The 72089-nt window shown below is 37.0% G+C and overlaps 1 protein-coding gene and 1 pseudogene across 2 annotated transcripts in view; one reads left to right on the forward strand and one right to left on the reverse strand.

Annotated features, from left to right (window-relative positions):
- Positions 1-14230: 14230 nt before the first annotated feature.
- On the reverse strand, positions 14231-43845 carry LOC149545661 (disease resistance protein Roq1-like; annotated as a pseudogene). The gene is made up of 7 exons (XR_016354239.1): positions 43673-43845; positions 42258-42400; positions 41925-42170; positions 17290-18073; positions 15991-17068; positions 15583-15900; positions 14231-15483 (listed from the first exon to the last, which is right to left on the reverse strand). The product of XR_016354239.1 is annotated as a disease resistance protein Roq1-like (transcript).
- A 27367-nt stretch (positions 43846-71212) lies between these two features.
- Positions 71213-72089, forward strand: part of LOC149545662 (uncharacterized) — a 5947-nt gene continuing 5070 nt past the window's right edge. The window contains exon 1 of the mRNA XM_089793816.1: positions 71213-71333. Coding sequence (XP_089649942.1) covers positions 71213-71333 — 121 coding nt within the window. The remainder of the gene's footprint in view (positions 71334-72089) is intronic.

Genomic DNA, 72089 nt, shown 5'->3' on the forward strand with positions numbered 1-72089 from the left:
TATGGAAGAGACTAATAGAATAGATAGGTAGCAGTATTCTCATTATTTTACTAATTGCAGTCTCATCTTCAATCTTACCAGTTGCTCCTCTTATAGCATTAAAAACTTCTTTTACTTTGGCATAGTATTAAACAATATTCTCACCTTCATGCATTCTCATGTCATCAAACTTAGCTCTAATACTTTCAAATTTTTCTCTTAGTACATTTTTTTCTCCTCCATAAATATTTTAAATGGCATCCCACACCTTCTTAGTAGCATCACACTCATTGATGTCATCAAACTCAATATAGCTTAAGGCAGATGCAATCTCCAACATTGCCTGATTGTGTTCTTTCTTCTTTTTCAAATCACCAGCAGTAGAAACTCCAACAGTGTTAACGTGCTCAACAGAAATGGTAGTTTGTGCATAATCTCCAAGTCCTCCTAGATGAAGCTTCATCAAACTTTTCCGTGCAGGAAAGTTCTCCTTGTTAACCTTGGATACTTCTCTCTTAGATATTTTGATCTTTTAGTTTACAGTACCTTCAAACTATTCCAAACAAGCTCTAAAGCTCTGATACCAATTGTTGGAATACTTTAGAATAACTAAGAGGGGGGGTGAATCAATTATCCAAGGTACTAATGTCCCTGAATAGGAAGAAAATAGGACCTATCCTCAACCCAAATTTCTAAAAGGAATGATCCAAATTTATTAACCACAAGGAAGTGCTCAATGCACAAATGGATCAAGTAATGGAGAATATGAAGAAAAGAATAGATCCTATGGGCCTTCACTATTTGAGAAGTATGTGCTTTAATCTTGAAATATATAAAAGAAAAAACCTTGAAGTAGGATAAACTTGGAAAATGATGATGGGTAAAAGTACAAAGTTGTGTCACCTTTTCGGCCGACTCATCAGAACAATGAGTATTTCTATCTAAAAATCATTTTTTTTCAAACATATGATCTATAGATAAATTCATTCTAACTAAGTTATATATGGTCTCACACTTTTTGAATTGGAAATGTTTATTAAATGCATGTTTTATACTACTTTGTATCCAATTACTAAAGAAATAAAATTATTTCAGAAAACTAACGTTTCAATAACACTTACTATTTTTTATGATATATTTTTAATAACATATAAATACCATTTTATAGAGCTCAAAGTAGAGAATATTCTCATATCGATTTTTTAGTGTTATAATTAGATATAGTATACTATACTTAAAAAATTCTACAAGCACATATTTTAACACTCGAAAAGCTATCAATTTTAAGAAAGAAAAAATGTTAGATAATATCAAAAAAAATTAAAAATTATATGGTGCTCTAGAGGAGAGAGTCCTCTTCTAAAAAATATAAATTTTCTTATAGTTAGAATAGATTGTCTTGAAAAAATGTGTTACATTAGCTACATATTCATACCATAATTCAAAAGGTGTAACATTTGTACAATTTCTTGACTTGTACTCTATTCAAAGTATAAACTGTTGTACTTACAATCTCTCTACAATATTTTGTGACTCATTTTTCTCTATCATCAGTGTTCTAACACAATCCATGATTGATCTATTTCTCCTTTCAATTATTCCATTTTGAGGAGGGGTATGTGGTGCTGACATCTACCTTTTGATTCCTCTATCATTACATAATATGTTAAACTCATTAGAAATAAAATCTCCACCTCTATCAAATCTCAAGCACTTTACACTCTTTTTTGTCTTCTTTTTAACTTTGGCCAAATACCACTTAAATAACTGAAAAGCATCAGATTTATTTTTAAGAAAATTATAGTCATCATTCTAGAATAGTCATCAATAATTAGAATGAAATATTTGTCTCCACAATAGCTTTGAACACCAATAGGTCCACATAGGCTAGTATGAACCAACTCCAAAATACCATTAGATGAATGTCTTTCTCTTGAAACTAGACTATCATTTTTCCTAATTGACATTTTTTATAGATAGCATTATTAGGTTTCTTCAATTTAGGTAGCCTGTTTACTTTTTCATCTTACTAATGCTAACCAAACTATCAAAATTTATATGACACAACCTTTTGTGCCATAACCATATTTCTTCATATTGTGCAAACAAATATGTCTCATCAAATAACCCCAGATAGAAAAAGTTGCCTCTTGTTTGATCACCGTGTCCCATCAATTCACCATCAACATCAAATATTTTGGCCTTCCTTGTTGACAATTGGCTAATGAAGATATATAAATGTTGTCATTAATGGAAACACATGATGTACATGCTTGTAGTAAACCTTGGAAATAAAGATACGTAGCTTTTGGTACCCAGAAAATTGTCTAAGTATGAAATTGGTTTACAATAGTGTATTGTTTTGTATGTAACTTGTTACTAACATCATATTATGTCTAACGAGGTTACATGGAGGAAGAATGAAGTATGTTGAACATGTGGCTAACATCATGTGTTGGAACACCAACTCTAACACTTGTTATTCAAGTTTTAGTGAATACAGTTATGTGTTTACCAGATAGGAACAGAGAGCAATATTTGAAGCATAACTTGTTTCTATGATGTTATTTATGAAAGAGAGGTTAGATGGAGACAATATACATATTGATGATGATGTGTACAACCTTGGACATCAATATGGACTATACGGATAAAAGATATTCAAGATTTACCGAACATCAAAATTGAAAGTAAAGGAATTATTTTGTTTACAAAATAATTACTTGACCAATTAGAGCTGACATCCTAGATGTTTACTCTAGATTTGAAAAGTCTATTTTGGTCTTAGCTAACCCAGTAGCAATTTGTGAGAAAGCATGGTATTTATCCAAAGGCATCTTGCGAGATTATGGTGAGAAGTTATGAAAATGATTTTGTGATGTGAATATGAATGCGAACTTTTGTATCTTATGAAGAGAAGTTTTTGAGAACCTAATTATGTGATTCAAGATCAAGCTGAGGTCAAAGATCAGCCTGAAAAGAAGTTACTGCATCTATTCTTTTGTATTCAAGGAACTGAAAGGATGATTACTTGTTTGAGCAGTGAGCTCGTCTTGTAATTGGAATTGCATGTTTCGATAGTGAGCTCTTCTTGCATACATTGTACTACAACTCCTAATAGGGTTGGAATCTCCTAACAGGGACTCATATGTGCTGAAAGTGGTTTATTGACTCTTAATAGGGTTCATCCTCTAACAAGAAATATATATATATATATATATATATATATATATATATATATATCAGTATATCTTTGTGGGCATCATTCCCACCGAGGTTTTTGCTTGGCTAGGGTTTCCCTAGTTAACAAAATATGGTGTTATGAGTTCTCTTTAGGCATGGTTATTGTTATTGTTCAGCATGACTTGTTTTCTTTCTTATGCATGGTTTAAAGTAATTAATAATATCCAGTTGGCAGCAAAAGTTTTTTGATTACTAATCCACCTGCCCCCCCTCTTAGTAATCCCTATTTCTAACATTCTTGTGATGGAATTCAACTTTGTATCCTAATTTTTTCAATTGTGAAACACTCGAAAAGTTATAATTAAGTCCTTCAACCCAATAAACATTGTCACATTTGATATTATTAGTTAGGCGCATTGATCCTTTACCTTTCACAAGACATGGTACATCATTACAATATTTAACACAACTAGCCTCGTATGGTCCAATGTTCTCAAATTTAATTTTATCACCAGTCATGTGATTTGAAAAACCACTATCAATTATCCACCTATCACTTTTATTCACATATGAGATTAATGCAATTTTCTGATCTTCATCAGAATCTTCTTTCGTAGCAACATAGACAACTTCTTCATCATTACTTTCATATTCATTATTAGCTTCTTCTTCAACAATGTAAAAAGACTTCTTACCTTTGTCTTTGTAGTCCATGTTTCTCTTATTGTCTCAATCATCTCTTCTTCCTTTGTACTGTCTTTCCCTCTTTTGATCCTTGTCTTCTTTGTCGGGACATCTTGCAACAATGTGACCAAATTTGTTACATAAAAAATAAATTACAGGAAGTTTACCTTTGTATTTTCCTTTGCCTCTTGGAAGTCTTATAGCCATCAATGCTTCAAGCTCATCAAGTTCATCATCAGAAATATCACTATCACTTTTCACATATTTTCTCTTTCCTTTCTTACTAAGAACCGATTGTGATTTAAAAGAAGATTCAACAAAGGTAGGAATGAAGTTATCAACATTTGATATCTCAAAAGTAGTAAGCCTACCAATCACACCTTCTAGAGTTTGGTCATTACCTAGAGTACGTCTTAGTTCTTGTATTGCAGAAACCCTAATAGAATAAGTAGGAAGTCGAGTTCTCAATACCTTATTGATTATAGTTTCATCATCGATATTTCTATTGGCCCCTCTTATAGCATTTACAACCTCCTTAATTCTTCCATAATACTAGACTATAAACATTCTTGTCTCCTCCATAGATGGTTTGCAATGTATCCCACATTTATTTAGCAGTCTTGTAGGCTTTAATGTCCTCAAACATGGCATAGCTTAGGGCTAATGCAATCTCCCACATATGCATTTTCCACAAAATGTATTGTACCTTCTCCAATTCCTGCTAGATGTTGCCTCATCAAACTTTTCCATACAGGGAAGTTCTCTTTGTTCGAACTTGGCACCTCCTTTTTGTACATCTTGATCCGACGTAGCTTCAAGTACCTTCAAACTTTTATCTTCAAGCATCGATTCTTTGATACCAATTGTTTGAATGTTTAGAATAGTTGAGAGGGGAGGTGAATTAGTTATTCAAAGTATAGATGCGCCAATTGAACAAAGAAACACTTAAACAACTTTAGATCTTAACATTCAATAGATCGGCCTCTATAGTAAACTTTGAGTAACATCAACTAGCAATCCATTGTCCTAAATATAACAAACTTTTAGAATGTAATCATTAATAGTAAGTCATCACACATAACATCCATATAAGTTTGACACTAGGATTTAACATGGAAACCCAATCTGGGAAAACCCACCAGTAACATGTCACTAATCTTTCACTCTTCTGAAGTGAGCTTTATTAGGAGCCAACCCTATTAAAGGTTACAAAATACATTGTTAAATGTGACCTTGTTAAAGGATTTAATCACCCTATTAGGAGTGGCCTTGTTAAAGGACCTTAGAACATTCTATTAGAATGCCACCTTGATTAAAGGATTTGCATATGTTTGTTAGGTCAACCTTGATTAAAGGATTTCAAAACTGATACAATTGTTAGAAAGTAACAATAGGTTTTAATCTAACAAATACAACTCACTTTCCAAATACTCGGCTCAAAAGTTGATCCACTGACTGGCCTTCATTGTCTTCTCAGTCTCTGATTCGCTTGGAAACCTTCAAGCAATCACTCTTGTCCTCTTCACAACTCTTCTCAGCCTTCTTCTTAAGTTCTCCAATCAATAACATCAACAGCTACTCCAACCTTCAACCTTCTAAATGTTAGCCCTTATACCTCCTTAAATAGATAATTCTGATCTTTTGTCACTTAAACACCACCATAGATTGTAGGATTTGGTCAAATTCATTAAATCCTTTGAACATCTCTTCTCTTCTTTTCTCTTTTAGAAACTTCTCCAAACTTCTTCGTGAATACTTGGATAGAAACACGCAAACACAATTTATCTTGATTTAAATATTCTAGGTCATCCACCCTTATCTTCAAAACGCTTTCCATATTCCAAGAAATCAAATCTGTCAGCTAGAAATTATGATTTCTCATAAACTGTCAAAATGTTGTCCCTCGGCCAACACTGTGTTCCAACACTCAGTCATCATTGGGTTACTTGGTCACTACTAAATTTTATGTTTGACACATATACTATCACTCGGTCAATATTGATGCTCGATCAACACTATTTCTACTTGGCTTATACTCTGGCTTGGTTGACACAAGCATCACTCGACATCTACTTCAAGTTCCTTAATCTTCTACTTTGTGGCTCGGTCAAGCGTATGCATTTAGTGTCTTAGATCACTTCTTCAATGCTTCAGTAAAATTGTCTTATCCACTTGTAACATGATTTAAACAATCACTTTATCTTCTCAAAGTCTAACTAATTAAGTATCCATTGTAGTTTCTTCTCATAACTTAACCTTTCCTCTAGGTACTTTTGTTATGACCAACTTCTCAAATCCTCTTCATCAATCATGTAGATATGACACTCAAATCAGATAGCAAATTGTCTCACCAATAAGGTTTGACATCAATGACATAAAAATTGTTACAATTGTAGTTTCCAATAATTACATCAACTTGGTTGTACGACATCCTTCTAAGTTGACCTAGTCCTTCAGCCTCCTTTTTTGGGGGAGATTCTGTTAGAAATAGGAAATAATGAGAGGGGGGTGAATTAGTATTTTACAAACTACAACCTTATAACTTGTATATGAAAGTAAACTAATTATGCTAAACAGTAAACATAACCATGCAATAAGACAACTCATAACACCATATTTTGTTAACTAGTGAAACCTTGGCCAAGAGAAAACCCCGATGGGGATGGGTACCTACAAAATGATCCACTAATCAAAAGAATCTTGTGAAAGATATTGATATTGACACTTTTAGGAGTCTATTACATCTATATAGTGTCTCGGTCCTTGTTAGAGGACTTAGGCACTGTTAGAAGTCTCAACCCTGTTAGGATTTGTTATATACAAATACAAAATGTATGCAAGATGAGCCTACTATCCAAACATGCAATACACAATGTAGTTCCTTAATACAAAAGAGATAGAAAAACATCTCTTACACTATTGCTAATATCTTCAATTTTTGATATTGCCTTTTCTACTCAACACAAAACTTTATCCCAGTTTGCATTCCTCTGATCATACATCAAAATTTGCATATCACACCACATATATCACTTCACTAAACTTTGCATTCCCGAACTTTACTTTATACCTTTACAATTATAATATTATTGCCCAGTCGACCTTCATGCATTGTTACACTTTACAAAATACATTATTGTCTTTTTCCCTCTTAGGATTAACATCTAGGATGTCATCCCTAATTAATTAAGTAATTATTTTGGTAAACAAAACAATTCCTTAACCTGAAATATTCAATTTTGTGTTATGCTTTGTTCTTCTTATATACTATCATAACTGATAAATTGTATATAACTTTTTCCATACTATATGTACCAACCTGCGGACTTACAGACGTCATCATCATACTTTGTACTATCTCTCCTCAAGTGCACCCATGCCAATATTACTTCTATAAATTGTGTTGATCAAAACCCTATCTATTCTACCAGATCAATTATGTGATACTTACATAATTTTCTAAGTATAAACATCATAACTTATTCTTCAAGGTCTTCCTTTTTCATACTAAAGATATGTTTACATAAATAAAAACATTTAATGTCTACCTTAGCCAAATTGCCAACAGATTCTTAGTTTTGTTCCTTTTGTCGTTTCATTCTGAGATTTGCTGACGGATATTAAAAAATGGTTTAGATTTGCAAGTTTTGGAGCTAGAATATATCTTCCTCTACACATTTGAAGGTGGGTCTTTTGAATATTTTATTTCCTTTCATATGTTCACCCTAGATCCATATCTTAATTGGGAAATTTACATTATTTAACCAATTAGTTCAATTTCACATTCACATTATCCTACCAATGGCCTAAGAGTATATTTCCTTGTACTGCATTCCTCTTTATGATTCAAATTTAGTATTAGCAACCTTCTTCATTTGGATTCTAGCTAATCTAATTTGGATCATTAGTGGAATTATTTTTGGAAATTACCCTCTTTCCCTTTCATACATATTTGAAGGGCTTAGTAGCCTAGAATTGCAAAGATCTACAACCCTATTTAAAGTGTCTCCATTTTCCCCCTAAACAACTCTAGTACTACCGACATTTATATTGTTAATTTCGAAATCATTTTCCTGACATAATTATACTATGCATAAGTCATCAAAATTGCAATGCAAATGCATTAATCTTCCATGTGTATTCCAATGACAATGCCCTATATCCAATGATGATATCCTTTGTAACTTCAACTGCATGTCGTTGGAATATGTTCAATGCCATCAAAAAAATGTTGTGACGAGGATTCCATACACCCGACCACAGTGTTGTTGGTTCTTCTATTGGTCAAATGGTTTAATACTTCCAAATTGTCTTTTGACACAAGTCCATGTCGAGCGTATGAAAACAAGTAGCCCTGTCAAAAAAATTGATGCCCGTTCAGCGACGACAGGTTTTGTTTGGTGCCCAAAAAAATTTCATCAGTTCAAGCAACGAATGGTCGTAGGAAATAGGTGAAAAATATAGTAATGTAGCCATTACACACAAGTATTTAAGAATTTGAGCATAAGTATTGACAATTTTTGAGGTGGTTGTAGTGTATTACTATTAGGCATCTTTAAGTAGGTATTGGATAACACTTTGAGATGACCACTTTTTAAACCTCACTTACACAAAAGATAGCACATTGTGTCATTATAATATAGAAGCCAAAAAAATAGTTATAAGTAGTAATGTTACATATGGAGACAACAAAAATTCATTGAATCTAATGTGCCTTTTAGGATATGTATATGTGCAAAGTTGTTGTTTCATGCTCGTGGCCATAAATTTGTTTCTTAGTCACAACTTATGTACTTGTTGTTTCATGCTCATGGCCACCTCCATGAATTTCATTACTACTGTGCGCACTGTATCAATGCTTAAACACTTAATAATCCTACTTCACAAAGCAAGTCTCCATAACTATCATGGTCATACACCAATACCTTGTCAAATGAAGAGAATGCCTTTGTATGTGTTGGTAAACATATTGTTCTTTTCTTCTACTCTTTGAATGCCCAATATTTGTGAGCAACAACTGATTACAACAATTGGGAAATCGTTACTAAATGATGGACTTCCCTCTGAATTCTTAGGTACAGCTCCCTTGTATTTGCAATTCACAATGAATTCTATTTGTTCCTAACTCAAAATGGGGTATGTTCTTAACCCAAGTAGAGGAAAGGTGAACCAAGTTAGGCCTAAACAAGAACTAACTTAGGCGAGGATTTGAGTCTTAGAATTAGCCAAATCTGTGAACTCACACATCTTATGAACCCACAGAGTCTGACCTGGTTCAACAACAAATTCTATCTACGAATAGAGTGATATATGAAAACTTCTAATTCTAAAAAAAAGGAAAGGCCAACATAAAGGAAAAACACAGAACATAATCTCTTTTTAACTTTCAATAACACTACCATTATCTTCAACTCGTTGTTTCAAATAGGGGAACAAATCTCTGTTTATTCCTTAACTCAATTCAACTAAAAGAGATGCATTAAACTAGCACAAAACAAATGGAATAGTAAATGATTGACATAAAATATATTCAACTTGTCTCTGCAACATGAAGTATTTCACACCAAAAATTAGTCAACCTTTTATTAATCTTGCAATTCAGTACATATAGGATTCTGAGATGATCGTTACAAAATGAGACTTAAATCAGTTCATCTCCTCAGAATTGACAAATGGCAAGAGGCCAATTGTCAATTACAATTTTTACATCAAAAATATGAAAGGGCGGGATAAAATTAGTTTTCCTTCTTTCCTTTTTCCAACTTTGCCTTGTAGGCTTTAGCAGCGACAATGATTGGGATCAACTCTTCATGTCTGTGAACATGGATGTTAGTATATCTCAAAAGCCATTTGGAATACTCTCTAGCTAAATACTTGATAACACTCAGCCGCTCTTGCATCTCTTCCATAGCTACGTGTATACATCCACTAAGCTTTTCGAGATCTGACACTCTATTCTAGGTAGTGGTAGACTTATCCATTAGAGTGTCTAGGTAATTGGAAAAAAATTTCTTCATAAGAGTGACTCCCACTACTCCTTTTCCTTGTCCACTGTTTTGAAAATCGGTGTGCAAGCCCTTCAACAACACATAATCTTTATCTTGCTCTTCTATGACTTTGATATCTGTCCTCTTTAGCCCATCTTCTACTACCATGATCATGTTAGCCTTGAATTGTAGGCTTTGTAGCCATTCGAACAGAGGCTCATCTCCCTTTGGTAAGATCTTAGCTTCTACAACTTCCTTAATCTTCATTTGAATGATCATATTGAGGAGAGAGATACAATCTTCGCTTTTTTCTCTTTCAGCTGACAAAGTGGACTTGTTGGTCGAGATATTGTCTTTCTCCGTCTCTAATCTTAATACTGCATTTTTTAGTTGCTTTATAACTTCAAGTCCTTCATATTAAGTTTCTCACTCCATCTCCCTATGAATTTCCTAAAGTGTTTATCCTCTTGTAACTGAGAAATGATAACCTGGATATATGTGGTTGTAGGATCACTAATGGGGGGAACTCCAGAGATGCTTGCTAATGGAGCAATTAGTTACCTGATGAAATGATTAAGCTCATGAATCTCATCTGTCATCCTGACTTTGGCAAGCTTGAGGCCTTCTAATTCTTCTTCGATCACCTCATTTGTTGACTTCCATAGGCCCACCTTAGTGTCGTGCCTAACTTCTCCGATGTCTAGAGGCTGCAAGGTGAAGTCATCAGTAGTCAGATCTTCAATTCTCCCCTCCTTGGTAGGTTTAGCAATCTCCATAGGTAAGTGCCCTGTATCAGGATCTTGTCCTAGAATTGACAGAGTTTACTGCTTCTTAACCTTGCTCAATGTTGATCCAGAGCGAATTGCTAGAGATAAAGTCTCTTTGTTGGGAACTCCCTCCTCTATCCTCTTTCTCTAGATGCATTACTAAGCATATCCACACTAAACATCTTCCTCTTGACTGGAGTTAATGTCTTTGTGGCTGAAGAGAAAGGGTTCTTCGGAGCCTGAGAAATAAGCTTTGCAGCTTTGGGACCCTTCTCTTTTTCTGTTGGCTTCTTTGCAGCTTCATCAAATTCTGTAGACTCACTCTCACTACTCCCAGCATCACCAAGATCAACTACTTGTATTTGAGGGCTGCTTGGTTGGAGTAATGGAGAACTTATGGATGGAACAGGGCTACTGCCAGGGGAAAGAGCCACCATGACTGAACTATCTTTCAGCTCCTCAACTTTCTTCTTCTTAGCCTCCATTTTAGTCCCAATCATTGGTACAAAACCGTCTTGACAAGTTTTGGCAAGAGGGATGCTCTTGTTGGGAGGTTGGTCACATCCACCTGCTGGTTGAGCAGGCCCTTGAGTGATAGGCAAGGTCACACCCGATGCACTGCTCTGAGAAAAGAAAGTTGTTGCTACCTTTGGGGAAGATTGAGCAAATGGGCCTTTGCCCTGACTCATTCGGGCTATGGTCCATTCGACCCATTTTTTGGTCCTCTTGTAGATTCTAGCCATCATGATATCTAGATCTTCCCTGATGTCTTTATAAGGCTCCACGCTTATGGGAGTTCTTATGAGCTCGGTCAAGTGTTGCTATACATATTTTGACTGTTGTCTTCCACTCCTAAATCAATGTTAACTTTATACATCTTTACCTAGTCAACTGTCAATTTGGCAAAGGCTCAATCACGGCTCTCAAACTCATCTTTGCAGTCAGCACAATAATCTTCAATGGTGGTGATGTGCTTTATCACACTCCCTATCTCCAAAACATCTATGGCATACCCAATTGGGTCAAACATGGGCCTGAAGACTTCGTACTTGTCCAACTTATACTTTTTCTCGAACACCTTCACCATGTTTTTGGCGTCGAAGCGGGTGTCACAATTGAAAGCTCCAACCTTCATGGGGAATTCGTATCCTTTCTTCTTTAGGCTTCCGCTCAATATGTTCGCTTGTAGGGCTTGTCGTACGATCTCGATCAACACAATCATGTCCCTCAAATACCTTGGTAGCTTCAAGGTAAATCCGTTGAAAGTTGCAAGACACAAATAGGAAAATGATGAGAACTGAATGAAATAACTCTCAAACTGGCTGATAGCGGTCATGGCCTCAGGACTGAATCTCCTTTCCAGGCATCCTTGTAGCTCCCCGCAAATCCTCATAGTAAATGCATCATTCACTTTAACATAATCTGCATAACTATTATGTAATTGTAGACATGGATAAAACTCATAAGATTTCACATCATCAGGGAAATTCTCTAATCTTGGGAGGCTTGGCCATAATTGCAACGGGGCCAACATGTACATTAGGAAAGAAGACATGTAGAATGCATTATAGAATTTGCCTGCCTGGAGAGCATTGGACAGAATTTTGCTTACCTTTTGCACCCAATCAATGTACTAAGTGTCTGAGCAAATGACTTGAACTAAAAAGAAATATTGCTCAACAAAATTTAAGGCTTTCACCTCACCTTTCAATCTATGCAAAAGAACCAAAATATCAATGATTTCTAGCTTGAGGTTGGTCCCGAACAAAGTTTTAGAAACTTTACTCTTAACACTCTGTGGTTTCTAGAACCATGTCTTCATGATTTCTTTCCTCCAGATCATCTTCTTTGTTGAGAACTCTAAAATAGCTCCACCGAAAGTCAAGTCGAAGAATTCCTCCCACTCTAGCACGCAGAGGCAATTCACTATAGTTTTCTTGTCAATTGAAATTAATGGCAGCACAATTTGCCTTGTTTCTAGATTATAATGATAGATGCTCTCATGAATAAGCGTGGGGGCTTGAACTACAACCGAAAAACCAACGGCTTCAACTAAACCGCATCGTCAGAGCTTCTCAGTAATGGGGTGAATCCGTTCAGATCTCGCTCTCCTTTGAAAATCTTCCATGTCATGGAAGCGAAGAGATGTATCTGTGAAATTCTACAGTTGGGACTTGATTCCAGTTAACCCATTGAAACCCGTGAACTTGGTTGCCATGAGTTTGAGAACAAGATTTTGAATCGAAGTGATGAAAGAGATAATGAATGCAACAATCATAGGCCTTTCAAAAGCTATGTGTGTTAACAGAATGACAATTCAAAGAAAAACTGGTAACTCATTCAACTGTTTGTGCATCTTTATATGAGAGCCTTGATTCATCTATTATTATTTAAAATTCGCGCCACACAGATGGAATTTAAGGAAATACCCATTAGGTAGTAAATACAAAGCTCAACAGACCTTTTAGGGGTCTTTTCAATGCTCCACTAGGCTCAACGGTAACTTTATGTAAGCGCACTTCTTACTTTTCCATTTTCCTTTAAGTTTCAGAAAGTTACCATTAGGGTACCCCGTGGAGGAAAATCTGCTAATTGAGATCCTGGCTATATTTCATTTCCATAATGGTTCGATTCACTTTAATATCTTTTTGACATGCTCTAATCCAGTATGGGAATCAAATTTAATCATTGACTTGATTTTCCTTGAAAAATCAAGAAACTATCCTCATGGGTTGAAAACCCGCCGAGGAGAAGACAATTTCTATTTTTCCACCAATGCTTCCTTTTCAGTCGGATCTTGGGCAATTGCCTTTCTCGAAGTCGGGAATGTCCAGTTAAGGTGTGAAGACCTTTTTGAGAACCAATTAACATCCCGTTTTTCACTTCAAGCTACCTTGCGGAAAACTGACTTCATGGGTTGGAAACCTGTTGAGGAGAAGTTAGTTTTGGGTTTTCCACCAAGATTGATTATATGAGTAACAATGAATCTGAACAATGTTTGGGAGTCATAATTGGGATTCAAAACATCGATTTACTGTAGAATGCTTCATTGTTTGCATGTTTTTGATCTGTGAGCATCTTCAAGTGACTTTCAAGAAATCACTTTCATGGGTTAGAAACTCGCCGAGGAGAAGGCGATTTCCAAATTTCTGCCACTGTCAATTTCTCAAAAAGTGGTACGCTGCGAGCAAAAATGGAACATGATTGATCCTCAAATGAGCAAGTTTAATCTCTATCAGACTAGGAACTAACCTACTCGTCCAATAAATAGGCAAAACGAACACCCACCTGACTATAAAGGAAAAGAGGGCGAAAGACCTAGACTCGAGGGACTTAGACCTAGACTCAAACAAAACGGGAAGCTATGCTCACTTCACTTGCAACACAAAAACTCACTTTTGCCAATCGATTAGAAAACAAAAAGTGGGGCAACAGTATGTCATCCTTCCTTACCCCTCTTCCTTTCCCCTCGAATCTTTCTCTGAAATTGGTTTCTTAATCTCCCACTACCTTTATCTCATGATCTTTCAGAAATTTGTAAAAACTTAAGGATTTGTAATACCATATTGCAATGCAGCTCTTGTTAGCTATGGTAAAATACTAGATCAATAATTTTAATTACAAAACACATGAATCAAGGAAATAACTGAAATTTATTTGAAAAAATGCTGGTTGCAAGTCTGATACAGAAAATGGATAGAACACGTTGATGAAACTACAATCCTCTTCAACAGGACGAAATTCTCATTTACCTGAGAAACTCCTAAATTCCCTGTTTTTAAATGTATTGGACACTTCAAGTCTCTTCCGTGTTTGGAGGTAACTCAACTACTATCGACTGAGGTCGTAATTGCGGACACCGTAGTAGGCAAGGAATTATGTTTGCTCAGCATTCATACGCTTCCGTTTTTCTCCCCTGCGTCCATATACTTTCAGTGACTTTGGGAGGATTTCGAGCTCCGTTAAACTGTCATTTTGTCAAGATGGAGAGTTTCAAGGTTAGGAAAGCAATCTTGAGAAATTGATAATCTAGCCAGAGCGGTTCCCTCTAGATGTATAACCTTGAGTTTACACAATGAAGAAGACCCTGACCCGAAATCCACCTCGGCGATTGGACAATCAACAATCTTCAAATATTGAAGATTAGTTAGCTGCATAATCCCCTTGGGCAAAACCCTGACTCCGGAGTACATTATACATAAATATTCTAAACACTTAAGACACTCTAAAGACTGGGGCAAAGATTCGAGCTTGATGCATCTCGTAATTGTGAGACGAGTTAAGCTCGACAAATTGCCAAGAGACGTTGGAAAGTCTTTCAAGTGTGGGCTCCCAATCACCAGCGTTTCCAATCTGCTTAGATGATCGATGTTACGAGGCAAAACCTTAAGCCTTACATTTTTCAGGTGGAGCTCTCTCAGGGATTCCTGGTCTGCAATCTGCAGGGGCAACTCTTGCAATTTAGGGCGTCCCGAGAAATGCAGAATCTTCAGCTGTCTGATGTTTACAAAAATGTCAGGCATGGGAGCAAGCTTCTCACAACCTGATAAATCCAAATATTCCAGGTTTACCAGCCGCTTAAAAGAATCGGGCAACTTCCTTAGCATTCCGCAACAGCACAAATCCAGATGCTGCAGTTTCCTTAGTTCACCAAATTGGGCGGGTAGCATAGACAATGATCTGCAATGACGTAGCTCCAGATGCTCAAGCGATTGGAGATCGCAAAAGTCATCAGGCAGTCTCGTAAAGGAGAATCCTTTTCCGTGATAAGAAATCAAGGCTAACTTTGTCAGATGTTTCAGACCTGCTATTCTGCTCGGAAATCTGTCGAAAATGTCGCCTTCCTTAGCAGTAATAGTCATCTCTCTCAACTCTTTTGGGGGCTGTGGAAAGTTTTCAATTTAAATTAGTTAGTAGGCTAATGACTGGAAATAAGGGCTTAGAATTTAGAAATGAATGGCAAAGTAAGATATCCTACTTACGTGCTCACTATTTTCCCACAGTTGTAATTTCGAGGCGCCATAAAGCTCTAAAACCCTCAAATTCTGCAGTGAAAGCCAAGACAAAAGTTCTGTGTGCTGGAAATCAAACCAACGGAGCCACACTAGATTCATTGATAGTTCAGAAAAGTCTGAGGTGAAATAATTTCCCGCTACAACGAGAAGTTTTAGTAGAATCCAGAATCTGGCATTCATGCACTCTTCAAAACGCGGTAGGTGTTTACCACAACATACAGGAAACTCGTGATAAGCAGGACATGGAACAAATTGAGTTGTAGCGGCCATTATTCCCCGGATCTCCTGCACATATAAGGGGGAAAAATAACTAGTAAAATTACATCAATGCAATCACTCAGTGATTGGCGACATAAAGAACATATCAAATCTCACCTGTGTGTATCTCATCATGTTGCTAATTTGGTCAGGGGACCAAAGACGATGAAGTGGGCTGTCAGTTGCGATCTCTCTTCCCAGATCGCGAAGATGAGCATGCATTCTTATGCGGTTCTGTTTGTCGACCTCAACAAGACACTTCTCTACAAGGCTGCCTAGACCGCTCCAGCCATCTGCTTTCCACACTGCAATGGCTAAGCTTTTCTTTTCGCCGGCGAAGAAGCAAGCTACATCCAAAAAAATATTCTTCTCTTCATTATCTAGTGCATCATAACTAAGTCTCAGCCTCTTTTTAATATCACCATGCAAGCATCTGGAAAGCTTACTTAAAGTAGAATTCCACTTCTCCTCAGTCTTTCCGTGAAGCATTCCCGCAATGACCTTAAGAGACAAGGGCAATCTTCCACATTCATCTGCGAACTTTTGAACGTGATCTTCAAAAGATGCTGGTGGGAAAGGTCTTCGGAAAGCATGGCAGCAAAAAAGTTCCTTTGCATGACTTGGATCCATTGTGTGCATTTTATAAACTGAGGAGATGCCCCACGACTTAAGGACACCTGAATCACGAGTAGTAACAACAACCAAACTATCCAGTCCAAGGCTTTTGCCATTGTCTGGCAACAGAGCGTCCAACTGATCCAGGTGATCAACGTCATCCAAAACAATGAGTACGCGGGGCAATGAGGATCTTAAACGCCCACCCAGAATAGACTTGCCTTCGTTAGAATCCCTCACTTCTATTTTCTTAACGTGTAGAAGGTCCTCTAGGAGTTTTTTCTGCATTTCAGGCAACGCAACCGTCCTTACTTCCGATAGAAAGCTAGACTTATCATAGGTTTTGAATTTTCTGTTATAGATCTCTCTGGCAAGTGTAGTTTTACCACAGCCAACCATACCCACAATTCCCACAATTTGTATACCCTGATTTGCTCCAGCAGATCCAATGACACCTTCAAAGTTTCGTACCTCATCGTCAAGTCCAACGGGATAACTGGCTACCTCGACTGACCCCTTCTTGTTTTTAATCTCCTTCTGTACGCGATTCACAATATCTTTCAAAAGAATTCCTAAATCACTGGGCATTGCCCATAAATATCAGTATGATTGTAACGATTGTTTGAAGTAAAATATTAAAATGAGAAACCAAGTTAAAGATGTATAGATAGGACTGGTTTTTTTCTTTCTTTCTCTATTTGCAGTTCCTCTTGGACTGGTAATTTTTTTTATGGTATCAGTATTGATTAATAAATAAATAAATGCATCTGCCCAGAAGGAAAAGGAATATATGATGCATACCCATTACTCTTGAATACGGGGCCGATATACTGGGAAACTTTGTGGAGTGCACTTTTCCACTTCTCAAGCGTTTCTCGCCGGAATCGACCTTTCGTTTCATGTTCTTCAAAAGTTTCAGCATAGCATCCCTTAGTCAAATCCCATTTAAGATCACCAGGCTCGACATCATAGAAAACGGGAATAATTGGCGCCTCAGTTTCTACCATAAACGACAGCTCTGCTAGACACCACGGCGATTTCGCATAACCTTGCGAAAATATTGCAATATGAATTAGAGCACTGCTAATTGCATCTTTGAGTGCTTGTGGTATGAAGTCGCCCAAATCAAGCTCTTCTTTGTCGAGAAAGGCTTTCACTCCAAGCATTTCAAGGACATGGTAGATGGGACTGGCCAGGTTCAATTTCACATCAGGTCCACGGTGATTAATAAAAACGTCGAAGGGTTGCTGCCACAGAGTTGATGATGATGAAGCAAATGGCGTTGTATCGTCAAAAGGATGCTCGGGTTTTCCTGATGAAGAGGAAGCAGTTGCCATGGAGTTAAAAGGGAAAGCAAGATATATAACTTCGAGGGCACTCAAGGAGGGAAAATAGTCGACTGTTAAAGAGTGTTTCTGTCCATTATGATAAAAGAGCAGAGCGAACGCGTAAGAAAGGGCTCCGCGTTGGAAGAAGACGACTGCATCCGTATTGCACGGACTGGCAACCCTGGCCCCAAAGACACCATACAGGAGTGGTTTTCTCCGGACGGGCAAACGCAGCTCGAAATGGACAAACGTCCGTTAAGAAGTGGAAGAACTTGGACCATAGGGAGTTGCACTTCTTTACTTCCTCTAAATAAAATGAACTTTTGGTTAAATTTGTTGACGGGGAATTAGTAGCAATTGCAATTTGGTATGCCATGGGCAAGTTGAAGGATCTAGGTATTGAATGATTTCTTGTTGGGTCTATTATTATTTGGTTTTTATATAATTGTAGAATAATTGTGGAATACATGAGGTCAATTAGCACATTTTTTATTGGTTTTTTTTTATATATAGATAAGGAACTAATGGCACAATAGTTTTTACAATAAAAAATAGTAAAGTATAAAATGTTTTCTTTTTTAAATATATTTTTACCTAGTAATTTTTTATTTTTTATTAGTTAGTATCAACTTTTTAAGGAGAAAATATATTTTTTTGACACTAAAAATAACTGAAAAAAAAAAATTAGACTCTTCTTGAAAATTCTACTAATTTCCCAACTACTACCTCCACTCCACTAATTTACTTACAACACAGACAGCTCTGGCCTAAAAGATCTCATTCAACACCATTGCTCCTGAAGCTTGAGATTGTTTTAGAGACCCAATACTATGGATTCCAGTTCATATCCTTTAGATAGGTGCAATCCAAAACCATCAGTATAGGTGTATAGCAGCAGTGTCATATCCACTTGGAGATAAAAAGATTCTACCTACCATTAAAGAAAATACCAAGTGCCTATAGAAAAAACAATAGGGGATCAAGTCTTACCCACACCAATAGGATCCCATAGATGAACATATTCAAATGTTAGCCTAGGTATACTGGCTAGTAAATAAGATGGAACTATTGCTTAGCGAGATAAACTTCAACTAATAGGTAATTTGCAAGACAAATGGGCTTCACTCTAGACTATTCTTTTACTTATGTATTTATCTATCTATTACCAAATTATATATCCATATATAGTCTATATTGTGCTACCGTCGCTTCTAGCCACTCACTAGGGTTTTTTGGGCTGCTTATCGGATCTCGATTTGTTTCAGTCATCATCAGTGCACTCTAATGAGAGCATTGTTTTGATGCTCATTGGAAACAAATGTGAACTTTAAACAGGGCAAAGAGGTTTCAATAGATGAGGTAGCAATGCTTGCCCAGTCCAAAAACTTATATTTCATGGATACATCTGCATTAGACTATACAAATTTCCTTTCAAATAGTTTCCAAAGAAATCTACAATGTGATGAGCAGGAAAGTGTTATCATCTAATGAACAAAAAGTAAAAACCATGTTAATTAATGGGACAACAATGAAATTACTTGACAAGGAAAGCCAAAAGGCCTTTCTAGAAAGGTTATGGTGTTGCTTGGCAAAGCTTTCTAAAACACATGATAGATTGGTGGGAGTTGGGGCTAAAAACAAAAAAAACAAAAAAATTCACCATGGTTACTAATGCTCTAAATATCGTCTTGGTTTTTCCTCCCTATTGCCATTGTTAGTGTGTAAGTTATGTTCTATTTGGAGTTTTCTTCATGACATTTTTGAAAAACATAAAGGTTAGCTTGGTTGAAAGCATGAGGATAGACATTTATCATTGATGTGACAATGTACATTCAATGGAAGCATATATAAAATATTTAGTGGACTACATTTTTTTTAAATGTTACTAATATTTTCTAAATTATTTTTTATGTTTTATATTTATTGACTTATAAGTTTATTTTTATTCTTATTGAGTATATGGATACTTTTTAGTGTTGAATACTTTGGAAAAAAGATGGTATTAAAATTTTTAGATTTTATTATAATAGTTTTAAATTTAAATGTGTTCATTTTATTATTATGGTTTATGACACTAGATAGATTGTACAAAAAAATTTCAATTTAATTAGACTAAAATAGAATTTTAAATCTCCAAAATAATATTTTAATAAAATTGATAAATATTTTCCTATATTATCAAATAGAACTACAAAAGTCCTTGGGAAAAAAATTCAAGTAACTGTGCTTTAAAAATAATATTACAAATTAAAAATAAAATAACTTTTCAATTATCTTATGTCAAATGGAGTGAACATAATTGTGACCTAACATAGATGATGATCTTAAAAATTAAAAGACATTATTCTTAATTATCTTCTCTATACTAGGCGGAGTGATTTTATGGTATCTAAAGTGAAATTTTGAGTAAGAGTTTTCCAACTTTAATGTTTTTATTATATTATTTTATTTTTTTGCAAAAAGAGGGGTAAAAATTTATTAAGACAGAAAGGAATACAACAAGGAGAGCTCAACAAGGAGCTCGATCCTGAGCAACAAGATCATCAAATTCTTGCACCATCTCAAAGGACAGTTGCCTCCTATCCCTAATATTCCAACCCGGATCATGACTAGAAGCCCATTTGGCTAAACAATCAGTAGTTCTATTCCATTCACGAGGAATATACGTGAACCTAATGAACTGAAAAGAGGAAGAGAAGAAAATTATCTGCTTAACAACAGTGGCCAGCTGCCAACTAACATCCTCAAGCTCTTGCGAAGAAAGCATGTTCACCACCACCTGGGAATCAAACTCACAGATAATCTTACTCCGTCCCCGCAAGCAACACTGTTCCATAGCATATAAAATAGCCTGAGCTTCGATGAGATTGTTAGTATAATCACCCTTATGAACTGAGAAGAAAAATTTAACATCCCCAGCACTACAACGAGCCACTCCGCCAATACCAGCAGGACCAGGATTCCCACGGGAAGAACCATCAGTGTTAATTTTTAGAACTCCACAGGGAGGAGGAGTCCAGTGCCCATCCTAGTTAACCCGACCCTTCCTCTGATGGTGAAGCTGCCTGGACATAGAAGGAAACCTATGAGCTGCAGCCCCATCCCGAAGATGAAAATTGAGGCGATTACAAATAGCAAGATCAACCGAATCCATACCCCCATCAAACTCACACTTCACAAGAATAGTTTCCTGAAGGGAATGTGATATTTTCCACCAAAGATGCAAAACACCAAGCCGAACATCTTGGAATATGCGATGATTCCTCTCCAACCAGATATGCCAAAGCATGAAAGATGGGCTAGCAATCCAAGCAGCATGGAGAGAAGAAGACTTGGAGGGAGCACTACCCAAGCGGGCCCAGAACTCAGGCAAAGAGGAAGCATGCCGACAAGAGCAACCCCAAGTGCTCCACCAAAGGTGCCATATCTGAGTAGAATAGGAGCAATGGAAGAACAGATGGGAGACAGATTCCTCTCCATTACCACACAAAACACAATAAGAGGGGCCCTGAAATCCACGTTTACAAAGATTATCCCAGGTAAGACAACGGTTGTGAGCCACTAGCCACATGAAAAAATTGCACTTGGACCAAGAAACTTTATTCCAAACTTGCTTCCACCAAGGGACCTCAGCATCCCCAAATAATTGTCTAGTTATCTCCTGATACCCAGCAAAGACATGATATTTACCAGACAAGGTAGCGCCCCAAGCCAAAACATCTGGACCAAGCAAAGAAGAACACTCTCTAGAGGCCAAAATTTGAGAAAGCTCCTGACGATCCATGTCTGTACCTCCGGGAGGCCAATCAGAAGAATGCTTCCATCTGTAACCAACAACATGTCCCAATTGATAAGGAGTCTTGTAATGAGCCACTTTATCCCATCCAGCGGCAAGAAAAGAGTCACAAAGAGGCTGAAGATGAGGGTATATGGATAAAATGGAAGGGAATCCATCCCAAGCATCAGACCAAAACAAAGCCTGAGAACCTCCTTTACATATCCAGAACAGACCCCTCTTCACCAACATCGCACCTGTCTTCAAAGTATGCCAAACCATTGAGCCACGACCTTCAAGAGGAAGTCTAGAAACAGAGCAAGGATCAGCACCATGAAAATATTTATGAGTGATAATACGAGCCCAAAGTTGATGTTGTCCAGAGCACCATCGCCAATAAAGTTTAGCAGCCAAAGCTTGACTACTCAATAGAGCAGATCGAAGACCAAGACCACCCTCCTTTTTAGGCCTACAAATAGTTGCCCAATTAACCAAGCTCCATTTAGTACTACGCAAATTACCACTCCAAAGGAATTGTCGAGAAAGAGCATCAAACTCCTTGAGAAAGTAAATAGGTGCAGTATGAACCATGCTTCTATAAGTAGGAAGAGCTTGGATAACAGCTTGAAGAAGAGTAACCCGGGCAGCAGTAGAAAGCCATCTATGAGTCCAATGATTTACCTTATCCTTAAGCTTGGTAATCAAATTTTGCCAGAAGAGACGTGGCTACCTGGAAATAGTAATAGGAATGCCAAGATAAGTCAAAGGAAGTGATCCTATCTGAAACCGTAGGATACCAACAATCCTGTGCTGAATAGAATCAGGAGTGTTAAAAAAGTAAATGGAAGATTTGTGCTCATTAACTTTCTGGCCTGACGCTACCAAATAAATGTCCAAAGCATGTCGAAAGGCTTCAGCTTCCTTGATCCTAGCAAGATCGGCAAGAGAAAAATCATCAACAAATTGGAGATGGGAAAGAGAAGGTAAGCCATTACCCCACCGCCAGCCTTGAATAGAATTCTGGGACACCTGATGCTTAATGAATATGCCCAATCCTTCAGCCATAATGATGAATAGATATGGGGAGAGAGGGTCACCCTGGCAGAGGCCTCTAGAAGCACCAAATAATTGAGAAGGTTGACCATTAATAAGAACAGAAAAAGAGGCAGAAGTAACACAACTCATAATCCAACTCACCCAATCAGAGCTAAATCCAAAAGAAAGAAGAATACTCCTTAGGAAGCTCCATTTAACTCTATCGTAGGCCTTAGCCATATCCAACTTAAAAAACATGGCTCTCTCCCTTGAAGTAGCCATAGAGTGAATAGCCTCAGTAGCAATAACCACCCCATCCAAAATTTGTCTGCCAGCAAAAAAACCACCTTATTCTTCTGAGATAATAATGGGAAGCCACCTTTTCAATCTCTCAGCAATCAACTTACTAATAACTTTGTAAACCACATTACATAAGGCAATTGGTCTAAAAATCTCCAATTGATTAGCACCCTCTCTCTTAGGAATAAGAGTCAAGAATGTAGAGTTCAAAGCTCGAAGCATCTGCTTGCTAGCATAGGATTCTTTAACCACCTCCAACAAATCATGATTAATGATGTCCCAAAATTCCTAAAAGAATTCAACTGGAAAGCCATCAGGACCAGGAGCCTTCCCCTTAGGCATGCCAAAGACCACCTCCTCCAGCTCTTCCAAAGAGATTGGACGCATGAGATAATCATTCATTTCCTGAGTGATAAGGGAAGGAATACAGGACAAAATAATATTTTCTTCATTATTAGCAGGAGGAGAGTTCTCAGAGAAGAGGGTAGAGAAATACGAAATAGCCTCCTGGAACAAAGCTGGCAAGGAATTCAGTTGGATACCTTGAGAATTAACCAAAGAAGAGATAGTGCTCTGATTCCGACGAGATTGCACTATTTTATGGAAAAAGGCAGTGTTTCGATCACCTTCCTAGAGCCAATCAACTCTAGCCTTTTGCTTCCAAAAAATTTCCTCTCGAAGTTCCCATTCTTCTAGAGCTCTAGATGCAAGGGATTCAGCCTTGCCAAGATCCTCTGAGAAACCTCGATCTCTAATCTCCCTCGTGATGACATCAAGATCTTCTTGAGCAAGCCTCTTCATAAAGTGAAGGTTCCCAAAGCATTGCCTATTCCATATCTTGAGCTGCCTTTTAACATATTGAAGCCTTTTAGAAAATGAGAACATTGCAGTACCATATGCAGGAGCACCATCTTTCCACCAACAAAAAACAAAATCATGAAGAGAGGAGTCATGAAGCCACATCAACTGGAACTTAAAAGGAGGATGCTTCGAAACATAAGCCCCTATAGCGGAAAATTTGATTGGCCAATGATCTGAACCCCTCCAATCAAGGATTTTTGAAGAAATAGTGAGGGTGCCACTAACCCAGAAGCAAGAAACAAGAAATCTATCCAGACGTTCTGAGATAGCAGCAACACTAGTCTTGCGATTATTCCAGGTATAGAGACCATTAGAAGGCTTAACATTAGAGAGATGCAAAAGAGATATGTGTTGCCGAAGAAGAGTAGAAGAAGGCCCCAATCTAGCCAAACCACCATGCTTCTCCTCCAGACTTAAAATTGAATTGACGTCCCCTGCTAACACCCAAGGATGATAAGGATGACAATTTCTAACATATTGAATATGTTCCCAAAGTTCCTCCTTTCCCGCAAGATGAACAGGTGCATACACATTAGTAACCATGATTACCTCTCCTGAGTCTAGAGCAAAAGCTACCATAGAGAGAGCTGAGCGAGAAGACATCCAGCCAAGAGGAGAAATTTTTTGAGAATCCCAAAATATAGCTAAACCACCAGCACTGCCTATTGCCCCAACACACTGGCATTGGCCACGAGACCAAATACTAGAGGCATGTTGGACCATAGACTCCACAGAGAGCTTAGTCTCTTGGATACAAAAAACATCAGGACTATGATCAACCACCAAGTTATGAATAACCTTTTGTCTAGGGATGCTATTCAACCCCCTTACATTCCATGAGAGAATAATCATCATTGGGTAGAATTGGGAAAATGAGAATCCAAAGGTTTCACTGAACCAGACTCAATCAATATATCTCCTATGAGTTTAATCTTCTCTTGGTCTGTTTTGCACCCACTCCTTAGAGGGGGAGTAAAAGAAGCTCGCTTAAAGGGTTGAGGCGTCAACCCCAAGGGGAGAGGAGATCCCTTGCCCTTCCCTGATGGTAGCACATCCTTAACCAAGTCAGCCAAAACAACATCATTATCCTCCAACACTGCAGGAGTCACTAGAGCCTCTATCACAGGAGCTACAAGGACCTCACAGTTTTGATATACTACAACTTGGGATGCCCCACAAGCATCATTAGGAACAGATCTCTCATCTGGGCAAACTGGATCAGAAGAGATAGGAGGAGGAATACCCTCCTCTAAAACCATACTATCTAGCACCTCAAAGTGGTTAAAACCTGAATCAGATAATCTTTCTTTCAAAGGCCTCTTTTGACCACATCCCTTAGCTCAAGGGCAAACAGGGGTAAATCCATCCTTATCCTGCATTTGAGCCTTACCCTTACCTGTAGCATCTTGCGGATTCATCCCCTTGGTAATATTAGCCGTTTGAGATTGTCCTTTCCCTGTAGTATCTGCCAAACCACCAGCATTGCCAGCTGTAGAACCATCCACTCCTTTGAAACTCGAGTTACGGAGGCACTGACACTGTAAATGACCATACTCATGACAAATCCGGCAATAGAAAGGGAGGGATTCATAATCTAACTGTTGCACCCAAGAAGAATCCCCCAGACAAATTTCCAAAGAATCTGGTAATGGGTTATTCAAATTAATTTCAACACAAATTCTAGCATAAGAAATAACCTTTTTATCGAGGGATTGATGTGCGATCGCAGCCGGCTTCCCCAACAAAGCAGCAATTTGTCGAAGGATGTCTTCACGCCAAAATTCCAAGGGAAGACGAGGCAAGCAAACCCAAACTGGCACTGTTGAAGGGAGATCCTCAGTAGAATTAAAACCTGAATGCCAAGGTTTGACAAATAACCCCACATGGTTGTAGAAATAAGGGCCTCCTTCAAAAACACGATCACGATCAGACATGCAAGAGAATACAACAAAAAAATAACTATTCCCTGCCAACATAATCTCCATATCGCCTTCCACCTTCCATGAGCGATGGATCCATGCCTCAAGAGCGGATAGGGAAATTTGGATTCCAAGAAATTTGCATATCAAAGCATGCTTGGTCCAATAATCAATGTCCTCCATTACAGTCATTGGAGGAATACCCAGAACAGGGCGATCATGGCTACGCGAAAAACAACCATTAACTTTTTTCAGCTTGGAGCTCTCCCCTGAATAAAACAATTCAGATCGCATTGCATGCATAGTTGGAGAAGAACCATCTGTTCTCACCAACGCAGAAGAAATCCCAGGCCCTGCCATGCAAACAAGAAAACCCCAATCCAAAATTGACTGCAGAAGATTTCCAAAAACACCCATGCAAATTATGTCCAGTAGCTAGCAATCCAAACATAACAGAAAAAATAGTAAAGATCAAACACCAAGAACAGGCTAGGGGAAAAACCCTAGCCCAGCTGCTCAACCTCCATGTTCTTGATTGCAGAGATGTCCAAACCCTACCCAATAAAATTACAAATTATCATAGAAATGTAGGGTTAAGGGTTTAGAGTTTAGGTTTTAGGGTCTTAATATTTTTGGTTTCAAATGAATAATAAGTAATGTAAATTATATAGTCTTTCATAATACTCAACCTTTTAATAATAATTTTCATTGTTATCATATTCAATTAATTTTGAAAAAAAGGAGTAAAAATTTATTCAATTAAAACAAAGGGATTACAAGGATACCAAGCCCAACAAAAAAAGAGGAACACCACTGTAGCTACTCAACATTATACTCCCTCACTAACTGCTTCAAGATCCCAAGACAATCAAGAGGAAGCCTATCATTTCCTGCAATATCCCAACAAACTCTGTTATCTCACATCCATTTTTCCAAAACATTAACCACTCCATTCCATTCCCTAGGAATAAGACAAAAAGAGGTGAAATCCACATGCCTACACATATACAAAATATCTCTAATAACAGCTACTAATTGCTAGTTAACATCAGCCACAATTTGGTTATTTAACATGTCCACAATAACCTGAGAATCTGACTCACAAATAATCCTCTTCCATCCCAAAGAACAATTGCTCTCAATGACAATCTTAATAGAAAGGGCTTCCATAAAATTATTAGAATACACACCTTTATAGACAGAGAAAAGAAATATAACCTCTTCGTCCTTACCTCTACCTATGCCACCAATCCTTGCATGCCTAGGATTCCCACGAGAGGAACCACCAATATTATTTTTTAGGATACAACTAGGGGGAGGTCATCACCACCCATCCCTGCAAACCCTTCTCTTGACTTGATAAGATCTCTTTCCACTACTCATGCCTACTCTCTTATCCACCAAACCTAAGTTCCTTACTATACCGTAATCTCCAGGGTTAATATTTTCAGACATATCATGCTTGGAATAGATAGTCTTGTGAAGCCTACTCATATTTGTTTATTCACAATTGGGTAACTCCCAATATGGATTAACAAAAAATTCTTTGATTATGTTTTAACCAAAGATTCTATATAATGAGAGTAGGCCCAATACCCCAAGCCACTTGGAGGAAAGCAGATCTAGCGAGACATCTACCAAGGCTTTCCCAAAATTCAATCAGGGAGGTAGCATGAATACAACCATGATAACACACCTCCCACCACTTATGCCATATTTCTCTTGAAAAGGGGCAAAGAAAAAACAAGTGGCAGACACAATCTTCACCATGCATATAGAGGGGGCAAAGAGAAGGCCCATGAAATCCTCTATTTTGAAGGTTTTCCCATGTAAGGCATTTCTTCTGAGCAACCAACCATAAAAAGAAATTGCATTTAGGCCAAGAAGAGTTATTCCAAACCTTCTTCCACCAAGGCACTTAAACTAATCCATGCCCTTGTTTTGTCTAATCAAGCATATCCTTGAGCATCACTAAATTTTCCTTTAGAACTTGGACCTCGAGCAAGAATATCCTCATCCCTAATAGAACCAAATAACCTACCCTCGAGGATGGTAGCAAGTTCATCTTGACTATCCATAGATCCACCCAAAGGCCACTCATGTGGGTCCTTCCAACAAGTCACTTCCACCAGTCTACAATGTCTGTCTGTCTTAAAGTGTTCCACCTTGGTCTACCCAATATTGGTAAAAATATGACAAAGAAGCTAGAGATAAGGATGACTAGAAGGAATGGGGGTGACCATCCCAAGAATCTTGCCATTTAACAAAGAACATGATCTGCCTTTACATATCAAGAAAGGGTCATCCGTAATAAGTTGATCTCCCTTTTTAAGAGTGTTCCAAATACAAGAGCCCTTTCCAGCTAGAGCAAGTCTTGATATCTCATGACAATTAATGTAGTGTCTCTCCCATTTGACTTTTATAAGTCATCCTGATGGATGCAACCTTGTTGATCTTTTGTTGTGATGGATCATGATTGTGACCATGAGTGGTCTACACTGTTGAGGTGATTTGATTTATGTTTCTGTATCCGTTTCTTTGATTATGCTTATGACTGATTTCTGAGATTATGATGTGATTTATGGTTCACTGAGGTTTGTGCCAGTAGTTACTAGGATCGATGTGGTATCATGATGTTATTTTGTGATTACCCTGAGAGGTGTACAAAGATTGCACTATGTACTATTATCGTGCTATACTAGACTAGGCTCCTGTGGTAGTGGTTAGTCATGTTTATGACTGTGTTCACTTATGTGTTTTAAGTGCCTCCTTGTTGTTGTTTAAACAACCATTATTAATGCTTAAATAATTAGGAATGGATTGTCCATGTTGGATTTATTGGTTATGTGCTACGAATATTTACCTTTTTATATTTTGATCTGAGAGATATTTGTTACTTATGTTTTACATTTGTGATGACCTGAGGATCAAATGTTATGCCTTGATTTCAGTATCATAGATTTTAGACTACTATGTTGTTCATTTGATCATATTAGAATGATGATGCCATTGTGAGATGACAGTGTTTTTTATGATGATATCGAGTTATCCAGTATTTGGACATATCTTTGATTATGTTATGTGATGGATTTAATGCTATGGTTATTTACTTCATTCCTATGTTGTTATGCTTTATGCGAATGTGAGTGATGTAAATAGATTATTTTAATATAATTAAATAAATGGTTAAATTAGGTGATTTAATGCATTTATTGCTTCGGCTATGTTATTATATGCAATTGCACTTGATCGTGTTGTTTAGTGTGCAAGATTTATATCCCTAGCAGTGGCACATGGAGTTAGTGATTCAGCCATTCATATTTTACCAATGTCGTCCCTGTATGGTCAACGTATCCTTATTTTAATTTTTTAATTAATCCTTTTAGTGATTATTAAATTCGAATTCATTTGCATTATGTGATTAGACCATTGAGTGTGTCTATGCATTTAGAGTTTCGCATTGTCGTGAAAGTTGTTACGGAAATTCTTGTGTTTTTGGGCTTTTGGGCTTTTTGATTGATTTATTTTATTTCTGGTAACTTTTCCATCGATGAATTCTTATTTTTTAGGAATAGCCTATTTTTGTTTGGGTCTACTCGGGGTTTAACTAGGTTGGTTGGTTATTTTCCCTAATCGATTATTCACTTGAAAAGTGAATAAGTATCCAAAAAGGAATTTAATTCTTCACTTCTCACTTTCGAATTAGAAAGTTGGAGAGTAAAACACAAAATCCTCTTCATGAGGATTTACTATTTTGTTCATTGTGGGAGCTGTGGGTGTGGGATCGTCGCGAGGTTGAGCTCGTTGGATCCATCTCAGGAGACCTCGAATTGTCGCAATTTTTGGCCAATTTTGTGAGCTTTTTATTTTCTTGTTCAAATTTTTGTTTTTCCCTTTTGGCTGTGAGGTAGGGCTCTCCCATTTTATTATTTCTACTTCATTTCTACTTCTATTTTTGGTAGCCGTTTGGCTGGAGGTTGAGAACTAGTGTTCCCCTCCATTCCTGTTTGTTGGTTCTACTCGGTTGGTTGGGTATGAGCATTTCCCTATTTTTCGAGATGAGGGTTTGGGGTATTGCACCATTATGCTGTTCATTTTTGCATATGATGTCTAAACTTAATTATTTTTGAATTTTTGGGGTTTTTGTACCCAAAGGCCAAATGGGTTTTAATTTTGAAGTTTTCCAAAATTTAGAGGTTTTTACCTCATTTTGTGTGCCACCTTATTTTCTTAAGTTTTCTTGGCACAAGTTGGGTCATGGACCTAGATTACTCGTTTGGATATCAATTAGACTTTTGTTGCACTTTTGTGTTTGCATTGGGATGTGTGTTGCATCTGTACTCCCGATGTCATGTTCAGTTGAGTGATTTTTATACCTGTTGTTATGGTTTCTTTTGGACCTTTGTTATTATTTCATGGACACTAGGATTCGTGTAGAATCCCTACTCCTGGATTGAGGCCGATTGAGTGAGTTCATGATGTATGGTCTTGTTGCATCATTGAGATTCATGTAAAATCCATACTCCCGGATTGAGGCCGGTTGAGTGATTTCATGATGTATGGTTTTATTGGCTTTGAGATTCGTGTAGAATCTATCCTCCCGAGTTGTTTTTTAGTTGAGTGATATTTTGCTTGTGTTCTCATCCATTCCTTGTGTTATGATCTTTGTGATGGTGGTGCGCCACACACAAGTACGTGCACATACATTTTTTGAGTGACTTGCGAGGCTCGATCTTCCATGGTACTTTTGAAAGTTATGATCATTGGGGTTGGGATGGGAGTATGCATGCCCACAGGCACTTGCCATAGGATGAGCATGGGTAGAGTAGGGTAGCATATGGAGGGGGCTTCTATCTCACAGCCTAGTAATCATTGTGCCCAAAGGGTTGGCAGAGGCAAGGAAGCTTTATATAAGTGATAACTAAATAAAATGTGTGAATGGTAATAAAACTTAAGATAATAAAATGTGTGAGCACCCAATTAAGTTTGAGGACACAATGTGTGAGCACCCATTTAAGTTTGAGGATACACAATCTGAGCTTGGGCTTGTCGATACCAAGTGACTCTCCATGATGTCAGCCCCTACTTAGTAGCCTATTAAGTGTCTGACCAAGACCTGTACTTCTTTCATTATTGTAGGTTCTTGGTTACAGTCATCATTATTGTTTGGCGAGAGTGATAGCCTTGGATGTTTGCTTTGTGTGTGTTTTTGGTTGGATCATTATCTCCATCAACACGATAGGTGTGGACCTACGGGTGCCACATGGTTGGGAGGCATAGCTACCCATACCACAAAGATGGTCTTTTATCCTAGTGTGACCATTGCTAGATGTTTTCACTTAGTACTTCAAGTTCTAGAGTATGCTTTCTTGTGATTTATGCTTTCATTAGAATGCTTGGATATCATATTTAGATGATGTTAGTTTATTTTACACATTCCCATATTATGATGTGTAGCATATGACTAGATGATGTGAATTTTTGTATTAGATTATTTATTGCTTAGTGGTTTAGCATGTTAGATTTCCTTATTATGATGATTAACATGTGACAAGTGATGGTATTTACTTTGTAGGATTATCTTATGCTTTATTACTTGCATGTTAGATTTCCTTATGCTTACATTGTGGCATGTTTTAGTAGTGACATCCCTATTATGATAGTACCAACGATCTAATTGGTGGCTTGGGGTGTTACACGCAGGAGATGGCTAGGATCCATGATGGTCTTATGATGCTATTGACAGTTGGGAGGAACCGCGTACTTAGTTTGGTTATTCAGTACATTGCGATGTTATTTTTTTACACTGCGATGTTGCTTCCAATAGGTTCTTTTACTGCTATGGTTTAGATGGATAGATGTTCTTCTTTCTTGATGTTTATGCACTTGAGTGTTTGTTCCTCAATTTATGCGGATCTGATACTCCCCAATGTGGAGGTTTTCATGTTTTTATGCCTTTTAATCTTTCCCTTTTGTTTCACTATTGTGTTTTCTCATGTAGGAAGGCAGTTCCTCGCGCAAGAGTGTACTTCCTCACACAGAGTCATGTACATTCTCGCGCAATTGAGTGCGAATCCTCACACGGTTTGGTGTGAATCCTCGCATGAATTCATGCACATCCTCATGCACAAAAATGCACTTTCTCGTGCACACTAATGCAAAGTCTCGCACGAGACTCGAGACCAGTGCACTTTCTCACACGAGAAACAGGGAGTAGTTAGGCTTAGCTGAGGAAGTTTTGAAAGTTGGTTTTGGACACCTTATTAGATTTCACACCTTTCCAGTTCAAAATAGTCTTTGTAAGGGGTTTAAAATATATCGTTAAAGTACAAGTTGAAGTATATTTAATTTATTATACTTAAGATATATTTTAATATATGCAATGAATCCTTTCAAATAGGTTTCAAACCTCTCTAAGATAAGATAAAGATTCTAGGAAATTTCAGGGCTTCAGGATTTCAGACTTAGCCAAATTTCAGGATTTTGCATTCATACCCTAGTTTGGTGTTTTATTGATGAGTGGTCATTTCTTTGAGCCCTCATCATGTGCATGGTCATTGTTGGCCTCTGTTTGCATGTGTCTGTTTGGCAGTGGCATTCGGAGATTCATTGGTTGTTGGGTTTGTGGCAAAGTCTTCCATTGCAATCTATGTGATCCCTATATGATGTTGTCATGTGCATTCATACTAGTACAAAAAAAATTATCTTGGCTTGAATTGAATCCTTGTTCCAAGGATCTTCAGGCGGGGCATTACAATCAACCCCTAGAAAATACTTTTCAACAAGAATCTTGGCCCAATCATGATCTTGATTATTGCACCATCTCTAGTATAACTTAGTTACAGAGCCTTGACAACAAGAGCCATACACCTAAGACCCAAACCACCAATAAACTTTGGCATGCAAATTGTTTCCCAATTCACTAAACTCCACTTAGAAGAGAGAAGGTTTCCAAATCAAGAAATCATTGAGATAAAGCATCAAACTCTTTTATAATAGAAACTAGGGGAACCTACACAAAACACCTGTGAATGGGAAGAGCATATAACATAGTCTTAAGGAGGATAACTCTTCTAGATATAGAGAGCCATCTAAAAGTCCAATGACTAACCTTACTCCACAACTTATCAAAAAGACCCTACCAATAATCCTTATGTTGAGCTCCCAAAGCCAAGGGGATTTCCAAATAGATCAAAGGAAGAGAGCCAATCCAAAATCTTAGAATCCAAGAAATCATGTTCTCAATAGGCTAAGGAGTAATAAAGAAATAAGTGGAGGACTTATCTTTATTAATTGTTTTCCTAGATGCTTTCAAATAGGTGTCAAGGGACCTTCCAAAGTTCCTTGCCTCGCTAATTATAGCCACGCCCATCAATCTATTAGGATTAACCATGGACATAAATAACAATTACATGTAAATATAACCAATATTAGAAAATAAAAAATTGCACAGAAGAGAACACAAAACACAAATTTTTAACAAGGTTCACCCAATCCCTCGGATGTGTCCACCAACAACAAGTCCAATATTATTATTATCTAGTGATTAAAATTTACTATCCCTTATAGCTCAATACTATTTCAAGAAGCTATAATATCATCATGCATAATGAAATCCCTAACCCTAAGCCATTTTATACAAGTTTTTTTTGCTTACAGAATTAGGGCTAGAGTAAGTCATCCAATAGAAAAAAATAGCAGTCAATGTCTTTTACAATAGTAATTTCATTTTTGGATTTAGGGGCACCACCCACGAAAATCCATGTGGGAGTGTTGCCCCTCGACCCCACCCTATACTACGAGAGGGAGCGCACCTAGGGTGCTATCCTAAGACCCCACAAGGGGCATTTTCCCTTGACCCTATCTTGGGGGTGCTACCCCCAAACATCCATAGTAATAATCTAGAGAGAAACCACGCCGAATAAAGTGAGAGAAAATATTAACCTCTAAGTTTGATTAGGCTCGACATCATAACACAATCTAGTATCACCTACGAATTGAAGGTGAGAATAAGGAAGGAGGGTATTGTTCCATTTCCAACCTTGAATGAGCCCTTGTCTAACCTAAAATTTGATAAATATGTGAAGGCCTCCTGCCATTATGAGAAATAAGTAAGGAGACAAAGGATCCCCTTGATATAGCCCTTGGGAAGAAAAAAATAGCTCTATAGGCTCCCCATTAGTAAGAACAAAGGAGGGAGAAGTCACACAACTGAGAATCCAATTCACCCACTCCACATCAAAACCAAAAGCCAAAATTATTCTACTCAGAAAATCCCAACTTACCCAATCATAAGCTTTAGCCAGATCCATCTTGATAAACAAAGCCTTACCTTGGATGTATCCATAGAATCAATAGCTTCCATAGCAATTACAACACCATCAAGAATCTATCTACCACCAACAAAGCCTCCTTGTTCTTCAAAAATCAAAGTGCCCATAAGAGGCTTTAGAAATCAATTTGTAGGTAATTTTATAAGTAACATTACATAAAGAAATAGGCCTACATTGATCCAAGCTATTAGCTCCATCAATCTCAAGAATAAGAGCCAAAAGGGTTGAATTCAGAGACTTGAGAATTTTTTTGTTTTCGTGGGATTCTTGGACCACGTCTAGAAGCTCAAATTTAATGATCTCCCAAAATTCCTAAAAGAATTCAATAGGGAACCCATCCGAGCCAGGGGCCTTACCTTCTTCCTACCAAACACCACTTTTTCTAGCTTAGGTAATGATATGGGGCTTAAGAGATCCATTTTCATCTCATCAAAAACTAGTCAATGAATTTTCAATATAGAATGGCCATTGTCTCACTCATAGGAATGGGATCTTCCCTGGAAAAAATATTAGAAAAGTGATTGATGGCCTCCCTAGAAATATCCTCCCAGGAGGAAAATGCACTACAGTAGCTGAGACGAGTGAGGAGATAGAGTTACTGAACCTACGAGCTTTAACTGAGTTATGGAAAAAGGAAGTGTTCCTTTCTCCCTCATGTAGCTTGTCCACATGAGACTTTTTCTTCCAAAAAATAACCTCTCATAGTTTCCATTCCTCTAAATCCTTATGCACTAAAGAGTTTTGCAAACAAAAATTAGAGGTCATCCCTTGGCCCTAAATCTACCAAGTGACACTATCTAGCCTAGATTGAGCCACCATATTTTGAGTATGTAGGTTCCCAAAATACTATTTGTTCCACCTTTAAAGCCTAAATTTCACATGTTGTAGCCTCTTCTCAAAAGTGCACATGGCAGTAACATGTGCAAACCTACCCTTAGACCACAAAATAGTCATAAGATTGCATAAAGAGTGATCTCTTAACCACATTAGCTGAAATTTGAAGGAAGGATTTTTTGGTGCCCCTGAATGAAGTGACAAATAGCTTAATAGACCAATGATCAAAGCTCCTCTAGTCAAGAATTTATAATTTGGTAGACCACCTAACTTCATCCAAAAGAAAGAAACTAAGAACCTATCCAACCTTTTAGAAATAGCCTCAACCTCACTCCTCCTATTATTCTATGTAAAAATATCGTTAACTAGTTTAACATCAATAAGATTCAAGATACCAATGTTATCCTTGAGAATATTTGAGAAAGGATCCAGCCGAGCAATCCTTCCTATTTTTTCATCTAAGCTAGTAACAACAATAAAATTACGAGTCATAATCTATGGGAGAAACAGGTCTAAGGAATGGACAAAGTGATGTGGTTCCAAAGAAGAGATTTACCCACAAAATCATTAGAAGCGTAAATATTAGAAAACATGCACCTTTCTCTAGCCTCAAAGTGAGAGGCATAGGAGAGATAGATGACCTACTTGAAATCCACCACATAGGAGGCACCTTCTTTGGATTCCAAAGACAAGAAATCCCACTGGAGCTACCTTGAGTGTGCACTCTTTGCCAGCAACCTTGGGTCCATAGTTTTGGAGCACAGTTAGCTAAACCATCAACCGTAAGCTTGGTTTCTTAAATAAAAACAATATCTAGTGACTAAGACTCAATTAATTTGTGAACAACCTTTTGTCTAGGTATGTTTTTCAACCCCCTAACATCCCAAGAAAGAATTATCATTTAGGGGGTTGGGAGAAGTGGGAATCAATGGGCTTAACAAATGCTAACTGAACTAATATTTCCCCATCATCTTGACCTTCTCTTGATTTTTCTTCCTTCCACTCTTGGATTGGTTCTCTGAAGGCTCATTTTTAAAAGGCTTCTTCTACAATCCTAAAGTGGGTGTAGCTCTGGAACCTTGAAATGAGCCTTGGTTAAGTTATATATTAAATAAACCATAATATCTCATTACCAAATTTTTTTAAATAATTATTCATTGAATCAATTCATACCATTCATTAATAAAAAAAATAAAGATGAGCTTTTACTTATATGATGAAATTATAATAGTTGTTATATAACATTAACCTTACTTATAATCATAATGCCATCCCATTATTACAAAAGCTTATAAATTTACCAATTAATCAAGGCATATTTACTAAATAACATAATGATATATAAATTCATAAAATAATAAAAAGAAATAAACAAAATACAAATCACTAAATAACATAACAAATAAAATACATAGTGCCTTTATAAGCAGACGGGTACCATGAGACACGTCACTCATGGGGATCCCAAGCATATACTTAAGCATGGTAAGGATGACAAAAGAAGGGTAGAGAAGACTCAGAACATCCAATCAAGATTAGGGTACAATCTAAGCACACAACCAGAGATCTCAAACATATAAACCAAACAACCAACCGATGATCAAGTAAACAGCTTGTGCATCCAATTAGAAATTGGATCGTTCACCATTAGTTAGAGGTAATCCCAAGGAATAAAGTTTGGGCCAGTCACATCCAATCAAATTGACAGGAATACTAGAGCACAGTATACGGAGTCCAAGCCCATTGATGAAACCCATCTGCACCTATTAAGGTATTAATGATTTCAAAAGGAAGGATATTGATTTGTGAATAAATTACCAAGGTAAGGGTATTATATGTAAATAGGATAATTTATCATGGAAGCATAAATATTCATTTATTGTTTCTATTCTTATTTAAATACAAGAAAACAATATTTATTTATTAAGATAAAGAGACTCCCACTTAGAAGAGAGTGATCTTAACATGGTTATAAGACCAAAATATTCTGTTGATGTTAACATATGCGTATGTGTCAAGGGCCCTGGATAGAGAATGCCTCTTCCAGGAAGGATCTTAAAGGGAGCACTCCATAGAAGATGGAGAAGTAACCAGGGGTCTAAGGATCCTTAAGAAGGTTACTTATTCCTAATGTGGAGATGTCTTTAAGGTTGGGTAGGTTAGAGGGTAGGGTAGGAATTCTATTATGTATAAATTCTAACTTTGGTTTTGCAGGTAATCTTACCCTAACTAGTAGGGACATTACAGTGGTATCAAAGCATAATCCTATCATTTAGTGATCATTGTTACATATGAACAACCAACAATTTGGGAAAATGGCCAAACAACTAGCACAAGAATTGAAAATTTTCATGGAGCAAACAAATCTGAGATTCAAAAGAACACATAAAATGATTCTTGAAGCTATACAAAAAATGGGCAATAATAAACAGACTAACCCCAATTCAAGAAGAGAGACCTAATCCAATCATTCAGAGAATGTACCCTCAACAAAAGACTCATATTTTCACGATACACTTCCATCATTCCTTCCAATGGGGAAAAAAATGATAGAAGAAGAGGAACCAAACCCATACAATGTGGAGGAAATTGCACGCGCGCGCACACACACACACACACACACACACATCGGATTGGATCCACAAATTAAGAATAGTATCCCTTTCAAAGAGTATTATGAAAGAAAACTATTAGGAAGGAGAAGGGAAGTTGCTATCAATAAAGATCTCAAAATAGAGATCAAAAGGATATCACTGTACCATGCTTTAATGGATCAGAAGGAGAGACTACTCAATCATGGGTTTAGGAATTCAGTAGATATTTATCTTTTAGCCCTATGAAAGAAAAATATGCCATCAAGTTTTCCATACTCCATTTAAGAGGTTTAGCTCATGACCGATGGCATTATGGCCGCATAATACTAGGACACAAAAAAATTACAACATATAGTGAATTCACAGAAATACTCATTAATCAATTTGATGATAAAGATTTTGAATGGTACTTTCAAGAATTAACCCACCTAAAACAACTATGACCTGTGGGAAAATATTCACGTAAGTTCCTAGAATTATCCATCTTGATTCCTAACCTTCCTCAAAAATGACTCACCCACATGTTTATGTAAGGACTTAAGGACCCTATTAAGAGTTCAATAAAACTTCTTGAACCCCAGAACTTAGAAGTAACCATTAGAAAATATTAAAAGGTTGAGAATAATACACCTAAAGAAAGGTCTAAATACTCTATTCATAAAACATCTCACCAAAATGAAAGACCTTAAGGGGACCAAGGAAGACCTTGTTACATATGTAAAGAATCATGGAGCAAAGAACATCGTTGTTCAAAAAGAGAAGAATTGTACCAAAAGAACCTATGCTTTAAATGTAAGTCACCATGGACTTGCAACCATTAATGCAAAAGAGGGAAAATAAATACTGTAGAAGAATCAATTGAAGAAAAATAACCTAGAAAAAGAGAAAAAATAGAGGAGCGTGAACATGGATCTATAGTTGTTATCACACAAGAGAATGAAAATAGAACCTTCCAAAAAAAGGGGCCACTTAAGGGAAAAAAATTAATTGCCCTAGTGGACTCTGGAGCTACACACAACTTCATTGGAAGACATTTAGTAACAAGAAGGAAGCTAAAAACTAAGAAATTTAAGGGATTTAGAGTAGCATTTGGAAATGGTTCAATAGACCATTGTACTACTATAGTACCCTAGTTGGAAATCAACCTAGGAGGACATACCTTAAAAAGGGATTTCTATGTATGAATATTCAAAATGATATTATCCTAGGAATTCCATGGATAACATCCTTAGGGTGATTCATAATGGATGGTCCTAATTCATAAATATGCTTCAAACATGAAGGGAAGGAAGTTACACTCAAAGGGTTACCAGATTCTTCCTCGAAGGTAGTCTCTTGTAAGAAAATGGCCAAAATAATTAGCCATAACCAAGGAGAATGGGTTGCACAATGTATGGTGATGGATAAATATAAACTGTAAAGACAAAATATTCATATAGATATTCAACCAATACTAAAAAGGTACAATAGGGTTTTTGATGAAATTTCCCCATGGGTCCCATTGAAAAGAGGGTTTGAACACTATATAGAACTAGAAGAAGGGGCAAAACTTGTGATAACAACTCTATATCAAAACCCTAGGAAATTCAAAGAAGAAATAAAAAATACAATTCAAGAATTACTGGAAATGGTCCATATCCAACCTAGTAGTAGCCCTTTTGCTTCTTCTGTAGTATTAGTAAAAAAGAAAGATAGCACCATGAGGTTGTGCATTGACTACCATGCTCTAAATAAGAAAAATAAAGAATAGATATCCCATACCAAGGATTGACAAATTAATGGATGAAATACATGGAGCATGCTACTTCTCAAAAATTGACTTGGGGTCAGGATACCACCAGATGAGAATGAGGAAGGAAGACATTCTGAAGACTACATTTAGGTGGCACTATGGGCATTTTGAATTTCTAGTCCTTCCATTTGGCCTCCCAGTGCACCAACAACCTTTCAATCTTGTATGAACCACATCTTTTGACAATAACTGAGGAAATTTCTACTCATATTCTTTGATGGTATACTTATCTATAGTAAGACATGGGAAGAACATTTGTGCCATATTGAGGAGGTTTTGAAAATTTTGGAGATAGAGTCATTATATGCCAAAATTTCAAAATGTGAATTCAGTTCAGAAGAGACTATATACAGGGAATACTGAGGGGGTGGGGGGTGGCGTGGGTGTGAATCAGTATTCTACAAACTTTTGTTGCCAACTAGATATTATTAATTACTTTGTACCGTGCATAAGAAAGTAAACAAGTAATGTTGATATTATCTGATGTTTATTCCATTGTTCCTTCTGTTTTCGAAGTTTCTTCCATTGTTCCTTCTATCTCTGAAGTTTTTGTCCATTATACAATACTTCGTTGTATGTCTGAAGTTGTTGCGTAACTGACATACTGGAGTTCTGCTTCTAGGATTGTGCTAATCAATAGGTGCATGACAATTTTGGGCTATATGTCCAAAGTTGTTACACTTATAACACATGATCTACCTTCTTTCTTCATAAGGTCTTCCTTCTCTTAATGTCCTCTCATTAGATCTTCTTCTATCTGCAAGATTAGTATTTCCAGACATTCTACTATTTCTTCTATCATTATCATATTTAGGTTTACTACAATCAATTTCTGTATGACCCATACCATGACAATTATGACAAAAAAAATCCTTAATATGATTAAATAACTTATTTGTACAATCTCTTTTCATATGACCTATTTCATTACATAAAAAATATTTACCTCTACATTTATACCTAGTTTCCTTAGGAGATTCTACATGCTTTGGTTCATCCAATTTCACAACTTCATTGTCTTGTCCAACTTCTTTAGGTTTATGATGTAACTCAATCTCGTCAAAGAATAATTCAAAAATTGACACAAGATAGATGTTTCAGAATACCATAACTCTTCATTAAAACTTATGAAACTATACTCTACCTCTACAATGAAAACCAACACCTACTTATTACAATTCCAAAAATTACTATATTTGGTAGATTTTCAGGAAAAAACAAATTTTTCCATTTTTGGTAATTTTTAAAAATCATCTTACGAATCTTGTTTTTTCCCAAGAAAAGCCCCCAACTAAGGCAACATGAATTTCCAACTAATCAATGAAATCAAAAATATGATTTTGGATTTATTACAAAAATAAATTTCAAAAAAGTTGGAAAAAACATAAAAAGCCAATTTCAAAGGTCAAGATGAGATTTTAGGCTCCCAAAAAAGTGTCAAAATGACCACCTATCAAGTTGAGCTCATCGACAATCCAAATAACTCCTTCTAGTGCAACTACCTATAAAATTTTAGCCAAAACCCACATCTGAGTCAAAAGTTATGACCCCTGGAAGTAAATCTCAACCAAAACCCACATCTAAGTCAATAGCCTTGACTCTCGGATGCCCCTACATCATTCTCCCCTACTTGAAAAGAACGAAGCTCCTACTAGTTCCAGTCCTCAAACTGCTTCCATTTAGGCTCATCTAGCTTCTACAACTCCCATTTTGTAATCCAAGTGCTATCTGTCAATGCCAACCATTTCCACTGCATGAGATATCTGCTATAGTCACCCTAGCAAGTCTGAATAGTCTTCTTGTCTAGAATCTATGCAACCTTTTCTCTCTTTTTGATGGGTATGGTGTGTGTCTAGTCTACCTCATCCTCCTTTTCAACAGAGGTATCATCACCATGGAAAGTATACAAATTAGAAATATTAAACACAGGAGATATATCAAGATCACTTGGGAGATATATCATTAACCTTCTTCAAAATCTTGTAGGGACCAATTTTCTTATATTTCAATTTATGATAAGTCCTAGTAGGAAACCTCTCCTTTCTGAGATAAATCATCACTTAATCCCTTGCACTAAAAACTTGATACCTTTGAGTAGCATCTGTAGAAGCTTTGTACCACTCATTGTTGTCCTAAAACCTTCGTCTTACATCTTCCTACAACTGCTAGAGCTGCTCTACAAAGGCTTCTCCATCATCACTGACTCTATCACCCAAAGGAAGCTGCACCAAATTGAGAACACCCTGAGGGTTATGTCCATAAACAACTTGAAATGGTGACTTTTCAGTTGACATGTTCACTGAGCTGTTATAAGAAAATTTTTCTTGATGCAATGCCAAATCCCATTGTTTGGACTTTTCTCCAACAATACATTGCAACAGATTACCCAAACCATGATTGATAACTTTTGTTTGTCCATTTTTGTGTGGATGGTAAGCACTACTGGACTATTATTTTGTTCCCATTTTCTTCCATAATGTCCTTCAGAAATGACTCAAGAACTTAGTATCTCGGTTAGAGGTGATCTTTTTTGGAACCCCATGCAATCTGACTATTTCAGAAAAGAATAACTTAGCCACCCTAGTAGCATCACTAGTTTTCTTACAAGCAATGAAATGAACCATTTTTGAGAATCTTTCCACAACTACAAAGATAGAGTCATTACCTTGTTTTGTATGTGGCAATCCCAATACAACATCCATACTCAAGTCTGTCCATAGTCTGATTGGTACTGGTAATGGAATGTACAATCCAATGTTCCAGCAGTTCCCTTTGCCTACTTGACAAACTCGAAACCTTTCCACAAACCTGGTGATATCTTGCTTCATCTTTGGCCAGTAGTACTTATCTACCACCAAAGCTATTGTTTTATCCTTCCCAAAATATCTGGCCATACCACTACTATGAAATTCTTGAATAATATTTTCCCGCATTGAGCATTTAGGAACACGTAGCTACTTCCCCTTGAATAAGTAACCATATTGCATTAAATAATCACCTTGAATAGTGTCTGCATGTCTAGGTACTGGATTCTTCAACTGATCAACAAATTCCCAAAAGTCACTATCAGATTCGTACAAGCCTTTGATTACATCGAAGTCAACCACCTTTTTTTCCATTATGGTCAAAAGAACAGCTCGCCTGCTCAAGGTATTTGCAACTTGATTCTGTTTCCCTGGTTTATGCTTCAAAACAAAGGTAAAACCCTGTAGGAAAGAGACCCACTTTGCATGTCTAGTGTTCAATTTCTTTTGTGTGTTCAAGTATTTCAGAGCAATATGGTCTATAAACAACACAAATTCTTTGGCTACTAGATAATGCTTCCAATGCCTCAAAGCTTGCACAATTGCATAGAATTCTATATCATATGTAGAATATTTGTTTCGCACATCATTCAATTTTTCACTAAAAAAGGAAATGGGCTTACCTTCTTGGCTAAGTACAACACCAATGCCCACATGTGAGGCATCACAGTCCACTTCAAATACTTTGTCAAAATTTGGTAGTGCTAGTATTGGAGCTTTAGTGATCTTCTTCTTTAGGTATTGGAAACTCTCTTCAACCTCTTTGGCCCATGAAAACTCTTGACCTTTAGTGCAATCTATCACAGGTGCTACAATGCTGTTGAAATTACGAATAAAATTTCTATAGAAAGTATCCAAGCCATGGAAACTTCTCACCTTGATGATACTACGTGGACTACACCATTCAAGAATGGCTCGAACTTTCTCTAGATCCATCTTGACACCATTTGCAAAAATGACAAATCCTAGAAAAACCAAGCTTTCTTGCATGAACCTACACTTCTTCAAATTAGCATAGAGCTTTTCTCTTCTCAATAACCCCAATATGATCCTCAAGTGTTGCAGATGTTCTTCCCTTCCCTTACTAAACATCAGTATATCATCAAAATAAACTACTACAAACTTACCAATGTAGGGACACAACACAATGTTCATGAGTCTCATAAAAGTACTAGGTACATTGGATAAACCAAAAGGCATAACCTTCCATTCATACAGACCATCCCTAGTTTTCAAAGTTGTTTTCCACTCATCCCCCTCTCAGATGTGGATCTAATGGTACCCACTTTGTAGATCAATCTTAGAGAAATACTTCACTCTAGCAAGAACATCCAGTATGTCATCCAAATGAGGGATAGGAAAACGATACGTGATGGTTATCCTATTGATAGCTCAACTATTTGTGCACATCCTCCATGTTCCATCTTTCTTTGGAGTTAATAATGCAGGGACAGCACAGGGGCTCATTCTTTCATGTATTAAGCCCTTTTGTGTGAGCTCAGTCACTTGTTTGTCTAGTTCTGCATGTTGTGTCGAACTCATTCTATATGTTGCTTGATTAGGGAGACTTGCTCCTGGAATAAGATCAATATGATGTTGTATATCTCACTTTGGGGGAAGTCCATCAGGTAGCTCCTCTGGAATGGCGTCTGAATATTCTTCCAACATTGCATATGCTTTTGGTGGTATAGTCAAGTCTTTCTCTTTCCTCTTTTGTACTACCAAAGCATAACAACACCCTGTCACTTTCATCTCCTTGACAAGTTCCTTTTCAGAAATCATACTTTTAGTTATTCCATCACCCTTGAGAGTAATAAGACTACCTTAGATCCATCCTTCCAGAAGGTGTAAGTATTCTTTTCCCCATTATGAATAGCCTTTTTGTCATACTAATAGGGACAACCCAAGAGGACATGGCATGCGTCCATCGGAATCACATCACACCATAGCTCATTCTTCTAGACCTTCCCTATGGAAAATTTAACAAGGCACCTCTTATCTACTATGACTTCACTTCCCTTTTTAAACCATGCAATCTGGTAAGGAAGAGGGTGCTTTTCACACTGGAGATTTAGTTTATCTACCATTTCTTTAGAAACCATATTCTCACAACTGCCTCCATCAACAATTACTTGACATACATTTCCCCTTGAGGTACACCTTGTTTGAAATATGTTGGTCCTAAGCCATGAATCATCAATGCCTTTCTCCTCTACATCCTCCTTGGCTGGAATAATCATTGTCCTTCTCATCATGAGACTTTCTCCCATATCTAGAGATACTTCTTGTTCAGATTCATTGTCAGCCTAGGCTAGGTTCACTTTGGATGGCCCTCCTTGATTTCTATCTTGCATGTTGAAATTGGAACACTCAAAAGCCCTATGGCCTTCTTCTCCGCATCTAAAACAAGTGAAAGGCCTTCTCTAGTTTTCCCAGCCTCTTCCATTTCTGTAGCCCTAACCTTGCTAAAACCCCCTTCCTCTTTCTTGATTTGGAGGATCTTGCCTAGTGTTTGTATATTTTTCAAAACCTTGAAAACTCTCTCCCTAGCCATTATTAGAACCTCCCTAAAATGGAGTTGAGGTACCCTTTCAACCACCTCTATTCCTCTGTTATATTGCCTATTCTACTTTTCTTCAGCCTTCAAAGCTAATTGGTAGGCTTCCTCCATATTGTTAACACGATGCATACTCAATTCATCTTGAATAGAGAATTTCAAGCCATTCACATATCTAGCAGCCATCTGCTCATTATTTTCTTGATGCTTTATGTGCATGGATAGCTTGTAGAACTCATTTGTATAGTCTTGCACTGAAGACAAGTTTTGCTTCAAATTTTGGAATCTGCGAAAGAGGGTTTGTGAATAATCCATGGGTAAGAATTTTTCTCTCAGCTTTTTCTCCATCTTGATCCTTGTCTTAATCTTCTCCTTGTCATTTCTAACTCGTTCCTTTTGGAGGTGATCCCACCCTATCATTGCATGTCCTTTTAGTTTTTTGCATGCAAACTTCATCTTCTTTTCTTCTATCATAAGCTTCCATTCAAAAAAAATTCTCATTTCGTTTAGCCAGTCTATTAGTTCTTTTGGCTTAACACTACCAGCATAGTCTGAAACATCAATCTTTATTGCTTCAGTCCTTCCTTCTAAAGCCCTGAGAACTCTATCTTCATAGCTCATTTCTCCTAATCTTTCATCTACATTTTCTCCCTCTTCATTAGATTAATTTCCTCTTTGTATTCTTTGATTATCTAGTCACTCATTGAGTCATTCAATCTCCCTTTGCATATCTAGTACCAATCTTTGCATTAGCATGATGCCTCCTCTTCCTCTTCTTCCTCTTCCTCTCCTAGCCATCTTACTACTCTGATACCAAATGATGTAACCCAATCTCATCAAAGAATAATTCAAAAATTGACACAAGACAAATGTTTCAGAATATCATAACTCTTCATTAAAACTTCTACAACTCTACTCTACCTCTACAATGAAAACCAACATCTACTTATTACAATTCCAAAAATTACCATATTTGGTAGATTTTTCCATTTTTAGTAATTTGTAAAACTCATCCTACGAATCTTAATTTTTCCTAGGAAAAGCCCCCAACTAATGTAAGACAAATTGCCAACTAATCAATGAAATCAAAAACATGATTTCAGATTTATTACAAAAACAAATTTCAAAAAAAATTGGAAAAAACACAAAAAGCCAATTTTAGAGGTCAAGATGAGATTTTAGGCTCCTGAAAAAATGTCGAAACAGCCACCTATTGAGCTAAGCTCTACTGGCAATCCAAATAACTCCTAGTGCAACTACCTATAAAATTTCAACCAAAAACCACATCCGAGTCAAAAGTTATGACCCCCAGAAGTAAATGTTGACCAAAACCCACATCTGAGTCAACAGCCTTGACCCTTAGATGCCCCTGCATCAGTTTATCAAAAGATTGACTAGATTCAATCTTATAACCAGATTTATCTTTTCCTTTTAGATCTAATATATTTTCAGGTTTCTCTGTAGAAATGTTAAATAGATAACCAAGACCAGTCTTATCATATGTAGGTCTCTATATTGACATTAAATCATCGAGCTTTTCTTTGCTATAATAAAGCTTTTCAAGCTATACTTTGCTTTAAGTCAATTCACCTTTCACAATAGTGTTGTACTTTTGAAGTTCTTCATGATCTATTTTTAATGCTTCAAGCTTAAATGTCAACTTTTCTAGATTCTCTCTAAGATCTGAATTTCTAGTCTTCAAATCATATTCAACTTTGCTATGATCACTCTTCAAGCTCAACTTTAGATTGTCAATCTTCAATTCATGCTTCAAGATCTTGTACTCTATTTTCAGCTTTGAATATTCATCATCAACAACTTCAAATTCAATAGTTTCAGGCTTGGATTTAAGATGTTCAATCTTGTCCTTTAGTTGTCCAATGTATACTTTGGAGTCTTCATAGCTATCTTTCATCTTATCTCTTTCTTCAGTAAGGAGAACAATTTGTTCAAGTGCCTCTTCAAGGTTCTTCATCAATTGTTCTATATCCATAGGGATCTCACTCAAGTTGTTAAGCCTCTTCTGACTAACTATGCTCTAATACCAATTGTTAGAAAGAATCAGTATTCTACAAACTCTTGTTGCCAACTAGAAATTATTAATTACTTTGTATGATGCATAAGAAAGTAAACACATAATGCTAAACAAAAATAATAACCATGCATAAAGAGAACTCATAACACCATATTTTGTTAACTAGGGAAACCCTGGCCAAGGGAAAACCCCGGTGGGGATGATACCCACTAGATAATATACTAATATATATGTTCCTTGTTAGAGGATGGACCCTATTAGGAGTCAATGAGAAAATTTAGTATAGAGAGTCCCTGTTAGAAGACTTTGAATCCCTATTAGGAGATTCCAACCCTGTTAGGAGTTGTAGTACAGTAGATGCAAGATGAGCTCATTGTCCAAATATGCACTTCCAATTACAAGAAGAGCTCACTACCCAAACGTGTAATTAGTCCTCTGGTATATAGGTGTTGTAACTTCTTTCTTGACTGATCTTTGACTTTAGCTTGATCTCAGATCACAAAATCAAGTTCACAAAAACTTTGCATATATCACTTCACAGAAAGTTCGCATATCACTTATGACAATTCAATTGCACACTTCTTATCGCAAGTTGTCCTTTGCATCAATACCATGTCTTTTCACAAATTGTTGCTAGGTTGACTAAGACCATAATACACTTTTTCAACTTAGAGTAAACATCTAGAATGTGGGCACTAATTGGTCAAGTAATTATTTTGTAAACAAAAATAATTCCTTTACCTTTGATTTTGTTGTTCTATTTCACTGGTACAACGCGAATATCTATTTTTTGTACTGATGTTTGAGGTTATACACATCATCATTAACATGTATACCATCACCATCTAACTTCTCTTGTCATAATATGACATCAATAACAAGTTACATACAAAACACCACACTGTTGTAAACCAATTTCATACTTAGACAATTTTCTGGGTACCAAAAGCTAAGTATCTTTATTTCCAAGGTTTTCTACAAGCATGTACATCATGTGGTTCCATAAATGACAACAATTATATATCTTCAATAGCCAATTGTCAATAATTTCTATCTATCATATTTGAGAAAACTACTAGAAAGTAGTTTTTGGATGCTAAGAGAATCTGCATATCTCCTTAAGGGTTCCAAATCTGATGCACCCATGATTCCGATACTAGAAGCAAAAGGTGAAGACCCAAAAAATAAAAAATGAGTGCATGCTTGCCCCTTTATTCAACATTCTCAAATAGTTACTTTGGTTGGATGACCAAGACTGGGTGATCCTCTAATCACTTTAGACACCCATTCATTTTTTTCATACTTAGCATCCCTTTACATGAAGTTCTCTCCACTTGAGATTGGGGATTACTAGCATGTCCTTTGGCAACATTTTGCATAGACTTAGTTAGGTCATCCATCTCCAAATCCACATATAATTTTTGCAATGAAGGAATACCTCATTGACCCATAAAAAATAGAAAGGAGATCCTAGATGTTGCAACTACCTTCCACTAGGATGTGCCCACCATGCACAATAGATCCATCTCAGCCCCACCCACATATACCAAGCCCTATCTACTAGCAATGTCTTCTTCATAAAACACCCGCACCCTATTTGATTTTGTAGTAGGAAGAGAAAAAAGAAATTAAAAATGCTAATAGTCTCGTGATCCTTAGGCTTTCGACCACCCAAACATTGGAATAAATAGTGTGCATAGGAAAGTGCAAGCTAGGGAACACGTCCCCTAGTTGCATGTAGACCCTAAACACCTACCAATGCCATCCCCTCAATCTTAATCTTTTCTTTTCAATGTTATCATATTCTTATTATAAATCATATATATATATATATATATAAAATTAGTTTACAATTTCTAGTATCAACTACTTTACATTACAATACTCTTATATTATTATTATGCTTATTTAAGCTTGTACTATTCCTAAGCTTCTTAATGTCTAATCCAATTAGTTGTGTTACATACATTCATTTTGTTTTAGCATAGCTAGACAACAACTCTAGTCTTTATTTCTAGATATGAATTACCAATAGCACAAGGTAAAGACTTAAGCTCTCTCAGAGCTCTTGTTCAATGATGTTTGTGCAACAAAGGTGTTAATGGAGAAGTGATAGCTTCAAATCAACTATTTATTCACTTCCAAGAATTAAAACATAACTAATAACCTCAAAATTGATCCTCTTGCTACATTACCAACATGCTCATGTATGTTTGTGATAGGAAAAGAGGAAAAGGGAGGGGGGGATATTGATATAAAAGGGAGAGATAGGGGAGAGGAGTTAAAACATGTGCACCCTAACCTTAGGGGTCTATATGGATCATTGTGTGGATACAATACCCTTTAATCAGCCCCTTAGATCATCGAGTTGGTAAATCCCAAATCAATATTTATATCCATGTCTTGACAACTCATCATGTTTTTCATTCCCATTCGTCCAAATTGTCATCTTTGTTATACTTTTGGTGTGTTAAATAGAACATGCGTGGCCCTACCACATACAACATATGTTTATTATTTGAACTAAAAGAGGTGGTTGTCTAAGATTTGACCACTTGATCACCCAATCCAACACCCTCATTTCCTGTATAGTGCAACATTTACCACACATCACCTCACCTTAGAGTTGACTAAAGAGTGATAGGGAGAGTCCTACTCACTTGTCCCAATCTCTATTAGGACCTCACAAGGCTCACTTCTAGGCCTTCTTAGGGCTCACTATAAGACCCGACACAAGGAGAACTCTTTACCTAACCCTCCTAATTGTTCCCAAGGACCTCCACCAGCTTACTACTTGGTCAAATAGATGATCTTGTTGGTCAAATTAATTGCATTAAAAGAACATGCGACACGTGTGCTAATTTGGCTCTTCTTCCTCTAAAAAATGAAGATATTGATGTCATAGAAATGATAAATCGCAAGTGTTACAAATATGTAAGGAATAAAACTAAAATCGGGAATGAAACAAAAATATTAGAATATGTTTGTTATCTCTAGAAGTTGTGGCTCGACTCAGAGGTACATCTCTTACAAAACCAATTTTGAAAAATCTCAAAAATAGTGTACTCTACCGAGTCAGAGACATAAGGTGATGGATAATTTTTGGACTCAATTTTGACTAATAAGTGTTTTTGTCACTAATGCCAAAGGGGGAGATTGTTGACATTACAGACATGTTTGTTATTAGTGACATGAACTTATTCAGATTGTAAGTATCTACTGAGTACATTGTATAGTTAACAATGTTAACCAAGCATTTCAGTATCTACCGAGTTCTACAGTTGCTATCGAGTCCAAGGGATAGTATTCAGTTTGCATCAAGTAGTTACTACCAAGGTATTGATCAGCAGTATAAACCAAGCATCTCAGTGTATGCCAAGTTTATCAATGCAAACCGAGTTGTGCAGTGCTTACAAAGTTCACAGTTACTGTGATGTGAGTCTAGTGTTAACCGAGCTACTCAGTGTTAACCAAGTGACTCAGTTTATATCGAGCTCGTAGTGGTAGCATTGACCAAGCTATGCAGTGTGAATTGAGTGATTTAGTTTATATGTTGAGTTTCACAATATTCATCGAGTCACTAGTGCAAATCATGTTCAAGACTACTTGGAAGTGATTAGTATAGATCAAGCTTCTACATCTACCAAGTGCATGATGATGCCGAGCATTGACAGTGGATGTCAAGTATCAGAACCTCACCAAGCCAGACTTCAAAACCCGAGTTCCTACATTTGGGTTGACTTTGTGGTTTTGTGTAAACTTGTATTGTGGCTAACTTTGTAATTTGTAAATTGGATGGGTATATATGTAATGTATTGTATCACATCCATAATAATATGATGGAATGATGGTATAATTTAATAAGAAAAAAAGAGGGAATTACAAAGGCTACAACAATATAAGGAGTAGCAAAGATTTATCTATCACAACAAGGTGATTTCTATACTCAAAGGAATCTCATTCAGCAAACTAAGTTGCAGATCAAAGATCAACTACTATTTCATCCTAACAGGTGGATCAATTAAATCCTTTCACAAGGTAGACTTAATAGTCTTATGTAAATCTCTTTACCAAGTGCATACTTCATTGTATGTTTGTAAATCCTTTTGCAAGGTGGACCTAGCAATCTTTATTGCTCCTAATAGGGAAGACCATCAAAAGTGATCATTGTAAGCCTTAACAGGCTAACTTTATACTAAGTACTAAAGCTTGTGGGTATCATCCCTACCCCAATTTTACTTTCTATTTGAAAGGTTTCTGGGTCATCAAATTGTGTGTCAAAGTGTTATGAATGTTTTAATGTTTTCAATTTCTCATGCATGCAATTAGATCAGAATATTCATGAAGGATTAGTTGCTAATTAAGGATTAAGTCTCATTGGTTACTGATTCACCCCTCCCCTCTCAATAACTTAGCCTATCATAATATTTCCAACAGTGTGAGGCTTACATCTTGGGTAAGCAACATAGGCTGCATTTTAATTCTTGTAATTCTACAAGGGCTAGAGCACCATTTGAGTTGGTGCATACTGATTTGGTAGGCCCTATGAAAGTTACTTCTATAGGAGGGAGTACTTATTTTATGACTTTTATTGACGATTTCAGTTATAAAGCATGGGTGTATTTTTTGAAAAATAAATCTGAAGCTTTTAATAAGTTTTAAGAGTTTAAAACCTAGGCTGAAAAAGAAAGTAGACATCGCATTAAAGTCTCGAGGTTAGATAGAGGAGGAGAATATACCTCTAATATTTTTGTAAAATTTTGCAAGTAAAATGGTATAAGGAAGGAGCCAACAGCCAGTTATACTCTATAACAAAATGGAGTGGCTAAAAGAAAGAATAGAACTATAATTGAGACAACGAGAAGTATGATGAAAGCAAAAGGTCTTCCAACTGAATATTGGGGAGAGGCTATAGAAACAATAGTTTACTTGGTTAATTTAGAAGTCCTACAAAGGCATTATGTGATAAGATACCTCTTGAGGTATGGGCAAGGTATAGATGTGTTGGAATTATAGATGGAGTAACTGAGAGGGGAGGGGTGAATCAGTTACCACAAAAACAAGTCCAAAAATTCCTTAGATGTCTAAAATGCTTATTTATTGCTAATACTCGGTAAATAGTGCAGAAATACTTTAACTCGGTAAGTTAACTAGTTACTGTTCATCTAGCATTCAGAGGTATTAATATGCATGCAAAGATTAACTAAATGAACACAAGAGACACTAGATTTAACATGGAAACCCAATATGGGAAAAACCACCAAGTAACTAGTCACCAATTTTCACTCTTCTGAAGTGAGCCTTATTAGGAGAAAACCCTGTTAAAGGTTATAAAACACATTGTTAGGTGTGACCCTGTTAGAGGATTTAATCACCCTATTAGGAGTGGCCTTGCTAGAGGACTTTAGAACAATTCAACTGAATTGTCACCTTGTGAGAAGATTTACAAAATGGCTATTAAACCAACTCTGTTAAGAGATTTGAAGTCACTGCTGCAATGGTTAGAAAGCAACAACGAATTGACTTGAATAAGATGCAACTGAATTTGTTGGCTACAGATCTCTATTTAATAGCATTAGATCCTTCTTGATCGAATATGGCTCTGCTGCTCCTCAATGATCTCTGATCATTCGCTTCCACAATAATCAGCCTTCATAATTATTCCATTCACTTGCTCACTTGAATTCACAACTTGACCTCTTACTTATATCATTCAGATTGCCAAGTCGGCCTATTTACAAGTTACAATAACTGAAAAATCATTACATCAGTCGGTTGTTTGAAACAATTGATCTTAATATCAAAACAATAAAATCCTTCGCTGACCGACCCAACTCAGTAACCACTGCTCCAGAATGGTTTTCTAGTGTTAACCGAGTGAATCTTGGTAAACACTGCAAACCTCGCAAACATCCTTCAGAGACCGAGTGAACTCGGTTAGCACTGACCTTCATTTTCTAACCTTGTGAGCTCGGTAGAAGCTAACTCTGCCATATTTCCTTTGACAACCAAGTGATCTCGGTAGACAAATTTTCTTCGTTAACCTTGGGAGCTCGGTTAACACTAACTTTTTGCTACAAAATCCTTTGATGCCCAAGTGAGCTCGGGAAGAGCTAACTTTCCTTTGTTAACCTTGGGAGCTCGGTGAACACTAACTTTCTGCTACAAAGTCCTTTGATGCCCGAGTGAGCTCGGTAAGAGCTGACTTTACTGTGTAAAGTTTAGGAACGTTTGGTAGACACTGTAAATTGCTTTGCTGATCATCTGAGCTCAGTAGACTCTGTCTGATGACTAATATGACATTTGTGTAACATCAAAGACAATAAACAATTAACAATTGTATCCAAAAATCTCCCTCTTTGGCATTGATGGCAACACAACATGTCATAGCAGAATGAAATTTGAAAACAAGTCTTTTACTGTCAGAACAACTTTCTTTATTAGATAGCAAACTCTCCCTCTTTCAGTAATCTCCCTTTGTGAAGGAATTGCATAGCAACCTTTTTCCTCTCAAACAAATTTCAAAAAGATATGACAGTAAAACTCTCCCTCTTTGACAACACATGCCAAAGACAACACAACTCAAATGGATTTTAATGTACCTTTAGTACTGATTCATATGCAATATTACCTGATTATGCTGCATCAACTAATAGATCTTCAACTTGGTAGGCATTGATGCATCACTAAAACTTTATTTTAGTGAACTTCAGATAGGGGAGTGACCCCTAACTTACCTCTTAGATACAAGAATGCATCCTTAGGTAATGGCTTCGTGAATATGTCAGCAATTTGTTCCTTTGTATGAACATATTCCAATTTGATCTCCTTATCTTGCACCAACTCTCTGAAAAAATGATATTTTATTGCAATGTGCTTGGTTTTGGAGTGCATCACTAGATTCTTAGATATGTTGATTGAACTTGTATTATCACAGAACATAACAACTGGTTCTTTGATTTCCACGTTCATGCCTTCCAACAATTGTTTAAACCAAACAATATTAGAACAGTTTACTACTGCAGTAACATACTCTGCTTCTGCTGTGGATTGGGATGTACAATTCTGCTTTTTGCTTGTCCAAGAAACCAACCTCTTTCCAAGAAAGAATGCTCCTCCACTTGTACTTTTTTTGTCATCAAGGTTTCCTACCCAATCAGCATTAGTAAACACTTTCAAATCCAGATTACCTCCAAATTTGTACCATAAACCATAATCCTCAGTTCCTTTCAAATATCTCATTATTCTTTTGATTGCCATTATGTGATTTTCTCTTGGTTTTGCTGAAAATCTTGCTACAATATCGACTGCAAGGGCAATATCTGGCCTAGTATGAACTACATACTGTAACTTTCCAATCATAGACCTATACAATGTTTGGTCTACTTCTTTTGATTCATCTTCCTTGGTAAGTTTTAATCCAATACACATAGGAGTCCCAACTGGTTTATAATCTTCCATACCAAAAAATTTCAATATCTCCTTGATGTATTTTGATTGAGTGATGTAGATACCATTTTTATTCTATTGAATTTGAAGACCAACAAAGAATTTGATCTCACCAAACATAGACATTTCAAATTCCTTGTTCATTTATTTTGAGAATTCTTTGCAAAGATCATCATTCCCTATGAAAAAAATATCATCTACAAATATTTCTGCCAAGACAATCTTATTATCTGGTCCTTCCTTTATATACAAGCTATTGTTGTCATTAGTTCTTTGAAAACCAATCTGAATAAGATAGTTATGCAATCTTTCATACCATCCTATAGGGGCTTGTTTTAGACCATACAGTGCCTTATGTAATTTCCAGACCATGTTCTTCTTATCTGGATCAAAAAAACATTCAAATTTTTCAATGTAAACTTCTTCATCCAGTATACCATTGAGGAATGCTGATTTGACATCCATTTGATAAACTTTGAATCCTTTGTGAGCAACATATGCTAGTAAGGTTCTAACTCCTTCCAATCTTGCAACAGGAGCAAAAGTTTCCCCATAGTCTATTCCTTCTTCTTGAGCATATCCTTTGCATACTAGTCAGCTTTGTTTCTTGATACCTTACCATCTTCATCCAATTTGTTTCTGAATACCCACTTAGTTCCAATCACATTTTTATTTTTAGGCCTGGGTACAAGAGTCCATGTTTTGTTTTTCTCTATCTGTTCTATCTCGTCATTCATAGCCTTAATCCAACTATCATTTTTCAATGCATCTTTGATATTTCTAGGTTCAAAATCAGCAAGTAAACAAGTACCTTTCAATTTATTTCTTGTCATGGTTCCTTCAGATTTGTCTCCAATGATCTGATCTGTTGAATGATGTCTCCTGACATATTTTGCTAATACAGGTTCCTTGCCTTTTGAAAGAATTTCATTGTTATCTTCTTGTACTTCAATTTCAAGTTCTGGTTGTTCTGACTCGATAGATATTGGCTTGGGTCCTTCAGACTTGGTAGATACTTGCTCGGTAGTATCTGAATGTAACTCTGGTTGCTATTGCTCAGTTTGAACTTCCTATAACTCGGTTACTGATGACTCGAGAGTAGAAAATTCCTGATTGATTGGTACTGTATCAGATTCAATGAAAATAAACCTTCTATAATCTTCTGATTCCCTTTTGCTTTCTTCTCCAGTCCTTTTTGCAAACTCATCAACTTTCACATGTGCACTTTCTATGATTTTGTAAGTAGACAAGTTCAAACATCTATATGCTTTACTTTTGCAAGAATATCCCAAAAATATTCCTTCATCACCTTTCACATCAAATTTTCCTTTTCTAGATTCTTTCAAAATATAACATTTGCTTCCAAATACTTTTAGGTAACTAACATTGGGTTTGTAGCCATACCATAGCTCATAGGGAGTTTTGAATGAGTCCTTTTTCAGTTGTACTCAGTTCAAGGTATGAACTGCAGTGCTGATAGCCTCTTTCCAGTATTTGATAGCAATGCTCTTTTCAATCATTAAGGTTCTTGCACAATCCATTATAGATCTGTTCCTTCTTTCTGCTATTCTATTTTGTTGAGGAGTTCCAGGTGCTGAAACCTGTCTTTTGATTCCTCTTTCAATGCAAAAGTTATTGAACTCATGTGAAATGAATTCTCCACCTCTATCTGACCTCAAGCATTTCAATCTTTTCCCTGTTTCCTTTTCTACTCTGGCCAAATACCATTTGAATTTCTCAAATGCTTCTAATTTGTTCCTTAGATACATGACAATCATCATTCTTGAGTAATCATCAACAAAAAGAATGAAGAAATTTTCTCCAGTATAGCTTTCAATTCCAATGGGTCCACATAAACCAGTATGCACAATTTCTAATATATCTTCAGACTGATAGTTTTTACTTTTAAAATTAGACTTTCCCATTTTACCAATTTGACATTTTTTGCATACATCGACCTCAGGTTTCTTTATGTTAGGAATGCCTCTTACTTTCTTGAATTTGGTTATCTTTACCAAGTTATCAAAATTGACATGACATAACCTTTTATGCCATAACCAACTTTCTTCAAATTGAGCAATAAAACATGAACATTCACCAAGTTCAAGATAAAATAAGTTACCTTTTGTTTGAGTGCCTAATCCAATCAGTTTTCCTTTGCCATCTAGTAGTCTTACTTTTTCATGCATGAATTCTACTTTGAATCCATTATTGAGTAGCTATGCCACACTCAACAAATTATGCTTTAGTCCTTCTACCCAATAGGCATTATCACATATAAGTTCTTTGGTTAGAGAGATTCTTCCTCTTCATTTTATACAATAAGGTTCATTGTTACCAAATCTTACACTACCACCATCATAGTCTTCAAAGTATTCAAACTTAGTTTTGTCATCAGTCATGTGATGAGAACAACCACTATCTATGATCCATGTATCATTTTTGCTCATATGAGAAATGAGTGTCATTTCCTCATCATCATCAGACTCATCTTTCACAGCAATGTAGACAATTTCATCTTCTTCTTCATCATTAGAATCATTAGAATGTTTAGCCATAAAACATGTTTTCTTACCTTTATCCTTGAATGATTTGAAGTCTTTCTTGCCATTGAACTTGTAACCTTTCTTGTCATCTTTGTTCTGCTTGTTTGGACACCTAGCAGCAATATGACCAACTTATTCGCATGAAAAATAGATTAGAGGAACTTTACCTTTATATTTTCCTCTGCCTCTAGAGTATTTCCTTGCTAGTAGAGCTTCAATTACTTCAAGATCATTGTCTGGACTTTGGTCTGATTCATCTTCACTTTCTAACTGAGATTCTTTCTTCTTTTTTCTTTTCTCCGTGAGTGAAAGCTTGGCTTCAAATGCTGATTCAATGTTTTTGGTAGCAGGAACATAATTGTCAAAGTTGTCTAGTTGAAATGCAGTTAATCTTCCTACTATGGCCTCTAGATTTATCTTGTGATTTGCTTCACATCTTCTTTCTTGAATTGTAGAAACTCTGATTGCATAAATGGGAAGTAGAGTTCTGAGAACTTACTTATAACTGTCTCTTCCTTGATATCTCCTCCAGATGCTTTGATTGCACTAACACATGCTTTGACTCTTTCAACATATTTTGCAATGTTTTCATCCTCTCTCATCCTCATTTGATCAAATTGTCCTCTCAGACTTTCTGCTTTGGCTCTTCTCACATTATCATCTCCTCCATAGATTCCTTTTACCTTTTCCCACATTTCAAAGGCAGATTTGTAGTCTTTAATGTCATCAAATTCTTCATAACTCAGAGCAGATACTATATCTATCATCATAATGTTGTGAGTCTTCTTTTCAGCAATATCATTGACAGATAATGTACCAAATGGTTCTGCATATTTTTCATCAAGGTATTTTAGTCCTGTATCTCCAATATAAGCTAGATGAAGTCTCATCAACCCTTGCCATGCTGAGAAATTTTCCCTTGTCATGCCCAAACTACGAGGCAAAAAAACACACAATTTTTTTTTTTTTTTAAATTAATAATAAGAATGCTCAAGTTCGATATGTTTTGCGATCATAGTTTAAGTAAAGGTTCTTTACATTTCATCTTAAGTTTATAATCTTGTGGAGGAATACATTCCTGAGGTTTGAACTCTCATTATTAATCTGATCTTGACATTTGTTACGTTACTACAAAATTATATTTAATCTAAATATTTAGAACACTAACTAAAACATAACTAACTTTACATAACAATAAAGAAAATTTAAAACAACTTTAATAAAATACTTGCTAACTAATACTACTCTAAAAGATATCAACTAAATCTTATTAAATTTAAATTTAATTAAATAACAACTAACTAAATCTAATACCCACTAACTAAAAATAAATCAATAATACATTTAAACTAGTTTAAAATCATATTAGTATAGAGCTAAAGTTATACTAATTTAATTGACGATAGAACTTATAAATTAATATTAATTTAACATCGTACTTAATTCATAATAAAACTAAACGTATCATTTTTAATTCTAGTTCAATCACAAATCAAATACCACATTCAATTAACACTAAATTACAACTATAATTGCAACTAAATTATATTACAATATATATATTTTTAAAAAAATACTAACTAATTTAAAATCTAAAACTATATTACATTTAATATTAAACTAACTTAATTTATAACTAACTTTAAAACAAAACTTTTAACCACTTACTAACTAAATGTAGCATAACTAACTTAACATAAACTAATCTAACTAACCTGTACTAACTTTCCCTAACACTACTAAATTAAAACACTTTAAATAACACAAACTAACACTAAAACTACTACTAACAACTACTAACAACTAAACATAACTAATATAACCTACTAACTACTAACCTAACCCAAAACCCCTAACCCCCTACACCTACCTAGCCCCCTCTCCACGGTCCCCCATGCTCTTCACGCTGCCCCAAATAGCCTGCGGAAATCGAGGGTCTGCAACACGCAGCCCTAAGAAGACCTGGCCCAAGTACATGGGTCAGCAGGTCAAACAAAAACAAGACCTCCCCTCCATGGTGATTGGTGGAGGAGAAAGGGTAAAATAAAGTTTTTTTAAAAAAAATATAATCCTACACTCAACCAAAGGCAACGTCCAAAACAAGGAGAGACTAGACAGGTGACGTCATCTTTCATGATGACAAAAGACTTTGCTTAAAACAAAAACCATTTAAAAATTGCATAACCATTGACGCCCAAGGGGAGATGAGTAAGCATTTAAGACATAAAGTTTTATTGGTAAGTTTGGATATTTAGTTATATTTTCTTCTCTCTTTTTTTTTAAATATAGATTTTATTATTGTTTCTTTATTTATTTTTAATGCAATATTCCATAAAGAAAAAGGGATAATGAGGGAATCTTATAGATTCTTTGTTACCAAAATGGTAACAATTCTTTTCCAATACAAAAGACAGAGAGTTTACTCTCTTGAAACACACTTTTTTTTTTTTCAAATTTTTTTTTTCTAAGTATAGATTTACAAAGCATTGTATTTTTTTTCAAGGTGAATATTTTTGAATAGAATTAAAACATGGATACAATAGTTTGTGGCACATTAACACCATATTTGTTTGATCTCCTATACAACTTGAATTGCAATATATCAACCATAGCCATTATATTTTCTTTCCTTAAGATAATTTCATTTTTGAACATATAATGGAAACTTAAAAATTGAATCTACATGCATGATCAAAATTTTCGTTTTCAACATAGAAGAAAAATTGAAATTTTGTCAAATTGAACATCATCAATTCCATCCTAATTTTGATGTGGATCCATCTAATTTAAAATTACGATTGAATCACATGTTAAACAATTATACTCAACACCAATTTTATTGGCAAACTTGATTCAAAGGCTCAGCTGGGAAAGAATCAGGAAGAAAACTCGGCTTTGTTGCCAATCCAACAAAGTTTGAAATACCAATTTACATAGGATATCAATCCCAAATTTCAACAATATAATTGAATTTTCTTCATGACCCTCATCAAGGGATTCATAACAATTTCTGCAACACATTTCTAGAACCATGGATGGAACAGAATTTTGATTAGGTGACAACAAGCATGACCAAGAACAATTCAACCATGCATAATCACACAAGGTTATCACTAAATGATTCACAATGAATCAACACTAGGGAAAGGTGGATTCTTCCAACCAAGAGAAGTCAAGCACAACACCAAACAGATGCCCAATCGGGGCTATAAACCAAGAACTTCCGTTCTTCCATTTCAACATAACATAATCATACAAGGTTTGTGCTGACAGGTAGAGGCCCATAACACCCTACCCTTTCTCCCTCTTCTCATCCTGAGAAGAGACTCTACACTGGTTGGATTCCAACTAAACAGACCTTTTCCAAAATTGGTCACTTCTGCCCTATCCAAGGGTGAGTAATACCAAAACACCCATGCAAGAAAATCTCAAAATTTTAAACATAAACATGAAAAAAAATCATCTAAAATAACATGGTTTTCAAATCTTTCCAACATACCCACAAACATATAAACATTCAAACAACAACAAGGTAGCATAAGCATGAAACAAGAATGAAATCTGAACAAGGGAGATGACAATTCCTACCTTCATGAAGAGGTAATGGCAATGAACAAGTTTGAGTAGAGCTTTCCCCTCCCTTGCTCCAATCTTCCAAGACTCCTCTCTAAATGTAGAGATTGGGTAACAACCTCAACTAGTCCAAGAAGGGCCTCTAAATAAGCCTCAAGCTCAACCACCAAAGGGATCAATAACTTCTCCCACCTACTTACAATTCTAGAAACTCCTAACTCAACCCACACTATGGTTAAACACTAAGTGGAGATGGGGTGTTCATGGTAGCCATAGTCAATTTTTGCACAAAAGAAAAAAGAGACTTTTTTGAGTTATCTCAAAAGTCAATAAAAGGGACTTAGGGGTTGGAAAAGACCCCTAACCCATACCCATACCCCTTGGGTATAATAATTTCATGTTTTAAAGCCTTAGGAATAGGTTTAGAGCCAAACAAAAGCTAAAAAAATAATTAGGACCAACTAACAACTCTAAAATGCAGATTAAGCACTAATTCAGATTAAGGATGACTAAATTCGATTAAGAACCCAAGTAGCAAACTGACACTAACTTAAACCGACTTAGGTCCATGGGTTACATAGCTAACCTTAACTAGCATGCTGAAGAGCATAAACAAATTACGAGTGTCAAGCGACACTAAAAGAACACAGTTACGAACATTAACATTCATTGATCACATAAGGGTACATACATACATCTCAAATTAAAATACTAGAATTATGAACAACAAGGTTTTCAAAATTAGCACATAGGGATCAGTTATGTTCCTCCGCCGGTTGTCTCGGCTAAAATATCTGCACACTCATTGTAGACATCAGTAGTCCCATAAAATCACATGCACATATGTATATATACGTATTAGGAATCACATAAATTAAAACATCCATCTATAAAAAAAAAATCAGGGTTCCTCTCATCCTATTCAATTCTTAACCATTTAAAATATTTTAAACCAAAATGTTAATCCTACCTTTTACTTAATTCATCAACATACATACACATAAAACATTAAATGACGGACATCAAATATATCTGAAAGTAACATCACACAGCATGAAATAATATAATATGTTCAAGTATCGAATAATGTCTCGACATCTCGAGTCATGAGTATCAAAATGATAAAGTAACAACTAAGGCTATGAAGGGTCGGGGCGAGGCCTCACATCCCTGTTAAGTCTTGGAATTTCCCTCTTATAAGACATCCTGATCTTTAGCTTAGATCCTTGAAATCTTTTCCTGAAAGCACCAAAAGCTCTGATACCAATTGTTGAAATTATAGATGGAGTAACTGAGAGGGGAGGGGTGAATCAATTACCACAGAAACAAGTCCAAAAATCCCTTAGATGTCTAAAATGCTTATTTACTATTGATACTCGATAAATAGTGCAGAAATACTTTAACTCGGTAAGTTAACTAGTTACTGTTCATCTAGCATTCAGAGGTATTAATATGCATGCAAAGATTAATTAAATGAACACAAGAGACGCCAGATTTAACGTGGAAACCCAATATGGGAAAAACCACCAAGTAACTAGTCACCAATTTTCACTCTTCTGAAGTGAGCCCTGTTAGGAGCCAACCCTATTAAAGGTTATAAAACACACTGTTAGGTGTGACCCTGTTAGAGGATTTAATCACCTTGTTAGGAGTGGCATTGCCAGAGGACTTTAGAACAATTCAACTGAATTGTCACCTTGTGAGAGGATTTACAAAATGGCTGTTAAACCAACTCTGTTAAGAGATTTGAAGTCACTGCTGCAATGGTTAGAAAGCAACAACGAATTGACCTAAACAAGATGCAACTGAATTTGCTGGCTACAGATCTCTATTTAATAACATTAGATCCTTCTTGATCGAATATGGCTCTGCTGCTCCTCAATGGTCTCTAATCATTCGCTTCCACAATAATCAACCTTCATAATTATTCCATTCACTTGCTCACTCGAATTCACAACTTGACCTCTTACTTATATCATTCAGATTGTCAAGTCGGCCTATTTACAAGTTACAATAACTGAAAAAATCATTAGATCAATCGGCTGTTTGAAACAATTGATCTTAATATCAAAACAATAAAATCCTTCGCTGACCGACCCAACTCAGTAACCACTACTCCAGAATGGTTTTCTAGTGTTAACCGAGTGAATCTTGGTAAACACTGCAAACCCCACAAACATCCTTCGGAGACCGAGTGAACTCAGTTAGCACTGACCTTCCTTTTCTGACCTTATGAGCTCGGTAGAAGCTAACTCTTTGCCATATTTTCTTTGACAACCGAGTGAGCTCGGTAGACATTAACTTTTCTTCGTTGACCTTGGGAGCTCGGTTAACACTAACTTTCTGCTACAAAATCCTTTGATGCCCGAGTGAGCTCGGTAAGAGCTAACTTTCCTTTGTTAACCTTGGGAGCTCAGTGAACACTAAATTTCTGCTACAAAGTCCTTTGATGCCCGAGTGAGCTCGGTAAGAGCTGACTTTACTGTGTAAAGTTCAGGAACGTTCGATAGACACTGTAAATTGCTTTGCTGATCATCTGAGCTCAGTAGACTCTGTCTGATGACTGATATGACATTTGTGTAACATCAAAGACAATACACAATTAACAATTGTATCAAACATAGATGGACAGGTGAACACTTGACAGTATTTGGGTGTGTAACATATGCACACATACCAAAGGAGAAAAGAAAAAAGTTTGATGATAAGGGTGTGAACTATATCTTCATAGGTTATAGTTTAGAATCTAAGGCATATAGATTGTACAACTTCATCACCAAGTAGATCATCATTTAAATAGATGTTGAGTTCATAGAAAATGAGTCATGGGATGACTTAGTAGATGCATCATCTAGATCTTCAAGTAAAGTGCTTATTATTGATGAAGATGATGAGTTGGATGATCAACAAGATGAAGCAACATCAGAAATAGAAGGCTTCGAACAACTCTCGATTTCACCTGATAGAAACTAGTAGAAAGGAAAGCAACCAGAGACAACCAAACAATCAGCTTTGGATAGTTTTGGATAACATTGAATTAATACACAGAGTTTATGATAGTTTCAGACAGCTCCAGATTTAGCCTGCACAACACATCAATAGTAGTGAAAGTTTTGATTCTACTCTCACCTCCCTTTTACCAAGAAAGACAAAGTCTAAATGAGATATACCAAGATGAAAGGTACGATGATTTTGATGAAAATAGTAAATTTTCATTATTTTATCATAATGATCCAATTTATTTTGAAGAAGTGACAAAAGAAAAATGGTGTAAGGCCATGGATGAGGAAATAGATGCTATAGAAAGAAATGAAACTTGGGAGTAATTGATTTGCCTCCCAACAAGCAAGTTATTGGTATGAAATGGGTATATAAGACCAAGTGTAATGCTAAAGGAAAAATAGATAAACATAAAGCATGTTTGGTAGTCAATGGATACAAAATGTAGAACAAGATCTTGGTGTGCAAGGAACATTAACATTAAAGAAAGCATTCACAAACCAAAACTAAGTTCACATATATGCTTAGACAAAGAAAACAAATAAGAAATGCAAACCTCAAAGGATGAAGCACTTTATTGCTTTCTTGATTTTGTAGATGTGTCCTTTGATGTGGATGTATGCTCAATTGCTCAAAGTTGCTTCAATGGTGGAGATAAATAATAGCAAATTGGTAGCTTTGTGAGCTCTCAATTTGGCATTATAAGGGTATGGGTATGGCTTTTGGCTCTCAAAAGGGCATGGTAACTTTAGCTCAAAGATTTGTTGATTGAAATGGCTTGGGATGGGATTCAATTTATAGGCCAAGGGGTAGAGGGATGGAGGGCTTAGATGCAAAGATGGGGAGATGGTTAAGGAGGGCTAAGATGCACTCAAAGGGGAGCACATGGATTGTGCTTGTTTAGCACCAATGGGAAGGTGACACTTGTCACAAGGAGGATGAGTGTGAGAGGGTAGGGTAAAGGGTTGGTTAAAGGCATGATGAGTGGGGTTGAGTATGTAAGAGAGATGTAAGAGGAATGAGTGTGGAAGAGGGAAGAGTGTGGAAGATGGATGTAAGAGTCATGAGTGGGCTTGTAAGAGTCTTTTATGTTTTGTAAGAGCACTCATGACTTGGTGGTTGGGATTTTTGAGGGGAGACTTTGATTTGGTTTAAGAAAGTCTTAAACTTGTTTAGGGAATGTGACAACATTAGGGGGTGGATTAGGCTTGGGTTTAGGATTAGATTAGGAATGTTAGAGATGTGCAAGTGGATGGCATTAATGAGGGTGGGTGAGTTAGTGGCTAAGCTTGGTTAGTATGGGTGGATGGGGTGGATTAGGCTAAATGGAGGATTAGGGATAGGTTAGGGGTTTTTGGATTTGAGGATTTTATTTATCAAATAGATTTATTTAATAAATGGGGATTTTTGGAATTAGATAGAGGAATAGGATTTAATTGATAGATAATAAGTTTATTTAATTTATCAATTAGGACTATAGATGATTAATTAAATTAATCAGCTAGGGATGGCAAATGATTAATTAAATAAGAATTTAATTAATGATGTCTTTAAAGATAACTAAATAGGATTACCAAAGCGGTGTAATCAAATTTAGGTGTCTACATTTTGCCCCTCTTTAACATAGTGTTGAGACAACACTATTTCAAAGAAGTTCGAATGAAGACGACACGAGGAAGATGTTTTAGCAACAAGGTTGCCCCAGTCTTGGATAAGAGGAGGAGAGACTGGACTTAGATGATGCCCCCTCAAGAAGGCGGCGGGGAGAGAAATGAGGCTCGATGACTTCTTGAAAAGTACAAGAAATTGAGATGAGCTGAGACACAGGTTAGCAAAGAGAAGGCGCTGAATTAGCTCAAACTCTGACTACGGGAGAATGATAAAGGGAAATCAGGGGCACAAAAGTAAAGCAAGCTTAAGACTTTCCAGGATTGGGCAAGCTTAAGACTTTCCAAGATTTGGGGGGGATGGAGAAGCGGAGCGCTATAAAAGGAATCCATGGATAAGGGGATGGATGATGGGGATGATAAAAGCTGATGCAACAGGATTTCAAAGAGTCAGATTGGCGGAAGATGGGTTTCGGAGATCCCTAGGACTAGGATTGTGGATCTCGAAAGATGAGGCTTGGTGGATTGATTTGATTGGTGGATCCCTAAGACTATGATTGTGGATCCCTAAAGCTAAGCGTGAGGAGTGATCCAAAGAGATACTGATGCATAAGCTGGGATAGGTGCTGGATATGGATGGGGGATAATGGAGATGAAGGGAGTCCATTGAAGCTTTTTGAGTGGGGGGATACTTCAAAGAGAAGTACCACCATGTAGTTGAGCACTAGATTTGCTATAGGACTGTTGGTTAATTGCCAAGGTTACCAAGAACATCAAGGCCTTTTCACCAACCATCCAGAGGACTAACAAACTGACTCGAAACAAACACGCAAGGATTGCCCCAGTATCACACATGAATCCCAGAGGAAGCAGCGTCGAAACGACACTAGGTAATCCACAAGCAGAAAAAGAAAACAAGCAAAAGACCTGCTCAAGACCTTACGCTCTAATTGCCCCATTCACAGCATACCATGATATGGAAGATCATGGCAACCTTGAGGAGGGAACAAGGAGATTGCTTGGAAAAGATATTTCAAGACCCAAAACAAAAGATTCCAAATCGAAAGAAAGTGAAAATCCAAAAGAGAACCGTTTGCCAACAAGATGGGTAGGACGAGGTACTAATGGACCAAGATCAGACATGAGGAAAGCTATATCCTGCAAGGACCTATCGGAGAGCACCTAAGCTGGTGGATTTGGATGAGTGATGCGTTTGGCAAGCTAAACTAAGAAGGATAACACTTTGGTGATAGGAAATCTAGCTAAAGGATGCATTGGAATAGCTAACCAAGGTGTGCGATGTGTGCAAGATGTTGACCAAGGATGAACTGACACGAAAGCCAGATAGATACAATGGTACTAAGCTAAAGAGGATGTACAAGTTGACAAACCAAGGTATTTACAAGCTGAAGCTAACCAAGATATTTACAAGCTGGAGATGACCAAGATATTTACAAGTTGAAGCTGATCAAGATAGTTACAAGCAGGCAAAAGCTTAGGATGATAGGATAGCGGGATGGTTCGATGCTTGTGCAAGATGCGAAAGCTAAGGATGGGGTGATAGTAGAAGATATGGATTTGGGGAGGATGCATCCCAATTATGATGAGAGATTTTGTGACCAAGGATAGCTAGAGGAGCAGGATGAGATAGCTGGATAGGATGGTAGATAGCTAGGATTATGATGGACATAAAGAGATGACATTGGGTTTGCATGAGGATAGCTTAGAGCTAGATACCAATGACAAGGGAGGATGGACAAGAAAAGATCTCCAAGGAATACAATGCCCCTAGTCAGAAGATGACACGTGGAAGAAGGTCTTACAATGGATGTGATAGGATTGAAGCTCGGATAGACAAAAAAGCTAAAGGGCTAGGGAGATGGATGATAGCTATGATGGTTGGCTGAAGCTGCAGGAGATAAGTGGATGGTGTGAGATGGAAGTTGGAGGGTGGAGGATAGGTGGATAGATTGGAAGATGGAGTTGGATGACAAGATATGACCAAAAGCATGAGGATGATAGGCTAAGCTGGGGATGGCTGGATTACGCATGACGCTTGTTTGCCAAGTTTTCATCATGGTACTTGTCCAAGGCACTTGAATTGCCAAGTTTTCACCAGTGGACACTTTCTTTTTCTTTTTCTTTTTTGACTTTTTGACTTTGGACTTAGCTAGAATAATTTTGGCTTTCTTCAGCTATTTTTGGTGTTTTCCTTGGGATTTTTCACTAGCTATTGGAATGTTCAATTTTGTTGCTAGCTGTTGGTACACCGAATGTGTGATTTATGCAATAGATTGGATTAGATGGGATTGATGGTAGGAGATGGAGGGATGAAAAGGCTAAAAAGGAGCATGAGATGGGGATGCTTGCAAGATCAACATTGGCACATGTTGGGACAGGTGTGAAAAGAGCATATGGGGGATAGATGGTAGATGTGGGCTTGATGGAGGATTTGTGGAAGTGCGCTTGGGGATATAGGCACCCAAGATGGAGTTAGGAAATGAGGGACACGAATCACTGGATGGGGGATTAGCAATGGTGGATGTTATTATGCATTGGGTTTCAACTTTTTTCTTTGGGATCCACATGGTTTTGGATTTTCTTTTCATAGGCTTTTGCATTGTTTTGCATTCTTTGATTGGATTTTGCCTTTTTGGAGTATGTCTTTTAAAATAGACATATGATTGCCCAGGATGTGGATTTTTAGCTTTATGCTTTTTGAAGTTGGCATTCACATTACTGTGGTAAGATTTGGGAAGATGGTTAGGAGAAGCTTTGTGAGATAGAGAGGATATGGAAGAGAATGTAGGGGGATGATGATGCATGATGTGCCCTGATATGTGCCTTTGTTGATCTTGCATAGGAACGGATGGAATAGGATTTTTATGATGGTTGATAGGAGGATGGAGGATGGTAGATTTTGGGACATAGGGACCCAAAATGGATTTAGCGGATGAAGGGGGGATATGGTAGGTTGCTTTGGGTTGCAAAGATGGTGGAGGGGGGATGACATAAGATTTCTTGAAGGAGTGATGGGAGGCTGGCATGGTGGGTTTGGAGATAGGCTTGGTTTGGGGGTGTGGTGTACCAACACCTTTAGATGGTGAGTCTTTGGATACATATCCAAGACCATGAAATCTTGGATTCTTTTGTGCAATAATAGGCTTTATGATTCCTTGCTCTTGTGGCCCTAAACCTTGACCTTGATAATGCCATCGATTGAGCATTTGAACTAGCTAAGGATACTTTTTGCTTGCAGAAAATGGTGGAAGTGCTTTATCAGATGTACTGCAATGGGGAGATACTGTTCTTAATTCTTCTGCTGAGAGGAGGCCACCATGGATGAATGTAAGTGAACCAAGAGGGTAGATTATAGATGGTGGAATAGCTTGAATAGGTGGTAAGATGGGAGCATGGAGTGGAGGAGATGGTAGGATAGGATCTTGATTTAGCTGATGGGATGAAAAGATATCCTGCAGTAGAGGAGGTATGGCTTGAGTTTTTGGAGATGGAGGAGGAGGTGACTGCGTAATGGATGGAAGACATGGTGCGATGATATCTTCGTTTACGCTTTGGGGGATGTCAAAATGCTTTTGGGCAAGATCTTGATAGGATTGGATTGGGACGGATGGTGCGATAGGAGGTGAAGGGATGGATTCTTCAAAGGCAGTGGATGGATAGATGGGAGATTTGGTAGTGGAGATGGGTGAGTAGAAGATGGATGCATAAGGGTCATTATGGGAGATTTGGGAAATGCTTGGAGGTGAGGTGGATAGGATTTAGGATTTTGATGCTTGTGGGAAGTGGAAGGATTTTAAGCAATTTGATGGATTGTATGGGGATGATAGCAATGGGAGATGGAGGTGATATTATAGATGAGGAAGCTTCATCACTGACTACTTCACATGGTTGGATTAGATGACATGGCTTATCGACTGCTGGAGGTGGCTTTTCTTGTATTTCCTCTAGGAGATTCCTTGGAGACTTGTGTGTCGGAGGTGGAGGTGAATTGATAGGAATAGCTAGTGTGATGGGGGTGGAAGATTGGAAGCTTGGTTGATTGGGTGATGGAGGAGAAGCTGGGATATCAGATGGCATGACTAGATAGTTTGGAATAACTCTTGGGTTTTGGGGGATGGTTGGTGGAATGTTTCTAAGGCTCTCAAGATACCCTTCATAGTCAACAAGATCTTCCTCATCATTGGAATAGGAGGTGGCAAGAGCCAAGACAATACGATCGAATATATCATGATAGGATTGGTACTTCATGCTTTGACGATGAGTTTGATGGGGATGGGGTCTTGCATATGGATGAACACGGAAGCTCATGGTTGGATTTGGATTAAGCTCAGATTTTGGATTGGCTGATTAAAGATTTCCTAGAGAGAGTCAAAGTTGTATGACAGACCTAAGAAGGATTGGCTGGAGATTTTTGGCTTTCCTGTGGATGGAAGACTTCAAGGGCATGCTGTCAAAAAGTGAGAGTTTTGCTTTCCTATGTGCAGGATTGGTGGAGACTGTGTCAACTTAAGGATAGACTAATGATCCTATGGGCATGACACGAGATTGACCACTTGTGGATCCCAACCTTTAGCTCAAGGTGATGAGGGATACAAATGACAAAGCTGGGTTACCTTAGACAATGCTCTGTCAGAGGGATAACTTTGGTGAGATTGGTTTATTGGTAGGATTGATTGGATAGCAAATTCTGGCAGAGTGACAATAACTCTTTAAAGGCTTGGGTGAGATTTTGGATTGGGTTGCTAGTTGGCTGGGGGGGATGATTTGGATGGACTTTGGATTTTAGATTGTTCTAAAGCAAAGAACTAAGGGAGCTTGGATGATCTTCTGATGAGGCAGTGACTACGCTAAGTATGCCTTGAGCTGGGAGATTTCTGCTTTTTTGGAATTTTGACCAAAGTTGGCAAACATTCATTCAAAGGCTATGAACAAACAAGCAGACAAAATTTTGGAGCAAGCACGTCAAACACACCAACATCCTAGGAAGCTTTCTACAAGGATGAAATTTGGTTTAGCTAGGGAGTCCTCGATATACGCAAGGTACATGAGGCCCATATCCGTAGATGAAACCAAAAAGATGTCACACAGCCGAGAGGAGCGGTAACCCACTTCTCCTCTTTCACTTCTCAAGGGTATAAAGTTCCTTGAGGCTTAGCCCGAGTGACAAAATCTTGATTCCAAGAGAGGTGTCTTTCGATTCACCTCCCGATCTTTATACTCCGTCGGAACGCTAGAGTTGAGGTCGTCCAAGGGGTGATGAAATCCCCAAGCAGACCTCCTCAAAAAAAAGGAAAACAAGGTTTTGGATCCTAATCTTATGCACCCAAGATGGCTTTGAAAGACGACAAGGGGAGAGAAGACTTGGATGACCTTGGGCTAAAAAGCAAAGTTCTTTTCCAATTGATGATTTAGATTTTGTAAGTTATGATTGAAGACACTTGTGATTATGGCATACAATGTTCATTGCAACTTGACAGCGTCGTCAACATAATGGAAATCGAGAATTCGTGAACATAAGAAATGCGAGCATTATTGAGATGCATCAAAACTGTGCAATGTTCATTGATTGTTAGGCATTCAAGATTGTTTTAGAGTGTTTTAAGCCCAAATTGGAAGTGTGAGATATTGCATTGATTCATTGATTTTTGGCATTCAAGATTGTGTTCATTTGTTTTAAGTATGCATTCTAATAAAAGGTTGACTTTTATCCATGGCATTCAATAGTGTGTTTTTGAACAACATTCATTCAAAGAAAAATGCTTAAACATTCAAGTTCATTCCAAGGAAAACCTAAGAAACATGATTAAGTTTGTTGCTCCAACCTGCAATACGAAAAAAAAAGCAATTTGATTAGTTACCCAAAATCTTCTAAAATGAAAGCTTAACTATGGGAAAATTTTTTTTTACTTTTTTTGTTCTTTTTAATATGTGTAAAGATGCTTAGAATGGTCTATTTCCTACAGAACCACTAAAAGTCAAATTTTGATTTATACTCTCTTTTTTTTTTTTTGAAAAACTATAGGTTCATTTGTTAGAGTTTTGAAAGCATGCAAAGACAATGACTTGAACAAGACAACCAAAAACTAGGCGACAAATTCTGAAAAATATTACAACAGGCGGAGACGCCAATCTGCGCAGACGATAGTCCGATGAAGAAAGTAGCTGGTGGCGTTGGAGACGACAGTTGGCAGATTGCGGCTGTGAAGATGATAGTTTGACAGGCGGAGACACCAAAATTCACAGACGACAGTTTGGGCTTTCGGAGACGACAGTTGAGCTCGCGCAGACGACGGTTGTACAGGCGTAGACGACGGTTGAACTTGCGGAGACGACGGTTGGGTTTGCGCAGACGACAGTTGAGATGGCAGAGACAACGGTTGAGTTTGCGCAAACGACGTTTTGCAGAGACGACGGGCAGAGACGCCAAATTGCAGAGACGACAGGCGGAGATGACACTGCCCGAAGTGAACCGACGGACGCGAGTTTTTTTCAAAATTTTTTGTTTTCTTGGTTATTTTCAAATTTTTGAGGGTCTGTCTTCTTCTCTAGTGCGTCCTTCCACCTGCAAAAACAAGCAAACACACCTTGCAACAACTCAAACAACATAAACCATTAGATTGTTAGTTTGTAAAAGCAAAATATGGATTGAAAAAGATTAAGGAATGACCCATAGCGGGGTCCCACCGGGTGTGCCAAAATGTAGAACAAGATCTTAGTGTGCAAAGAACATTAACATTAAAGAAAACATTCACAAACTAAAACTATATTCACATATAAGATTAGACAAAGGAAACAATTAAGGAATGCAAACCCAAAAAAGGAAACACTCCATGCTTCCTTGATTTTGTAGATGTGTCCTTTGATGTGGATGTATGCTCAATTGCTCAAAGTTGCTTCAATGGTGGAGATAAATAATAACAAATTGGTAGCTTTGTAAGCTCTCAATTTGGCATTATAAGGGTATGGGTATGGCTTTTGGCTCTCAAAAGGGCATGGTAACTTTAGCTCAAAGATTTGTTGATTGAAATGGCTTGGGATGGGATTCAATTTATAGGCCAAGGGGTAGAGGGATGGAGGGCTTAGATGCAAGGATGGGGAGATGGTTAAGGAGGGCTAAGATGCACTCAAAGGGGAGCACATGGATTATGCTTGTTTAGCACCAATGGGAAGGTGACACTTGTCACAAGGAGGATGAGTGTGAGAGGGTAGGGTAAAGGGTTGGTTAAAGGCATAATGAG

The sequence above is a fragment of the Cupressus sempervirens genome, chromosome 7, assembly GCF_028749045.1.
Source record: "Cupressus sempervirens isolate cs-2001-9-10 chromosome 7, ASM2874904v1, whole genome shotgun sequence".
Lineage (NCBI taxonomy): Eukaryota > Viridiplantae > Streptophyta > Pinopsida > Cupressales > Cupressaceae > Cupressus > Cupressus sempervirens.